Source organism: Leuresthes tenuis, unplaced genomic scaffold (genome assembly GCF_036924035.1).
Source record: "Leuresthes tenuis unplaced genomic scaffold, fLeuTen1.0.hap1 SCAF_24, whole genome shotgun sequence".
NCBI lineage: Eukaryota > Metazoa > Chordata > Actinopteri > Atheriniformes > Atherinopsidae > Leuresthes > Leuresthes tenuis.
This window is the reverse complement of record NW_027325378.1, coordinates 15,713,316-15,784,039: the sequence shown is the minus strand read 5'-3', so window position 1 is coordinate 15,784,039 and position 70,724 is coordinate 15,713,316. Positions and strand designations below refer to the sequence as shown.

Below are 70,724 nucleotides of genomic sequence, written 5' to 3'. Positions count from 1 at the left end.
GAACTAGAATACATTACTACATTAAAAAAAGGCATCACAATTATTTGTGTGATATGTTTTCAAATGTGTTTTATCTGCAATATTTTGGATTGGAAAATATTATCCATATGGCTTGTCAGGCAACACACTCATCACCTCTGTTATAGAATGAATAGTGATAGTGCAAACTTGTCTGTGCGTTCATCTGTTTCAGCATCAGCGCCAAACTGCCCATGTGTGGTATCTGTGCTTGCATTTGTCACACAGTCCTGTTATGCAGCCTGTCACCGCCTGTGTGTGTTTATGTGTGTGTCCAAGCCTACCCCTAATATAAAATTGTCAGTTTGTGCATGTTTATATGTTACCTGCTTGTGCGGCAGTAATGAGAGCAGTGTTTCCCTCGCTGTCCTGCCAGTTGACATCCAGGTATGGGCAATGAGACAGCGCTATGACGACATCCACAAAACCTTGGTAACATGCAACCAGCAGCCCTGTCTAAGATAGAAGAAGTAGAAGAAGAAGCAAAGCTAAAGGTTAGAACCAGCAAAAAAAGTATTGGTAAATATTAGGCAAGTAAAACTGTGCTGACGTATAGGAAGCAGTTTGAAAAATAATACAATCAAGGCAGTATGAGTGGGATTCCACAAGACAAGGGGGATCTGTGTGCAGCTTCCAAAACTAACATCTGTGATTAAACATGACATCTGTTGTGTTTTCATCAGGAGACCTTAAACTCGGGGGACAAAAATAAGCTGTCTCCAAATCTGATCTTGATGCGTGTGGATGTGTTTTTAGAGCCAGTGTGTTCTCCTGCCAGAATAGGTTCCCTTTTACAGTAAATGTGAGTGGACAAAGGTGTAAATGTTAGCCTCAAAATGTGTATTTATGAGCGTGGAACACCCCTGTAAAAGCTGTGCACTTTCCAGTGGGTGCATGCACACAGGATCTCTTAATTTATCTCAGTTCTGTGCTCTTTTTGAGTAAAACTTAGCATTTAATGGTACATTTAAATAGAATTTAAGACACTGTGTTTAATGTGAGATGAAATATAACAATATGCTCTATAATTAATGACAAGTCTGGGACAGGCTTGATTGAGTGATTGAGAAAATAAGAAGTTGTCCCAGGTGGTCTTAATTAGTACTGTATTTGGACTTTAAATGAATGGCTCATTGTGACCAGGTGCACTGTCAGCCAGTCAGATCTAATCCATATCCATGAAACATAGTCAACAGTCAGTCTGAGACACATATGTACTGCATGTACTCTAATACAGGTGCTTTCTGACAATGCACAGTTTGATCTTGCATTTGGTCTCGAGAGGAAAGGAAAAACTTTAATGAATGCATTGTACAAGATGTATCCAGATAAGCCAGAAAAGATTATGTTATTCAACAAACAACAGCACACAGTCATCGGGGTACTGAACAGTATGTTCAAACAGCGACTGGAACAGATTCAAAATGGCACCTCCCAGTTTCTTCTCTGTGCAAACTTTTCTTTGTGAAAACTCAGTTCAAGCCATAAGAAATTAAACTTTTCCAGCGAGTGTTATAGACTTTCGGTAAGTTGTCAGAAAGTCTTCCACTTTTAATGTTCCTTGAGCAGACCAGATTCGTGAGCCTCCTTCGGTAACACCATGTTCTCCTCCTACAAGCACTCATAAAATCTACATAAAATCTGCTCGATGCTTCCCACCTCTTGGCACAAAAAGTTTTCAGTTATGGTCTGAAGCACAGGGTGTCACCACGCCACTACATTGTTATTTTAAACACTGGGATGGGTATGATCAAAATGGCTTTCTTGTTGAAATTAATGAATGTAACGACAACTAAAGTCTGGCGTAGATACGGCCTCAACGTTGCAGTTAAATCACTAAACTTCTGAACATCTGTATCAGTAGACATTGCGAGATATTAAGAACTTATTAGGAACTTAAAAGAAAATGCTAAATTGAGCAGGTACATCTTTCACAAAGGTATCAAGGTGAGAATGTCTCAGTTATTCTTAATAAATCACATGAACATGAAAAATATGTGATGATGTGATACGTGTTGGAAGAGCTGATTAATATTGTGATATTTTTATTTTTTTTTTAGTTTTCATTGTGTTAATGCATATCTAATAGTTTCCAAATAAAATATATGAGCTAAGCTTTGGGTTTGCAAAGAGGCTCTGTGAAACTGTGCTTTCCAGGATGGGTAGGACATATACAGCAGCTATGATTCACTTGTAATACAAACTGAACTGTAAAGAAGTTGGGCAGCTGGTGTTGTAGTCACACTAATGTTGTCAGCCTGAGGGCAAAGGTGCACAAAGGCTCTGCGGTGTGGCTGCCGGACTGCCAGCAAGACGCTCACTTACACTGGCACAGCTTTAGATAGTCACAGAACACTTTCTGTTTGGACGCTCTCTCGTAGACGTCTTAGTCTCTTTCACAATTTCACACACACACACAAAGACACACACACACACTCATTTTTGGCAACCCTCCAGCCCTGCTGTGATGTACTTAAGCAGCATACCCTGCAGCACATTTAGAGCAGTTTCAGTCTGACCACATCCTCTTTTCCCTGTGAATCCTTCTCACAAACACACAGAAAGACAAACAAGCATTTCCTTTTGTTTTTTTCCATAGTTTTCCCCCAGATAATTTCTACTCAGCACAATTCCTATGATGGGCTTTACTATGGCTGCTGGCATTACTGACGACTGAATAATCTGAGAGTTCTAACAATGCACAGACAGTGTACAAAGCAGAGTGACATAAAACAGGCATAAATGTGCTGCAAAATGTTGACAAATGTTTTGGCTAAAAAGATCAAACTAACACTACCTGGCAGATCATTCGTTCTATTTCTATACCCGCTTAATCCAGTTAAGGGTTGCCGGGGGACTGGAGCCAGCTGTCATTGGCCGAGTGGCAGGGCACACCATGGACAGGTCGACAGTCCATCACAGGGCCACACAGAGATAAACAACCATGCACCCTGGCTACGAGAGTCAGTTTAGAATTAGAGATTGCACATGGAGAACATGCAAACTCCACACAGAAAGGCCCCAGTCGGGATCTGAGCCTGGAACCCTCTCGCTGTGAGGCGACTGCGCTAACCACCAAAAGCTGGCCGATCAGTGATCCTAAAATAATCACCTCCAGTGATCAGGGAGTGTGTGTTCCCTGCATGTGTGTGTAAAAAGACAGAGATGCTGGAAAATTTAAAGTCTTGAAGCACGACAATTTCAAAGCCTCAACAAAGGTTTTCAGGAGAATTGTCATGTGTGCATCCCAGATGAAGATGCAGAATACAGGAATTTCACAGTTTTGTATATTTTGGGATGATATAGATGGATATTTTTCCCTCTGACATCCTCATGTTACAATGGATTGTGCAACCAAACTTCCCATTTGATGGAAGAGCAGATTACTGGACATTTTCTTTGGTAACAGCTTAAAAAATATATAAAGTTTCATACATTAGTTATGTGACATTAGTGAAGCGATTCCCAACAGATAATGGTTTCGAAAATGTTTTTTCTCGTATTGTCAACACATAAATTGTGTCGAGGCAGCAAATATTTATGGTTTCAAAATCATGCTAAAAGCTAAGAGTACAACTCACTGAATACAGTAAACATTCTTTGTTTCATTCTGTATTTTAATGCAGAGGATATTGTCCATTCCTCTTGATAATTTAGCAAATAAAGAATTTTTTGTGTCCATTTAACTGAAGCTGCTTTATCCTGTTTCAGGTTCTCAGAGAACTGGAGCCCATCTCAGCTGCCTTGGGAATAGAGGCAGGGTACACACTGTACGGGTCACGGACAGTCACATGCTCAAATTAAGATGGATAATCATGCATACTCACAGTAATATTTTTATTGTCACAGCTATGTTTTAGCACTCCCAATTTAGACATATGAAATATGTGCACAAGACATGACACAAATCTGGAGTATGCACAGATGTCTTAGCAATTGCTTCTGATCTTAATTTCTGTTTAGACAAGTCTTGAATTTGCAGCTAAAGCCAGAGGCTTCTCTTGAACACAAATACACGCACAAACACAACGTCAGGTCAGAGTAATTATTGGCCCATATGGACACAAAGACACAGAGTAACAGACACAAAGATACACACGCTAAGTAATCTGGGGAATATCCAGAGCTAGGAATAGAAAGGCTTAGCCTTATCAGTCAGAATGACATAGAGAGAGGGGGAGGAGGAGACGTAACGGTGGATCTATTTTTTAATATGTGTACGCTAAACTGGCTCCAAAGAGAATGAAACAATACCAGAGACAATAGTGTAATGCTAAAATGATGTACTGTACAACAAAAAACAACACAGGTGACCTTGACAATGTAAAAAAAGTACATGTTTGGAGGTTGTACGCAGTTTATGAACAGACCACGATGAAGATGGTAGAGTAGGCATCTTACATTCTGAACATCAGCGGTTTGAGCCTCAGCCCTGTCATGTGTCCAAGTGTTCCTGGGAAAGACTCTGAACTATGACACAGCCCCCGATTTGCTCATCAGTGCGTGACTTGTTGAGAAAATAATGTATAATGTATTGTATATGTATAATAAGATAGAATAATAAGGTCATGAAGGCGCTATGTAAGTGTTGTCCATTTACCGTAATAAAGTGAAAGTAGATTATAATCAATGTAAATGGAACCAATTAGACATTGATCCTATTCCAGCTGCCCTATTAATCCAGTAAAATGCCTACCTGCCCTGTGATGAGGCCACATCTGCTAGTGTAGGAACACTTGGCAAGTTACATCCAACAAGCAGCAGTTGACAATTATTGTCTAGTACACACACAATTAAAGTGAATCCCAGAAAATTCAAAAATCTTCTCTGGTACCATAGAGAAGAGCCATTCTACTTTCCCCTTGTTTAAAACATCAAGTCTTCTTTTTCTCATTTGGCACAGGTCCCAGCTAAATCCTGGCAGACAACCGGCATCTTTTCAGGCTGCATAAATGTGTAAAATATTGCATTTATTTCACATTTTACAGAACATCTTTCTGTTCAGGAACACACACGCATGTGCAGGCAAACACATTGTAGATCACCCTCGATCACACCCATCAGCAGCACCACTGGCACAGATGCACTTGCCCCTGTTTCTGTCAATAACCCCCCGCTAAATGTCTTTCTGTCTGCAGCTGAGCTTTCACACTGCTGTATCAAATCAGATGTGTATGACTGTCGCTTTGATTTTTCCACTTGTCTGTATTTGCTAGCCACGATGTGCTTGTTACCATCTGCAGTGGCAGATTTCTGTTTCTGTCTCCCTATGGCTCATTTAGTCTCTCTGCCTGTTGGCCAGTTGGTCGATCTGTGTGTTAGTCAGATGATCTTTCGGTTTGTTGGACACACTGTGGTTGACTTTGTTGGCTGCTGCCTCAGCAGGCACGTCTCAAGCATGCAGTACAGTATCAGTCCTGCTTTGTCACATAACCCCAAACCTTTTTTAAAAAAAAAGAAGATTGTGTTCCAAAGGAGGAGAGAGTGTGTGTTTGTGTCTGTTAGCAAAACAGAGAAAGTGTTAAGAGTCAGACCAATGGCCGAATGTAATTTGATAGCATTCTGTTTGTGTCTCTCGAGACAAAATATAAGCATGAAAACGCAATCAACTAACTCCATGCACACTATCCTTCACATTTCCAAGGAATGTTATAATAGTTGGTATGTAGTAATAACACACATGTCCAATAATCAACTCTCAGAGGAAATACATTAACATTCATCTTTGATATTTTGCTCATCAGAATGCAGATGATTCACTGTAATCACGTCAGCTATTGAAGTAATAGCGATAAGAACATAGACTCTGACAATGACACGCACATAAAATCACTGTCCTATAATCTATATACCAGGAGAATTAGATGCACATACTTAGCGGTCATCACAAAATGGATTGTCAGTACTTTGCTCACTAAATTCATTATGCAGGCAGTATTTACCATATTGACCGCTTCCCCTTTTCTTTTGGAAAATCCGCAACAGACTCAGTGTACATCAACAGCTGCTCAGTTTATGGTGTTGAAATTATAATTCGAACGAATCAGATTGCAATGTGTGTAAAAAGCACTGGACAGTGCAATTACATAACTTTTTTTTCATTACTGCATCAACAATAAAACTAAACTGGGTGAATATGTCCTTTTCTGTATCTGTAAGTGTCTGTTCTGTTGTGCATTTCACTTGGCGGAACAATAATAGAGCATTATTTTTTGTCATTATTTAGTGTGCAACAGTGGCCCTTGTCACATGTGGATTCATCCAATCACAAGGGGACAGTTTGACGTGAATACGTAAATGCACACCTGATGGATCGATTATGCACATCCATCAGAATGTTCAGACCCGATTTGGAGGTGGTCAAGGCTGCATGTAGCCACATTAATCTGGCAGTGCATGTGCTAACTTGTTTTAGGCTACAATGAAATACTCATTCTATGGTTCTAAACAGTAGTAAAGTGTCTTGAAACCTTCATTAAGAAGTTATAGAGTGTTACAAGTGCATCACAATTCTTGGGCAAGTCAGCTTGCCTGGGGCACACCCAGAAAGAGATCAACTCCACATTGTTTTCATTCTTTACTTTTTGGGCACGATTGGCACGGGAAGTGCACTGTTGCCTCCCATCAGTTAAAACAACAAAGCATTTGGTCTTTGCAGACTGAAATGATGGATGTTTATTTGCATATCGTGTGGAAATCAAATTAGATCTGATCACTTAGAGTCAAGATGCATTTGGAAACGCTGTCCACTGGCAACTGTGAACTGAAGTCCTTGGAGCTGTTCATTTGTGAGTGGATGCATGATAGTGCCAAGTATAAAAATGGAAACGTTTTTACTGCAAAAATAAATCTGTCCCTGAACTAGTTCTTCCCAACCAGATAATGGCTGCTGCACTGTACATCAGTCATACCATAAATATACAATGTAATACTGTAAATCCTGTAAAAATAATTTGAACCAATCTCTCCTGAAGCTCCTTTGATACCATGATGAACAAGTCATTATACTGTAAATTCGCTTAGAACCTGGGATGAGAGAACAGGAAATAGCGCATGCTGCATGTGTTCATATCCAAACCTGTAACACACTTCCTTGTCTTCCACATCACTTTGTCAGGCTCACTGCTATATTAGGATGTTGACATCTGCATCAGGATGTTTCCAGTGAATGTGCTGGCTAACCTGCATTGTGTTTCGGAGTATGTGCATGTCCCCAAGGTCACAGGACATGGCAATGTAAATGGTGAACACACATGCACATGTCCTACTTATCTCGATAAACACAATTATCTTTGTCTTCCTTACTCATTGTCCCACACATACACACACCCCCTCACTTTAGCCCAGACTCAATGTGCATATTACACATGATCCAATTTACCTAGTTGTCCAAAAGTGAAAATTTGCCTCATTAGAAAGGGCTTTTATCCCAATTAGGACTGCTGGTTCAGACAGGGTGAAAGTTTATACCAGAAAAGGTTCTAATGAGATGGAAAAAAAAGAGCTCTCACACACACACACGTATCTCGGTTAATTTAAGAGCCTTTAGGTCCCTTAACCTAAATGTCTTGGCTTGTTTGCGCTGTGTTTTTATGTTTGTTCATGTCATTAAAGCATATGGAACATAGTTAAACACATACTGTGTACCCATTCAGTTCACTGAGCTGATAAAAAAAAAACTGTCACAGATGAGAGAAATCAACAAATTAGAAGAAGATTTAAAGACAAAGTTTTTCTAGTAAAGACTAACAAAAAGAGAGAGGTGGTGACAGACCGATGTGGAGAGGAACTCTGAAGAATAAATGATATTGTCAAGTAGAGTTGGGTGATGGGATTCGTCTCTTAACACCACTGCTGATGACAATCTGATGACTTAGGAAGGCAGGAAGCTAACCTGACCCACCAGATGGTTTGTTACACAGGTTCATGTAGAAAGTCCCTTGTAGAAACAGTATGGGCAAGCACCTTTCAAAAGCAGATACTCAGCAGCTGATTGGACAAAGTATCTGTCTGGCACCATCACCGGGGGAACTTCAGCCGGTGAGATCATCAGAGTTCTATAACTATTATAGTTCTGTAAGTGAAACCATTAGGAATAATTTGGCCACAAACACATAGTGTTAACTCAAATACGCTCAGTTACGGCCATGCATGGGGATAGACCCGTAAGACCTACCCACACCCCCACATGTCCAGTTACAACTGTGTAACACGATAAAGAGCTTGACTTTCCCATTCTCCCTAAACCGAGCCCTGTCCCATATGCTGCTCAGTGAGAGAATGTCATTATGTGTGAAAAACAACTGAGGGTAAAGGTGTGAGCTCTTTAAGACTCTGAACTCAGCAATAATTTAGTCAAAACATAAAACATTTAAAAGTGTGATTTCTAATGACCATTTGCAACCTTAAGAGGCACCACCAATTAAACCAAATAACCTCTCTTATATTGTTGAATATTTATCATTGCAAGTGAGTCATAACCTTCATTAATGAGACTCATGCTGACTTACAAATGAAATACATTAAATTCAGAGGTCAGACCAGATACTTTTCAAAGGCCTGGAAACAGGTGAGTAAGCCAGTGTAGCAGGCTTAGGCTTAATCATTTCAACACCTTTCGAATGTGATGATACTTAACTACACATGTTGCTTTGTATGGCAGGAAGGTCAGGCTGCCTGACTGAAGATGTGCTTTAGGTTAATAACCTACTATTATACAAAGATATGAAGTGTGATAATAAATTGTGTGATAACAGTGTGGTGAAAACCATAACTAAGCCTTTGCCACACTTTATAACAACTGTTACCCAAGTTACTTTTTGTGAAGTTAAATGTTGCTGGACTTTAGTTTATGTGCTTCGTACCCTGTTATTCCTGTCCGTTTCCTTGACCTCCTCCTCCTTCGCACCATGTCGTATCATTATCCGAACGACAGCCGCGTTGTTAGTGCAACATGCCCTGAAAAAGGACAGCGGCTCCGGGCTCTCCGGAGACGGGGTGCGCTCCGAGTCCGCGAACACATCATCCGGTGGATAGAAGGAGTCGTCCGACAAGATACTCCGACAGTCGTCCAAGTCCTCGAAGTCAACTTCTTCGAAGTCATCATTGTCTTCCTCGCTCCCTTCGTCCTCCTCGTCGTCCTCCTCGCACGAGCCCAGGTAGTCGTCCTCAGAGTTGGACAGAGGCTCCTCGGTTATTGTAGGGTGCAATTGGCCGTTTTTTTTCTGCTGCTGGAGCTGCTTGACGCGGACCAACGAGGCACCTCCTCCATCCCTGTCGTCCGTGATCAGCACCATCTAACCCCCGAGCCAAGGGCACCGTCCGCGGGGTAGAGTGCAGCCTGGCACACGGGGTTCGAGCATGTGACTGAGTGACTGTCCGAGGCAACGATCAAACTATAGACCCTCCAAACAGTCACTTACATCACAAAACAGAGCCTAATTACGCAAGCTCCCTAACCCAGAGTATCATACAGGCTGCACTGATGAAACATGTTGCGCGTTGATTCGGTCTGACCATCAGTCATCTTCCGATAGGAGTTGATGGTGGTTCCCTAGAGCCATAACGTCCCAAAAAGTGATATTGCCTGCCGCAGATTCGGAAAATAAAACCACGTTTAGTCAAGAGTTATCCGTTTCGAGAGCGCATGCATGGCTGGACAGGATCTGGGAATTTTCAAAAGGGGGTTTTACAGCAGAAAGTAAAAGTACTGCGCACACGACAGTCCCATGTTGGGCGGAGAGAGACCGCCAGCCTGTTAACCCATAGTCACCATAATCCGATTAGGCGCAACTGGGACCTTCTGTGCGTGTGTAGGCCTATGTTTTCTAGTAAGACATTAATCCTCCAACCGGACCCAAGCCAAGTCAAGCGTTAATATTTCTACACTTATGTCTAAAGATCTGAGACTCTTGTCACTTGCTGTATTTAATGCTTGTTATAGTTTGAATTCAGTCTTTTTAGGAAAAACAGTCAAAGGATTATTTTCTTTTTCCTATCATGAGTGCTTTTGTTGTTGAATTTGATTGTGAATTTGCCAGTCTAGTCCTTTTTATAATTTCAGTTCTATTTCTGAACATGGTCACGAGTTAAATATGCTTTGAGCAACAACAAAAAAAAAAATGTAAAAATTCCCTAAACTTACAAATTAGTGTCAGAGTCGGATTCATCAAAGACCATTATAAAGGAGGAAACAAGCCTGTGAGTGTTATCCCTAGAAGAATCATGTGATTCTGAGCAATCATGTTGCTGTAAACCAGGGGCATGCCAGCATTGAGGCAAGTAAGACAAATGAGTTCAGATGAGGATATAAAGAGATTGAGGCACATGTCTTACATTTTCCGTGATGATAGAGGTATTTTAGATTAACTATTTAAAAAACAAAAAAAAACAGCGCATTCTGTTGAAACACCTCTCTAATTCTATGATTTTTGTTGGCCACCATCCATTCCAGATTGCAAAGACTGGTCATAGAATCATCAAGATAGCGTTTCCTTAACAAACTATATGGGCTGAACCACAGGGGCTTGATACAAATGTGACCTAATCCTGCCCATATTAAGGATCTGCTCTAACCCCAAAACAGGAAACTGATGGGTGGGGTGTCATACACAACTCTTCACAGTTATGAAAGAAATACAGGCACTGAGCACACTTTGGTTTCATTAGTTTCAATGTTATTGAGCACCATCAGTTTGCACTGGATGTGCTGGGCTGGTTGTGTTGTGAGTTAGACAATGCACAGATAGAAGTGGTGATATCGTTCATATGTCTGGCTGTTTTTATCCATCACTGCAAGTTGTGTGGAAGCTTTAAGTTCATTTTGGTTTTTTTTACAGGGCACGATTAGATTCACAATGAGGATCACTTTTATGTCAGTAATTGATAACATCAGTTGCTGACATCACCTGCTGTGGAAAAAAAAAACAAAACAAGAAAAAACAAGTGCATAACAGTCCCAGTGTGTATCCCATGATTAGGACACCTTCGCCTACACCCTGCAGCGAGGCGCTCTGCTCTCCCGTGGCTTCTGTATCTCTATGGTTTCATTCTCCTGCTGTGATGGTGACAGCCAGTGTCAACTCATCCAGAGATGCATACTAAATCTGTTGAGTTTCACCTGCGGCAGTACAGCATAGATCCTTACTTCAGTAAAAAAAAAAAAGCAATGAATGTAAAAGTTCTACATTGCAAGTAAAAGTTCTGTATGAAAATCCTACTTGATTAAAGTGCATCTGTGTTCGTTGTACAATACTTTAATGAAAGTGAAAGATCTGGTTTAGTTTCCCCTGACTGACATTACTATGATGTTAGGATATTATTAGTAGTGAAGCATCAGCATGTAAGCAGCATCATGCTGCTGCTGGAGGGAGAGAGCGAGTATGTACCTGCACTACTTTATGCAAAGGCTTTTCTGCAGGGACACCAGATACATCCGAGGGCATGTTAGATGATTAATCAAAGAAAAAAGAAGAAAAAGACAAATCTCTGGCCCACAAATCTTTCTTCAGTTTTAAGGCTTTTGACTGATTTCTGATTTTTATTAGAATTTGTTTTTGTTCATTTTTTGGCTGGGGAGTTTGCATGGTATTTTCTGTGGAGATATTGAACGGTGAGAGAGAGGAATCTAGCGAGATTTTATAGGCTGGCTTGGGAACACCCGTTTAGTTGTTTAGTCATATATTTTTTTCTTTTGTTAGGATTTTTTCTGCCATGTCTTATTTCCACTCATGTTTTATCTTTGTCATTAATTTTGGAGTCTGTAGTCTCATCTTTTATTCATGCATTTAGGTTGCTTGTTTCACATTTCTCACCCATAGTTGACTCAGTCTCCGTGTTCAGGTCATTAGCTCCACTCTCTCACCTGGGTTCAATCTTCTCAGCTGCTTCCATTCAGCAGCTGATCAGTTCTCCTCAGTATTTAAGCTCTCTTTTTTTCTGACAGTCACTGTCAGAACCTTATTGTGCCTGCTCAGGAACATTGGTGTTTCAATGAAATGAAGACTTACACATTAAAAAAAAAAGAAAAGAAAAAAGAAATCATTGTCTATCATGTCTAAAATGTCCTCCCCAGTATTACAACCAAACTGCTGATCTGCGACCATAATCTATGAATCAAAGTTACTTTGTGCTCCACTTTTACATCCTGGTCAAAAGCAGATCTAACAATGTTAGGGGATTTTTAACAGAATAAGATAACAAAGCACCAATGTCTTTCCAGTAAGAAAGAAATAGGCTAAAATTGCTAGACAGTAAACTAATTATTCAGAGGATTTAAGTGAACAACTAGAGTAATCTCATCACAGGGATTAATCAATACTATATGCCTGAATATTGTAAATTATTAAACATTGTCATATCACTCAGTATAACGTTCCTTCTCTTTAACGTTTGTTTTCTTTTGTGTTGTAAGATGTTGAGACCGCTGTATCAGAATTGAGTTAAACTGCTAATCCATAAATAGGTTTCTTGAACACTCTGTGGAAGCAGTGGGCCCCACTTTGCTCAAGCAAAATCGAAAGGTTATTATTAATGCTGATTAAGATGATCGGCAGTTGATTTAAAACAAGAGCCCTTCAGCTCTTAAAGCTTCATTTTAGTAATGAGGCCCATTTTAGCTGCAGAGCTGCTGGGAACTTTATGTTTCCATCACAGAAATGTTTGAATGGCAGAGGTCTGCTGATATGAAGACTGGATCTCAGATCCCCTTCAGATAAGTGTCAGTGTCTCTTAGAACGATGGTTGTGACAACTAGAAAATCAGTTGTGTTCACTTTGATGGAAATATATTAATATTCTGTGACTTGCACATGTTGTCGTGTGACACCTTGATATGTTTTAAAGAGCTCATCAGCAGCACTGTCGCCTGCACATCCACTGCAGAAGTTTCACCTGGGATCAGAAGAAAATTCGAAATCCCACAGACAGATAATCACAGCCAGCTGACTGAAATGTTTCCTTTCTGTAAATGTGTGTGTTTCATGTGTACTGTGAAGAGATGCATCACACAGTATGAGTCAACGCTCCCTGGCATATTTTATTGAAAAATGAGGATTGCTTGGGACAGATTGTCTTACAAAAACACCCTGAAAGCAATCATTCAGATGGTCTCCATTCAGATGTCCACATTAAGAATATATATATATATATATATTATAAAAATGTTCCTTTATACAAAAAAAAAATATCGCAATGTGAACTATTCGGGATTTTATAAAAACTACTACTTCTTAGTAGAGGTCCAGCATGTACCTCAGGAGCTTAACCAAACTTTGTTGCTGGATTTCGACAAGCTCCAGTTTGCCTTCTCTCTTTCAGTCCTTCATTTACCCTAAAACCACAAAAAAAACGAAACGCCCACACACCATGTTCTCCTCCACGGCAAGTAACAGGCCTGCTCTACAAAGACCTTCTATGAGTCTCCCCTGGACACAAGCGCTGAACTGTTTGGTTTGTGTGTGCATGTGTGATGACGAGAAAATGTGACCAAAGATCAGGTGTTTATCCAGGGTTTTTAACAGAAGTGTTTGTGTCAAAGATTTTCCTGGAAATGTTGTTTATCTTCTTCACAGCAAATGCAGAATGTACTGATTATTAGCTGTTTGATTCGAAACACCCCTTTTATTGCTTAATCAGTTAATGAGGTGAGGACAGGCAATGCATGAGCTAAAGGAAATAAATCCAAGCCAAGAGAAAGCTTTCACTGCCAGCTGAATTGGGGGAAATTCAATAGTCCACAAGTGGTAATTAACTTATTTTAATCAGAGGTTGAATAGCCTTTAATTAAGTTATTTTTATGCATCAAACTGTTCTTAAATACAGACTCATTTATTGGCATCATATTCCACAAATACTCTTGGACATAATCAATATAATAACAGTAATAACAACAATCGTTATAACCGTTAGGTGTTAAAGCACAGAGAATCACAGAAGAGACGCAATGCTTATTACTACTCAAGTAGGGCAGAGTAGAAAAAAAGGACACTGCAGATGTGTGTTAAATGCTAATGATTGCTGGACAGTGGTTTAAACTAATTCCAGAATGTGTTGAACTTAGTGGGAAACCCCCACAGACATAAATTACATTCAATTTTAATCAAAGTTTAGGTCACAATCATCAATTTCCCAAATCTGTTCATGTGTGTCACATTGGGATTTTAAGAGTATCGTTCCATTAAGAGAATATTGTCCCTAAAAAGAAAAATACTTTGGGGCTGTTTGCTTGACTGACAGCTGCCTGTCACACACAGCACAGTGGTGGTTTTTTTTGTAGATCATCCCTTCGGTTTTAAATGGGTTGTTAAAAGTGGCCTTACCACGGTCACCTACAGCGGCCCCAAGGTTGGAGAAGGAAACGGGATTACTGCCACGGCACAGAACCTAAGCAATATACTGCTGTGAATGGGAACATTCATTATTCTAATTCAACTGTGAAAATAGAGGCAAATTTACCAAAAGCCCTGAGTTTAATTAGTGAGAAGTTCACTGTCAGGCAGGTTGACAGAATTGTATCTGACCATCTTCGTGTTTTCTACCCTACTCTTGTGTTAGTGAACTCTGGAGGGAGGTGTGTCCAATCTTTTGTCTGGCACTGAATACATCTTTTTTTATACAATACTGTGCACAAGTCTTGAGCCAGCCACTAATTTTCAAATGTATCTTTAGGGGCCTTGCTATTAGCAACTTGTTTGCCAAGACATATCATTTGTACCCATTTTGTTGCATCTACAATATATACAAAGATGACACAGCTTAACAGACCTGAAATAGTATTTCTGCACCATAATGGAGATTCTCAATAGTTAGCTGATAATTTGGAATATCTTAGCATGATGTGCTGTGTGTCCTTAGAAGATTTGAAGAAACTGGACAAGTGAAATTAGAAGTGACAGACCTAAAAAAGAAAAAATGAACAAATATCTGAAAATGATGTATTAGAAAATAGGGGGAAAAATCCAGAGAGATTTATCAGGCCCTTCAGTTGTTCCATTTACTGTTTGTCAAAGCCTAATGGGAAATGGTCTCCATGGAAGGGTGGCTGTCAGGAAGCTGCTCTTAAAGAAGGAAAACATCTGCAATGAAATGTCTCAGTTTTTGCCTTATATGCTGTTTTTTCATTTATGCTTGCACATTTCATTAAATTGCTACACCTACTTCCTGATTACCTGGCAATATACATAACAATAAAACATGAGGAGTGGCTCAAGAGCTTTGTACAGTATTGTGATTGTAATGTCTTATCAAATGCAGACGTTCCTTTAACACAAAGCAATTTCTCCCCACAAAACAATAAAGCAACCTTGCATTTAATGCTGTATTTAGAATATTTTTGCCTCTTTGCTGTCAGGCAGTCCTCAATGATGGGGCCCTGAAACTGTTGTGGCTCTTTTCTCCGCTCACAAAAGTTTAATCTTTTAAAGTGTTTGGGTCAGAACTAACAAAACTAACTACTAAAGGTAGTGGTACACCTGCAACTGATTTGCCTGGTAAAAATACACCTTTTCTGACAGGAGTCTGGTGGGTTTGAAGAGAGAATACATAACGGCTGAGATACATTTAACTGCTTACACCATTCACAACAATACATTACTTTGGTGCCACATTCGTACTGCACGAACAGAACTCTCTGGATTCGGCTTTGTTTTCTCGCTGTTTAGCAGAGACGACTGCTCCAGTTTTACATGTTGTCCTATTCAGGCCTTGAGGTTGCTCTGGCAAAATGGGAAGATCCAGAAGGAGCTGGGTCCATATCATCCCTATGGATAAAGTCCAAAGGCTTTATCATCCCACGTTGGAGCTCCCTGGAACACACAGTGTATTTTAAGTATGCTGGACATCAATAACAAATATCTCAGACACACACCTTCAGTACAACTATACAAACAGTGCAAAGTGTGAATTTCTCAGTCGTTGTATTTTTTATAATCATTTTACATGCAGTGTAGTGGAAAAATAATTCTAAGAGAAAGATAAAATATTAATCTTAAGCAGCTTCAGAATACAGCATGAATCATGTTTTCCCTTTTTCTTACCCTGAAATCTGTTCCACAACAGATACACAGAGGCACACTAGAAGGGAGCCTCTGTGTCCACTTTCTCTTCTCCTGCCTCTTTCACACTGCCCTGCAAGTTTCGTCGAGTCCCTGTAGATTTGGTGTTATGAGCTTGGAAAAACATTAAAAGCTGCGCAACAAGGTCCACCCTGGAGCTGAGATTCCTAAAGCACTGACATCTTTACGATGACATCACTACGTCTCCATGTTCCAACACCCTAAAAACAATGGGGCTTTCAGCATGGGAGCTGTAAATGTGACTATTGCTCCATCTTAGAAGAAATGTGAGTTGCTTAGACATTTATGGATAAGCCAACAGAAGTTCTATGAAGATGGGTCGAGGCTGGAAGGTGTCAGGATAAGTCCATGGGAGATTGTTTGAGTAAAATATGCATTAAGACAGATTATGATCTACTTTTCTGGTTTACGTGCTTTCATGCGAGTGATGTCTCCAAACATGCACATTAGCAAGTTTAAGTGGTTTAGAATTCTTTGAGCTAGCACACTGTCACATTTTGCCATGTGAGACTGGTATTTTTTGATATATTGCTTTAAGGAAGACGTGCAGAGGTGGCAAAAGAGTATGGGGGGGGGGACAAAAGCCTGATATGTCACTCCAGCAGAGAGGATCACATTTTTTTCCTTTCTGTTTTTAATATACCCTGCGGCGAAAGTTGAAAAACAAAGAAGAAAGAAAAACCGCTTACCTCTCACACAACAGTTTGGAGCTGTACAAAAGCTCCCAATGCTTGTACTAGCAACAAACGGTAGCTTGAACTTAATCTGAGTGAACACACACACAAACTGTACTGTATTCTCCACGCTTTTGTTCAGTGCTGCATCGATACTGAGCTGCTTCGACAGTAGTCTTCAGATCTTTGCGAAGAACCAAATCATGGACTTTCTATGGAAAGGAAGCTATGGCCTTAAAACCACAAAAGTCCTGATTTCCTCAAAAGATTTCTATGTTTCCGCAAAGACTGCTGCTGCTGCAAAAGAAACACAAATCAGTCGAATCTATTTTTTTCTTCTCTTTTTGTTTGACAATTTACTGTTCATTCATATCTTAACCTTGTGGTTCAGGTTGGTTTATCTAGATCTTTCTGCATGATTTCTCAATCATTTCTAACATTTTCTACAACAAACTCGCAGTCTCTCTGTTGCAGACACCTGAATAGGACATGTTGACATAAATCAGAATCTTCCAACTAGGAATGTATTCTGGGAAGATTACAATGACTGATCAGTTACTTTCAAGACACAGCTTAAATGATTTCCCTTTGATCGTCAGGGAGATCAGAGTTTTCAGCCTTGACGACATTCCTTCTGTGTTGTGTCACATGGGTGGAGAGACTTCAGTTATCAGGGATTCCACCTCCCCTCCAGTCTCCTTTAACTTGAACACAGCTGAAGTCCTTCAAGAGGCAAGCTTCAGGGTGTGTGTGTGCATCTGCATCCTCCACCCCTGAAACCTACTGCCAACCGTGACTGTAATGTGAATCCTCACTGATCCTGTTTCCTGTCCTGCCTGATGAAATACTTCCAAAGTGACTCGCAATAATCGAGTGAGCGTTTGCACATGCGTGCGCGTGTGTGTGTGTGAGAGAGAGATAGAGGAAGGAGAAAACGTGTTAATAAGAAAAGGGAGTTTCTGACAGAAGAAACCGTCTTCGTGTTATTTTTTTATCATATAATGCTTTGATGAAGCGCAGAGGTCGGGTGCGTGAAATGTAGCCCCAGCAATTACTAATTTCCTAAAAACTCCCTGTTGCTCTTCAAAATGGTCAACCTCAACGTGTCACAAAGCCTTCTCGTGGCCTTAATGTGCAACGGCTGCACACCTCTACAGCTGGCTCTGCAGATCCCAGCTCACTTGGCTGGCTAAAGCCATGACCGACTCATCAAAATCGAGCGCAAGGACTCTTCACAAAGAGAAAACACATCAAAAATAAAAGAAATAACAATGATAATAAAAACAAAACTCCAGTCAATGAGCATATCTACTCGCATTTGTTAGTGTCAAGCAGATTTTCAGTGGGACCTGCGTGAGACTTCATTAGTTTTGTTTTCATACCGAGCTGTTTTGGGGTAAAGTTTGGGAAGCAGCTGCCTTTCAAAATGAAGACTGCAGGCCTACATCCTCTCTAACGGTTTTTTATTCGATACTGCGATGTCTTCAAATAAAATGAATCTTCTTCTGTGGTAGTTCATCATCATTGGGTGAGACGTGAACGCTTACAAAATCTGATTTAATGCTGTCACAGCCGTGAGTGTAAATGTCAGGTCTGCACAACAAGAGCAAAACACACCAAGTCGCTTCTTCACAGGCCGGCGACAACATCTCATTTATCAACTCCTCACAGCACATGCAAATTGGCTGTGGAGCCCCACCCCACGGGTAAAGATTGATTCCTCCAATGTTCTACAGAGAACATGTCGGTTGATCACACCTTTTGCTGCAACTATAGAAATCCTTGTAACATGTAAAAAGCACATGAAGAACATTCTAACCAGGCTGAAAATGTCCTTCTTACATGAAGGGGGGATTCTGTGCTTTTTGAGTAGTGTGATAAACCCATCTGGATGTGCATGTGCTCTTGCCAGTGTATGATATTGCATAAAGTGGTGAAAAAAAGCCTCTGACACATGCACAAACTCATGCTCTTGTGCCCTCGGTGCTGATCTCTTTACCTCCCTGCTTTTTCAGCTGCTGGGATGAGTGAATAGACCAGCAGTGAGACCAAATGTGGTGAGGCTGCAAGCTGATAGGTTGTGCACATGATAAATGAACTTGGGCTAAACCCGACATAAGGGAACAGGAGAATAAAACACAGACACACACTTCATCTGACAGTTTGTGTGAGGCAGCTTTGTGCTTCTGTGGCTCCTCATTAAAACATTTTAACCTGACTCAAACTAGCAGCGAGCTCAGCAGGACAATGATTAATAACAGGTCACTGTGTCTAATGCTAACAATTAATAAGACCATTTCTTGGTAAAGAAACAACACTGCTTGAGGGAGAATTAGCTGGGTCATTTATTAATAGGTAAGTGCCACGTTCTTTCTTCCATTGCTTCCTTCCTTCTTCCATTGCTTACTGTCTCTCCTTCCCACATTTCCTGCTCACGTAGAAGTTGGAAACCTGAATCAAGCCGTTCTGCTTGTTGCTGTCAGGCAGAGACACCAGTGACATTAGTGGAAAATATCACAGTGTCACATCATCAAGACCAGGAGAACTTGATGGAGCTCATAACCTGCCAGTGTGCTTCCAGCCAAATGATACTGACTGGCAGAAATGTTGGATCAAGCAAACCTAAAGCATTGTTCTGTATGTCCAAAGTCAGCACTGCAAAAAACACATTGTTAGCGTTCCCTCGGTTTTAATTTATTTTTAAGCCTTCTTCAGTAAAAATAGAGCTCCCTTACGTTTCAGACTCATAACTTAGATCCTATACACACTTCTCTACAGTGGCAAAACAGATTCATATAGTTTGTGTTTCGTTAATGTATTATAGAAAAATGCTGAAATATCCAATTCACCCACATTTTTAGACCCTTTGTGATGACACGGCTGAGTTCATTCTTCCTCAGTTCGTGTTCCTCGTGGTATTTGTGATACTGAAGTAATTGGACATGATTAGGACAGGCAGAAACCTGTTTATAATGTAAAAGCCAATGAGGGGTTGAGGAGGTTAAAACGGATGCAAAGAAAACTCAGAGGGGGCTATAACAAAAATCTATGAAAGCTGGGAGGTGACCCAGCCAGGGAAATGAGCTCATCTTTGCAGAAACACCAAAAGAGTTGCGCAGTCTTGTCTAATATCCAACTTAGGCATTAAAAAAAGAGAATGGGAGACACTTTCAAAAGAAAGATGCAATGAGACTGTAGTAAGACAGGCCTGAATATGACATAATGTATATTTGTCTTTAATTTCTAAAAAATAAATAATCGATCTAATAATCACCTATAAAACTAAAGGGGGAAAAAGTGTTTTGTTCACCATTATGGAAAATTGCGTAACTTTCACTATAAGTATGAAACATTATAATTTTAGCCCCATTTTTACCTCGGCACTGTCTCCCCCTGATTAAACAGGATGTTTGGAAATGCGGTTCTATTTAACTGTTCCACTGTGAATCTATCGAACATGTACTGCTGGAAGCACAAGCACAAACCCTTGGTAACTCGTTAGTTACCTCAAGGACAAGCTCAAGAGAATTGAAGAAAAAAAAAAAGCTACAAAATGTATATAACATGTATAACTGCCATTAGAATCATTTCATCTCAGTGATCGACAAAAGACTAAAAGCTTTTTAGGTGATTTGACTGGAGCTGAATCCAGTGATAAATAAATTAAATGAGCTATGAAGTACATTCAGCTCTTTGCAATAGAGGAAGAGGGGAGGCCGAATTTGTTTAATTTTCCAACCACTAAACCCACTCTGCTTATTGCAAGATTGACAGCTATATAACTGAGGAGTTTCCCAAACACTTCACAAACAAAAGGATCACTTACACTTGTGACTGCAGACTGCTGAGGAAGTTGTCTATGTGGTCCTGCGAGTCTCCGTCCAGGTGAGCCAAGTAGGTGTAGAGTTTGACAAAAGTGTCAAACGGGATCCTTGCAGCACCGCCTTCCTCATCGTGTGTCAGGATCTCGCAGGCAAACTTCAGAGTGCTCATGAGGGTCTAATGAAGACGCAAGATATAAACACAAAAACAGATACGTGCACGTAGCAATCAGTGCGAATAGATGAGAACTCACTGACAGCAAAGAGAAAAAAATAAATCAAGCTGCTCAGTGAACATAGAACAAGACTGCCCTCATGTGGTTAACGGGATCAGCAGTCTTGAACACAGCTGCACCCAAACATAGATTGCTCACACGGAGCACATTAAGTTGTTAATGCTTTGCTGCATTTACTTTTGCAGATACTAAGACATGTTCTACGAAGTTCCTCGTGCTTAAAGAAGGCCTCTTTGATCTGTCTCATGTGTTCTGTGTGGTTCTTTGAACCTTAATCACGGGCTTAACAGCACAACAAAGATCTAACTCATCAGAGAGAGATTTATGCAGCACTTATGCTGGAGCCTGGGAGACCGCAGTGTGAGAAGTCCGGAGTGTGGATGTCTGGATTTCGTCTACACACCAGACTAGACTGCGAGATGAACGAACGCGGAGTTGCTCGGCGTTCTCCAGCTGTGCTTTGGCCTCAGCTTCAGATAAAGTGGTATGAAGTGGTATTAGCATTTATATGTGGCCTTATGTAACATCTCACCCCTCCCAGAGCACTGCAGCCCAGGGCAAAAAACTCCATCCAGTCGATTTCAGAGTCAAAGCTGCCCAAGGACAGCAGGGTCTCCAGCTGATCAATGGGAAGGCACAGACCTTTCCATCTGGTTTGCAGTTCCTGCTCGCTGCATGTTTTTTGAGGGGACAGCTATGATTGGGTAGAGAAGAAAGAGTTATGAGGCTTCATTGTGAAAACAGTAGGCTTTTGCTGCTGGTGGAGATTTGCGGCCATAGAATAAAGAGACCTTTCTTTGATTTTTTTGGATTCTCTATCATGAATACAGTTTAGAAGGTGATATAATTAAGAACACAACAAAGACAAAGAGACGCATTCTCACAAGTGTAAGTGTTTGTCTGTTGGAAAACAGGAATTATCCAGTTCTTTTAATGGATCCACCACAGCAACATGGCAGTAAATACTAGAGGTGAAATAAAGTAGGTTTACAATGATATGCACTGTTGATGATCCACACTGGCAGACCTACTGCAATATTCAGAAACACACACACACAAATACAAAACAGTATACGAGTAAGCAAATGAGCAAATTAACTGAAATGGAAAAAAATCATTACACATGACAATGTATAAAATAATCCATCTCACAAAGTAGTCTGTTTAGAATGTGCTAATTCTACACCATCTTTTAAAATCTTTTTCCCACCACCTCCTTGAAGAAAATTCCAATGATGAATACCTGCTTGTGAAGGGTCTTCAGTAGCTCTGGAGTCAACCCGGTGTCAGTCTTCTGAGTGACAACGTTCATCTCCAGCCTCTCCTTGACAGGTAAACACTCTCCTTTAGCCAGTGCACTGAAGTATCTGCGATACAACACATTCACATAGGCAGCACACATGGAGCTTATTAAACACTGGGCTTGGTCTTATTCTGCTTTTCACTCATCTGACCTGCTTCCTAAGCCTGCTATTCGAATTAAGTGGTAAAAGTGGAGCGTGTTAAATGAGGCAGAAATTGCCCGTTGTTCAACTTAATGACCTCTCATGAATAATGTAAGCTAAATAAATGATCGTGTGCTGTAGTTTTTTTTTTTTTTTTATAGTTTAGAGTTCGTATATATATATATATATATATATATATATATATATATATATATACACGAACTCACCGATCTACACTGGTGTTCATCTCATTTTATCAGTATTCTACTCTGAAGTTAGAGGCAAGATGACCTTTCAGCATCCCTCAGAGGCACCATAACCAGGTGTTACTTCAGCATATACATCTTGTTACCACGGAGGCGTGAAACTTGTTTTTTGATTTATACTAATTTGCTGAGAGCACTGTCAGGCTACACTGGCCAGTACAAGAGCACAACATATAAAACACCCTTAAGGGCTAAAAGAGTTCCTGAACATTTCAGGAATGCTTTGTCTTTGTTACAGAGTCAGATAGTTTAACCGCAGCAATAGCATGGAAGCCTCTGGGATCTAATTACAGCCAGTCTTTTACAAAGAGAAGACATGCACAGGTGAAAGGGAGTTGCCTTTTCATACAGTAAGTTGCCTGGAGACTCTTCTTGTGGTTTTATTCAAAGGAAAAGGGTTGTAATGAAACACAGTGTGATGTATCTCTACACTTGACCCGAACCACTGTTGAGATTAAGACTTACGCTTCACACCACACCAGCAAATCCTTGGGCTGTGTTCGGATGGCCGCCTTGGTGAAGTTTTTGAGAATGTCTGGCAGGTCGGGGTGGATGTTAATTTGCTGGGCACAGTAGAATGTGTCCGGAACAGGCATGACTGCAATATTTGCAAAGCAACATAGTCCAGTTTGTAGCTGACACAGGGTACAAAAACAATCCAAGAGGAAATATGACGGCGCCTTTATAATAAAAGCTTAGTTACCCTATAAAGGGTCTCTCCACGTTTGAGAGCAATAAGGAGGTAACACACACACAAAAAAAATGAATAAATAAAACTAGCAGATATGCAGGCTAAAAGTCTTGTTGCTGGATCTCTCTATCTAAAGAGAATAACGAAAAATAACGAAGCAGGCACACGTGTTAAAAGGTTTCATAAACTCACAAACAGGCAGTTTGTTTCTGTTGAAACAACATGTCTGTTTACATCACTAAACATAGCAAAGCATATTTACCACCATTTAAAAATGACCCATGTAATTTACGCGTGCGTTTATTCCTGTGACATACTTATTTTACATTTTGCGAGACGAAAGCTCGCAACTGTTCGTCACAACGTGTGAACTACCGCGATTTACCCGTTCAAGACCGTATCGAACCTGACCTGAAGCGTGAAGGATGTGGAAAGATAAAGTATAGACCGGTGGGAGCTTGAAAGATGTTAATCTTTTCTTGTTACTGTGTATATGGCAGCTTCCTCGTCGCATAGCAACGGCGTTCTTCTTCTTCGTGTGGCGACTCGTAGCGAACACCGTCCCCTGGTGTAAATTTATTTTCTTTACCGTCGTCCTCACGAAAAAAAAAAATATATATATATATATATATATATATATATATATATATATATATAGAACAGTTCGCTGTAAATTTTTAGCAGTTTTACCTTCGACAATACATGATAGCTTGTTACACCATACAGCAACTGTGAGCTTCAGACTCAAGCCATTTCTAAACTAATTCCTAAGATGGTCCTCATGGAGAAAGCTCATTGTAAGCCTATGCATAGAAATGGTAATTTAGACTATTTTTCTGGAGAATGCAGTATTAAATTCTATTGTACAACCTAGTATGTTCAGCTGCCATAAAGGTGCTAAAAATCTGTATGACATACACACAAAAAACGAACAAAAAAAACTTTGCTTCATCACACATTTATTGAAGTGTTGCCATGAATAGGCAAAACATTTTATTATTAAACAGAATCTTGAAAATACAGGTTTCCACAGATTGTGATTAGAAAACAACAATACAACTAGCAGTTTTTGGTAAACAAAGTGACAAGGACATTTAAAAAAAAAAAAAAAAAAAAAAGATTATTTCAACCACCACTCCCAATGCTCAGAAGAAGCATGATAAGACAAATTCTTACTTGTGCGACAGGCACACAAACAACTGCGGTCTGATCACATGCGTTGGCTAGTGCAAATCTGTTCTAGCACACGTAGAAACTGAATAAGCAAAATGTATTTGTGAAGTTCTGTCAAATTCAACTAGCATAACATCTACTGTGGCATGGAATACAAAGAGCACAGTGTTTCCTATCCGAAGTTCTTACATTACAGTGCTGCACAGGCTAAAAGAAACTGTGGCTAAAAGAAATGATTAAACAGTGAGGATGGACTGCAGCAAAAACACAGGTTATGTGGACTTGACCATTGAATATACCAAGATGTTAGTCCCTCCATACCCTTCCCAAATGTCATCCCTTGATACAAAAATAAATCTGTCTCCCCAAATTCCCACCCTGGACACTCCTGCACCTATAAAACTATGTAGGATCACATAATACGCCTCACTGGCACTTTCAGACAGGGACAATACTGTTCCCAGCCAGCTATTATCTTATAAACCTTCTTTCCCGTTGCCTAGTCTTACCCCTCTCCGGACGAGACTTGGTTCAAGTCATAATCTGAGAAGCGTTCAAGCGCAGTTCTGTGATCGACAGTTTGTCTAACGAAACGGGGGCCGGCTATACGATCCATGTCAAGGCGCAAAAAAACATTTTCAATCTTACACAATATACAGAAGGAACCAATTCCTCGAAAAATACCGGACCAAATTTAAATGACCCAGCTCTGTTTTTATCTGGCAATCCCAAAAGCACTGTTACCACCACAGTGAGCAGAGATGAGGCTGAATCATGTTCGATATTAAGCCGACAAACACGCTTTTATCCCGTCTCAGCGTGCCACTGTGTGACCTAAACACAGCAAACAGAGTCATTGACTTGAAGGATAATCCCAATGTCTGGCACTTTACAAATTAAAGTAACAGAGTGTGACGAAATATTTAAATTTCAATGTTGTGGAGAAAAAAGAAAAAAAAAAGGAAGAAAATGTGAACGTGGCGATCCAATTTCTGTTGACCAAAGTATGACAGGCAGATAGTTATGAATGGTTAATACAAGTCTCCTCTCTGTTGTTTTACCTCAATTTGCAATCCCTCCATTCTATAGTCGGATAATGGTCATTGTAGCACTACTTCTATGCTTTTGGGAGGCCAGGGCTACTTTGCTACAGCCCCAAATTTGTCAGCTGCTCAGTTACAGCCTTCTGTCTTCTATCTCTTGCCCCTTTTATTACCAGCAGGGGGCTTCTTTAGCTGGAGAAGTGGTGTAGCAGTAACAAAGCCTGCAGCAGGTTGGTTAGACACACCAAAGGTCAGGCCAGCGGACGGGTTGATACCAGGGTTGCTGAAGTTAAAGCCCGAGGTGCTGCTGCTACCGAATCCTGCAAAAAGCAAGGCAAGACACACACAAGGTCAAGCAAGAGAAGTTCTAAGAGATTTTAGAGATTGGTAATAAAATATATGCAGGATAAATATAAGAAAACAGATTAATTATTATTAGTTTGTACTTTGAGAAACCTCAGATCCTTAAACGTTGCGGTGTCAGCATTGTAATCTTTATACAAACTACTAGACATGTGCTAAAAAACTGCTCCAGGAGGGTTTCAAAACCTGCTTATCAGAGGAGCCAATTCATCTACACACAGATATGGAAGCTCACAGCAACGTCTCCTGCTGCTTACATCAGCACTGCCATTTTCAGTGTATACCCATCCATCTGGTCACATTTTAACATCTCAAAGAATCGTCAAGATTTCTGGATGTACTTCTGCACACAAGGCTCTTATTTTCTATTTTTTTGTTTCTGGAATTTCAGGGGCCCAAGTGTGAGGGTGGTATACACAGCTTGCATGTACCTGCACTCAGACTGCCTCCCGTAGGCTTACTGGTGGAGGAGAAGCCAAAAGAAGACCCCCCAGTCCCCACCCCACCAAATCCAGGCCCACCACCAAAACCTGTGGGAGAGAGTGACATGGAAGTCAGTCTGGACTAAAGCAAACATCCTACACAAGGAACAGACACAAAGAGCAATGCCTCAGGAGTACACACAACCTGGCATTAGTGAACATATGCTACGATCTAATACATAATATATATTGCTATGCACTGTGGAGCTTCTAATGAAAAACTACAGAGCGAGGACTCAAAGAGTACCGCATAGCAAAGCAAAGGGTAAAATATGGCAAACCAATCACACCAACAACAAGGGAACACACCAACATCGTGCGTTCAGACCACATGTTCCCACAATCTCAAGTGGATTTGCATTGTGAAACAGTGATTAAGCAAAATAATTCCCAATGACAAAGTGGTGAAAGTCTTCTGGCCAAATTCTTCCTGTCCGAGTAAAAAGGTTATCCAGTTTGTGACAGGCCAAGGTAGCAACCTGCAGGCAAGGGTTTGTTCAGTTTCCTTGTGATGTGAACGCACTTTACCACTTGCACAAGAAACAAAAGGCAAAAAGGAAAAAAAAGAAATGGAAAAATTTAAAAAAAATAAATCACTACCAGGCTGACTGCACTGTTTTTCGCCTCACATACCAGCAATTTCTTGTGGTTTTAGAAAAGAAAAACAAAGAACCTCACACAAAAGGCTGTTTTGCATTGAGGAAATGGTAAACTAGGCAAGGGAAAAGCAAAATAAAAAGGAAGATCCAATTACAAAAGGCAGAGGTGGTACCTCCAAGCGTAGAAGAGCCCAAGCTAGTGCCCACCGCTGAGGCAAAGGGGTTTCCAAACCCTGCCCCCAAGGGCGCCTGGGTCCCTAAGGCACAGAGAGAGCATGTGCTTTACTACTCTGGATGCATGGAGAGTGTGTGGGTTTAAGGGGGAAAAGGAAAGAGAAGAGGAAAAAAAAAAAAGGCCCTGCACATTTTGTATTAACTATCATACGGACAAAAAGTTTGAAAAAAGAATAAAAGGCTTTTCACATTCTTATTTCGTTCTCAGAATGTATCTGTAAATGGCTGAATAATAATGTCAGCATACTTCAGGAGAAACTATTCTTTCTAATCCTACATGCTGCTTTTGAAATAAATACAGCGAAAAATCAGGCAATGCAACATGCTTCTGCTCCTGCAGTGTGGGTACTCTATAAAAGCTGAAAAAAATAAAATAATGCCAGTTCTTTCACTCAGAAACTTGTCTTTTTCCATTTATGCAATAGCTTTTCTTTCTTTTTTTTGGAAGTTTAACTAATTTTGGGACATGTCCAATTAGTCTGCATCGTTAGAACAACTTCAGTCAAAAGGAAGCAAGGACAAATGTTTCTTTGTTTAAAAACTGATTTATTGTCAATTTATATGCAATTCCACTTACATAAAACACAAACGAACAGTTGGGAACAGAATTGTTTGTTAATGGCTAACTGCTACTGCATTTGACAAGTTTCCAAAATTTTCCAAATTTCTGAGAGTGAATGAACTAGCGAATGCTCAAAAAACAATAGAAAAAAAAAAGAAAAAAAGCACCACACAATTATTGTATTTAGCTTTAAAAAGGCACACAATATTATGTATTATCAACAGGCATTTGATACATATGTTTAAACACACTTAAAACGGAAAAGCACTCGAGCTTCAGGTAAGAAGAGTGAAACTAGCATTTACGGTTGCGTTTCAGTGTAAACTAGTCAAAGTAAAAGACGCTCGCTACATGGAGCGGTGGCCAGTGGAAGTGAATGAGTTCAAGTGTTGGGTCGCCCAACAGGAAATGGTTCAGGTTTTCAACAATTTTCACCAGTGTCATCTCAAAAATAGAACGGCAGCTACAATTTTTGTTCACTGAGGAACTTGTTCCAGCAAAGACAAACTCTTGAATATTAACCTACTCACAACGACAGGCTACGAAACGCTGTTGAATCGAGCCCGATTTAACAACCCCGCCCCTCCTCCCCAAAAGTTGTAGAACCTCTTCAAAGACAAAAGTAGGGATTAAAAAAAAGAGACTTAAAGAAACTATGAAACAAAGAAAATAAAGGAAATATATCAGAAAGAAGGGTTTATGAGTGAGTTTAAGTGTAGCACTGTAAAAAAAAATTAAAAATTGCGGGGAAGGCAGAGTGCCCATCATAAATCTGAGAAATACATTCACATTTTGGTTCCTTCACTTCTTTAAAAAATAAGAAAAAAGAAAAAGGAGGTACACAGGGCCACTTCTTTCTTCAGGAAAACTCAGCATTTGTATACATATGACTGACAGATGGAGGATAGTTTAAGTATCAACTATCAACTATCAAGTCCAAAGATCTTTGACAGACCGAGAAAGAATACGTACTTTCAGTGTCATTACCGTGGCAACTATGACTGTAGAGATGTGGAAGACCATCTGTTAAAAGTCACAAAGTCAAGTGTCGTGTCAGAGGAATAAGAACCAGTGTTTTTTTTCCTTTCTTTTCTTTATACAAAGCGACTTCATCGTGAAAAATGAAGATGGTTGGATATGCTAATCCACTCTGTAGCCAGCAGCAATACCAACACTTTTGTTTATGGTTGGCTTAGCGAGTTACCCGAATACCAGCTTATAATCGCATAAAACACTGTATCCTCGGATCATAAAATGCTGGCAAAGAGATGTGGACGAGACCACACTGACCTGTCCGTTTCATCTGGCGACCACGTGTCATTCTGGTACCGACGGACCAGCGTGAGCAGCAAAAGTCATTCTTCTCTTTGTGACCCACAAAGCTAATAATTTCAGCTTATTCAGCATCGAGTCAGAGTGATTTTTCTTGAAAAGTCTCCATACAAAGTACCGTCCCTTGGGGGAAAATATATCGGATAAAAAATTACAACCTTTACTCCACATTTTCACTGAAATCGACCAAGTGTGAAATTAGCCAGCCCTACTATGCTGACAGTAGCCCTTAGATGAAACAGCCTTCATCACATAACAGCGGAATGAGCCATTTGTAACTCAACCATCCAAAATGCATTTAAGTATTCAACAATGAGATAAAGCTCGCCATTCGTCACCATCGACAATCCACAATGTAAATGAACCCTCTGAAGAAACATTCAACTTCAGCTCTTTAATCACAAGATCATACAAAACCCCGAGCGCACCGCTTCATTCGGGCCAGCCATTCATATCTAACAAAACGAACAGCATCAAGAACGGCCGCTCTAAGACAAATTCTTGGATTGAATCTGAAGTTCAGGCAATTAAACCGATTAGATTTTCAGTCCTGAGTCTTTTGGCACCTTTCACCTTCTGTCCATGAGGTACAAGTCTGAGCAGCGCCGGGCCGGCGAAACAATCAACCACCAATGACACGTATGTGGGTAAAAGTGCTGCACATTTAGTGTTGAATCTGCTGTGATACTGACCATCCACCCAGTTCCAATTCCAAGCCAAGACTAAGTTAAGCACAAGAAAAATAAAATAGAAATAAATAGGTAAATAAATACAATTTGCAATTAGGCTTAGTCTATCAGAGAATTGGGTCGCTTACTACAGACAGCCACTATGCCCGACATAAATAAAGAAAAGCAATCGCATAACTTTGTGCCCATTTCTTGGGTTAACAGACCTGCAAAGCTGTGAGTCAGAAATAATTCAGCATGTTAAGACTGCATAATGCATTCACATTGTACAGAGAGCACACCTAAAGCCCAACGAACAAGTAAGCAGAAACTGATTTGGCTTTACGGGAAAGAAGAAGAAGGAAAAAAAAAAAGAGGGCAAAACAAAAACATCTGTAGTAAGCACCAAGTTGGTTTGCACCTACACTACACAAGTGGATCACAACGGTTGTAGTAGCAGGGATCGTTTGTTAAGCGCTTTCTTTAAAATGTCGGTGAAGCAATGGATTTGGAAAACAGTCCCGAACCTCCTTGGCACATTTATAATTGATTGGTAAACAATCACTCAAAAAAAGCTTCTGCATGTTGTTCTGTGTAGTCAAAGGTAGAAGAACGTTTTCTTTTTCTTTCTTTTTTTTTTAAATCTACACTGGGAACTAAGCCACACTTGGCGAGCAGATATGATAACAGCAACATTTTCAAATGGGACGAGACCTAAGCTTCTGCTTCTGTGATCCGTCACGTTCACGGCCTTTAAAGCCCAGTCCAATTAAACTTTCGCTTCGAAACACTGGGATCAAGTCTCTACTGTTTTATTTAACTTTACAAGAAAAAGGGACAGCAGAAACATGCTAATATACATATGGTAGCAGCTTAGTTTGGTAATCACATGTTGATGCCCTGATATACCTTTACCACGGCCTACATACCAAAGCCTACAAAAATGGCTGAAAGATTAACACCTCACAGATGTGTTAGCAAACACAATGGGATAACTTTAGGTATTTCAGCTCTCCATAAAACTGACGTTACATGCCCATGAGTGTTCAGACGTAGAATTTTAGTGTATAGGGCCAATAATGATTAAATATTTGTGTACAATCGTTGAAAACCTCCAAAAAGCTTATTTGTCGAGACATTTCGGACACAAGTTTCTGAAGAAACTGTGTAAGATCAGTCCTCATCCGTCTGCTTATGCTGGATGATAATAATACTACAAAAGGCAAATACTTAGCCAAAGTTCTGTTTTGACTACCGATAGAAAACAAGCCTAACAGCTACCATGATAGTTATAAGTGCAATTTAGTAATTACAGAACAGGTCTACCGATGAGACCTTGAACAAGCAGCATGCTTAAAACAACATTAGCGATGCTTTCTTTAGATTATCTCTGCTGTTAAAAACAAGTTTTGTCTGAAATAAGCCGACACCATTTTTGTCAGCTAGAACTCCCCTACATAGCAGCAGGACTAGAGAAAGTAGGAGCTAAATTCTAATAGATACGTCTTTAACCACACACCCAGATCAAATCTTACAAAAACCTAAAAGATACATCTAGTCGGGACTTGTCAATCAGACAATCAATGTTTGCTTATTACATCTAAATCACAGCAAATGTCTACAATTGATCCCAACTTGTTTTCATATCAATATTCACAGAGTAGGGTCCTTCCTAAGAAGTTTCATTAAAACAGAACCCCCGCTCAAATTAGATTCGCAAGCTCTAATTACAACTTCAAATGAGATAGCTATCAGTTTAGGTTTTTTTTTCCCAGTAATGTCAGCCGCATAACCAGCGATAACTGCTCCGACAGCCAATCAGAGAGAAATTAAGAGAAGGAATTTGTTATAACAAATACCAACACTGCCAGAGCTTGTTGTTCGCTGTGTATTGAAGCCGTATATTAAATGTCCTCAGTGTGGTTTTGTAAGGTGCATAAGATAAATGTTTCAAACCCTTGAACCCTTAGTCAGCGGAAAAATGGTTAAGGCAGCGCAAAGGCTTGCTGTCGGATTAACGGCAGATTTCTCTCATCGCTCCCTTTCGCCCTCTTTTTAAAAAATGAAAAGCGAAGACAGCGTAGCACCAGCTAAGTGTGGTTTTGTCTACTTATTTTGAACAATAGTGTCTGATACCTTTATACTTTTTGCTTTCTAGAAACAATTTTCTTTTTTTTTTTTTTTTTTAAAAAAGCACACCCTTGCCTGTCCTTTACAAAACTTTTACTTTTGTTTCTCCTCTCCCTCATTTATCATCTTAAACAAGGTAAAGAGGAGGAGAACTTTCTAGAACTTGTAGGCAGTCAGACCTGGAGTTGGCTGCTGTTGCTGGGTCAGTGTGGCTGCCATGGCAACAGCTGCAGCATTGGGTACACCGGAGAATGGGGCAGGCCCGGTTGTGACTCGTGGTGCACTCTGCCATTTCCTGTTCGATGCCCTTTTAGACTCAAAGACGTCAGTAGAGTCTTCAAGGAAGGCTCTGCGGTAGGAAAGGTACTGGTGCTTCAGAATCTACAAGACATCAAGAGAAATAAAGACAAGCTGACAGACTGATGACACAAAAACGTCAACATTTTATAAAATAGCAACATCATCGAAGTACAACCCTGCATTTTATTAAATGGTCTCACCACCAAAACCTAAACATTAGATTCCAATCAGTACTAAGATGACGGGGAAACCAAATGAATGTATGATTTTACATATAACTTTCGACAATGTTGTGGGAAAAACAATAAAAAATACTGACCTTGACATTCTCATGGACAGACTGAAGCTGTGCAGCTTGTGCAACAAATGTTTGGTACAACTTCTGCATGGCCAGAGTAAGATCTGGAAATAAAAAGGTAAATAATCCCTGAGTAAGTGTGATTAGCCTTTAAGTAAAATATACCGATTAACAGTGATTGTATTTAAAGTCAGACATCGTACCCTGAGGGGTGATGTGGGAGCCGCTGCTCTGAGTCGTCAGGTGGTTCTCCAGCTCTTCTATCTGCTGCCGGTACTGTTGCAGCTGCACCTCAAACTGCTCCACCAGGCTACGGAAATAACTACGCAGGTGACAAAAAACAAAAAACAGATTTTAATGCCGGCTTCATCCATTGTGCAATAAAAGCAGTCATCTGGAAAACATCAAAGGCAAGTGAGGATTAACATGTTCTTTACATGGCAGGAAGAAACTACTCCTTGTTAATATCATAATACTCAAAAACAACAGACAAATACATTTCCAATAAATTCAACAAAACATCGGTCTTTCATTTGCTTGAAGACTAGAATTCGATGGCGCACTTACTCTGATGGAGCTGTGTTTTCGTGCTGAAGTCCAGGGGGTGTCTTTTGTGTGCGCAGTGCGATGTCAGCATTTTTCAGCTCCTTACGAAGACGAATAAAGGAAAGTCAAACTCATTGCCACTTAATAAGAAACATGTAACAGAACGCTTGGCATCCTGGATACAAAACATTTTAAGGCATAACTTAAGATTCAAATCTCTGCATCCCCTTTACACTTTATTTCAAAACTTGCACCTGCAAGACGCAGAGTTAGTCCCAAGTTACACCCAATCATGCTCTTGCTTAGTTCATAGTCTGGACAGTGCTATTAAACTGCTGGGGTTTTCTTGTATTCAGGGGTATTACTGGGGTATTACTAATATCCAAGAAGATGGTATAACCTGTGTAGCAATGCTGTTTTTACCTGTGCTGTCTCCAGCTTTAGTTTGTCAATGGCCAGAGCTTGGCGCTGCAGACCGCTGGCACTGACAGAGAGAAGCTGTTTGAGGTTCTTGATATCATCTTGGACTTTGGAAATGGCCTTTGATGACATCCTGCTGATGTCTTCCTGAACCTGCTTTTGCTCCTTTACAAATTTTCTGCAGAAGGAGACAGTAATGTAGAGAAGAATGAAAACCACTCACAGATTAAACTAAAGCACAACATTCAAACACGTGGTAAAAAAACGTGCATTCAACAGCACTTACTGGAAGTTTTCAACATCTTGGCAAATAACGGGAGGCAGATTCTCATCCTTCAAAGCTTTGCTGTCCCTGAAGGAAAAAAAAACCAAGGTACAGTGTTGCTCCTCAGTAAACATTTCTCACACATTTTTACAATAAAGTTGAGTTAGTTCTGCACATTTATTCAACTATTTTCCTTTTACAAAGATCCATGGACATTTTGGTCAACAAAACGTACTGGGCATTGGCTCCAGATGATGTGTCACTCTTGTTCTCAGAGGAAGTGCTGAAGTCGACCCCGCCGAGACCAATACTTGGTGCAGGAGCAGCAGATACAGCTGTTGAAGTAGCCAACAGAGAACCCAACGTTAACCCACCACCTCCTCCAAGAGTGGCCTGACCCAAACCTGCACCAAGTAAATAACTCAGGTTAGAATGAAATGTGACACTGTGCAAAATAGACAATAATTGTTCAATTTCCCTCAGTGATATAGGCACGTTTCATCTCACCTGTAGACCCTGTGACCCAGAGTCCTGTGCCAAGTGACGGCACTGTTGAAGGTGCTGAGGAGGTTGTTGTACCACCGAGACCAAGGGCGAAGCCTGTGGCAGCGTGCTGCTGTGGAGCTGTTGATGTTAGGACTGAACCAAAAGTTAGGCCGGGCCCAGCAGTTGAGGAGGTGGTAGCAGTGGTGAGGGAGAAGGGTGTTGCTGAGGCGGTGGGCTTGTTGAAGGCCAAGCTGAAGCCAGTGGTGGCAGTCGTAGTAGCTGGGGCACCTGAGAGCATTTACAGGAGGAAAAAAAGTAGAAAATAAGGGGAATTCAAGGTTAAAACATCAGCTTTGGTAAAAGTTACTTAGAAATTATAATGGAAACACAAACATACCTAATGTAAGGCCCGCAGTGGGTGCAGCAGCATCTGGAAAAGAATAACATCCCCAGATAATGGTTAACACATGGTGATTAACGGTAGTTTGCATCGATGCTAACTGCGAGCACATTTATTGCAATGCTTGCAATCGTCTCATGTGTGACAAAATTACTTGAGGCAGGTGTATTGAAAGAGAATCCTCCAGCAGGTTTCTGAGCAAAGAGACTGCCTCCTAGACCAAGGGATGGGGTGGTGCCAGTGGTGGAAGCGGGGTTTGCAGCTGCTGTTCCCAGAGCAGTGCCAAAAGAAAAGCCACCAGTACCGGCCGCAGGTGCACTGCAGACAGACAATACCACAATCACACTTCTTTTACAATACAAATTACAAGCAATAACCTATCATTGGTACAGTAGAGAAAACTTTTACTCTTACAGCAGTTTTCTAGACCCGCCCAATAGTGAAGGGGTAAGTTTAAACCCAATGAGATTCTTTAAAAAGCACATTTACAAACAATAAATGCCAACAATTGTTTTAACAGATAGATGGCATTTAAACCCATCTTACATACTGAACCACATTTCTTATGAATTCTCCATAAAACAGATAGACCTTTTGCAGTTTGCAAGAGTTAAACTTGGTAAATTATAATTCCAAATTGCAGTATCTTATGGCTCCTCTTGCTATGCATAATCCCATTGCCAATTTTAAAGGCTATCAGCACAAGCCCTGGATACAGTCATCAGTAAACGACTTCATGAAATCTAGGTTTGTCAATCAGGTGGGGATTATAGAATTAAGAGTTTCTAACTATCCCGGTGTGGACAATCCCCACCGGCCAGACACTATTGATCAAAGAAGTCAGCATCTAACGTGTCTGAACGTGGCCATCTTTAAAACAGTCAAGTTCATCACATATCATTGTAATCTTCGCAAAACCATGTGCCCAACATATAAATGTACAAAAAGTAAGACGTTATCACGTAACGTACGTTATCTGATAACCTATGGCTAAGCTAACGTTAGCCAAGTTGCTCTTTTAAAATGAGTCATTACCTGGTAACGGCCCCAAATGCGAATCCTCCACCGACGTTGGTAGAGCCGAGAGTCCCTGATCCAAAATTAAAGCCAGACATTTTCTTCTAAGTCGTGCGCATTAACCATTAATAATATATTTGGATTTAACGCACGAATGAAAAAGCTTAGCTAACTCAACAAAACATCAAACGTCAGTTAGCCTTCATGCCCGCGTGAGGGCCAAATCCGCGGTCCTGTTTTAACTCAAACCATGCTTGAATGAAAAAGTACATCTCTCAAATAAATGCAAAGCTATTCCACTGTAGACTTCTACAGTTTAACAATCCTTTAAATCTTATTTTAGCCTTTCAGAAGCGCCAAATGACTTCCCGCATGGTATTAATTTCTTATTCCCCGCCTGGTATTTCCCGAATCCCAGTGCATTTTGGGTAATTTCTCTTTAACTACGTTTCCCATTGTTCATTCGGGTTTTTGGATCTCGTGACGTCTCACGCATGCGTATACTCTGATCTATGTGACTAAAGGTGGACCATTAACAGTTTGACAAAAACGCAGAATATATCAAATGTATTTCTGGTTTAGATTTCAGTATAAAAGTGGCAATTGAAATCATCAAACAGGTCATTCAACCCTCATGAGTATGAGTGTACGTATACACAGACCTCTCCAGGCACCATTACCCCACCGTTCATATGTATATTTTGAACCAAAGAAACACACTTTTATCACACATAAAATTCCGAAATTTCTATTTAATTTTTTTTTAAGCAGCTACTCAATTCGTGCTTTTATTTTGAAATATTCACATCTACAGTGTTGACATGATCACAGGAGCTTTTACGCGGATGGAAGAGTGAAATAATTGACAATAAACACATATCGTGTGCCATCGAAAAAGTAAAGGTGGATAGTGCTGCTGTTGAGTCCATCATACTATCAATGATACAGTTTCCCACGGAAGGTGCTGTTTGAACCCTTACAGTCGCTGCCAGCTGGTTCTAGTTGGAGAAATGGAACATATCCGAACGCCGAAGGTAGCTAACATTTCTTGCTAATCGTAAGTGGATGGGATACAGTCAGCAACCCGGCCTTGTCTTTTTTTTGTATTTTTGCAGGGCTTGGTTGTCGGTACTTTTGCTGTCTATTTGCGTTAGATTGAACGCATGAATCTAGTAGCATGACGGCTATAGGTGTAGCCTGCAGCTCTCAGTGTTAAACGTGATGAGCATCAATGAGCTGTTTATTTTACCCATACAGCAGATAGCTGGGCTTCCACCTTGTAATCTGACTACCTGCACGCTCTATTATTGATTTAGTTGACGTTACTCTTTCAAGCCGGTCAGTGACTCTTGTATGATTGAACCCTACCAGGAGAAATCGAGCTACATCGGGACAAGTGTGCCGTTCATGAGGCTGTATGACAGCTGCCTCAGAGAGGAAGTCGGGGATATCATTAATCTGCAGCTCTTTTTTTCTTTTGTTGTTGTTGTTTTTACATGTAGAGGGGTGGTTTTATCATTTCATCATTTATTCCAAGCATTGGAAAGCAGTGTAACGCTTTTATCCACCGCTTGACTTCCGAGTCACTTACAGAGGATCCAACTAAACGCAAAACCAGGGCGAAGCAGCTGGCTTGGTTATGCCAGGCCTGTGCCGCTTTAAAAAGAAAAACACAGCAACTCCTATGTATTTAATCACAGTTTATTTAAGCTAAAAGTGAGGCAGCGTGATAACCGTTAAACCCGATATGCAAATGTCCAAATTCATCTCATTCAAATGCATGTGGAGTACGCTCATTGTGTCTTTGGTGGGTTCTCGTGCTGAAAGATGTTTCACCATGTTTGGTAACGGTGTGGCACAATCGTTGAGGCTTAGGGTTGGTATTCTGTACAGCAAAGTACACACGATTTTTGAGGTTGCATGTTTGCATGCTGCAAAAAAATCTCGGTGGGGATTTGGAGGGTGTGATTACCTGCAGACAGGGTGTGTCTCCATTGTGACAGATCCTCCCTGTTTGCTGAGACACAAAAGAGGGACATTTAAAGTATATGTGATGCCGTTGTGTAAAAATGATACAATTACAAAATCCTCTGTCAAATTGTCTATGAAGGAGCTTGTAGGTTGCTTCACTCGTTTCCAGGATCTATAAACGATTGCATTTTCACTTTTCTGAGAGACATTGTGTCCCTCTTTCAACAACTCTCTCCTTCACTCGCACACCTCTTGGCTTCCTGTATGTTCCAAGAAGCCTACTTATGACAGAGCTGTGACCATCCGGTTGCTGGGCAACAGACATAGGGTTAGTTGTTGCATCATATCTGTGAACAACAGGAAAACGGCAAGAAGGGAAGAGGATGTCTGACTCAACATGAGGGCAGTTGGAGTGATGAATCATGAATTTGGACAGTGAGCAGCGGCAGCAGGAACCCAAGCACTGCCTTTCAGCTACAGTTAGGGTTTTTTTTTCTTCACTGAGAGCAGTACACGTCCCAATGTGTCTCGGTGACGGAAAGGACAGAGATGCAACTCAGCATGTTACGCACGCAAAGTCCCTGTCCAAAATTCTCCAAACAGTACCCTAAAACATGTGTGGTCGTTTGAAATAGAGTGTATGCGTTTATTAAGGTTTTTACCAAGAAGGTATAACGGCGGACAAAGTGCAGGCGTTTTCCTCAGGGTCTCTTTTTACTGGTGTGACACCACATTATTTGTCCTTTGTGAAAACCAGGGACTTTTTCCCTCATAGAGTCTGTTTTATGTCTGTGGCCAAATGTTGTCCATGTCCCAGTGAAGCAGTCGGGTTGGCTGGAGATTGGTGAAATTAAGACTCCGATGGCTCATTTATTAAAGCTGACAAACTGTTCTGCCGTGGCTATCATTAGACTCATTTCTCCCGTGTTCAGAAACCACTTGTGACTCCTATAACAGATCATTTTGGCAACTGATAATGAAGGCCAGGTGGTCAGTGTTACGGTGCGCCAGCTAAAAACAATGCCAGGTGCTGCTCACGGTCGTTTTCAGCTATTCCCATCTCTCCTCTTTTCATTATATCCTGTTTATACGCAGCCAAAGAACCGAGCCTTATTGCTCACTGCTCATCGGTTAATTATCACCGGTATGCGCTTGTGCTTTCGCAGGTGGAGCAGGTGCGGCTGATGGATCGCTTCAGCAACAAATCCACAAATGGCACACTGTACCTCACAGCCACGCACCTCATCTTTGTGGAGAGCAGCTCTAACAACTCCGCCTCAGCTGGACAGGAGATCTGGGTGAGTAGCTCTAGTGGTGACTATTTTAAGCGTCACATGGTCGGTATTTGTTAGGTGAAACCTTGTTTAAAAAGAATTAAAGGACAAGAGGCACAACGGAGATATGCTCTGCTGTGGCAGGGCAGAAAGGCAAGGCAGGGGCACTACTTGGTTTCCCCCTTTATTTTTTTATTGCCTGATTGCTTGATCGATTTATCCAAACCAAAACTGGAACAAAGATAAAATAGATGTGTGAAAATCAAGATTTCAATGAATGACTCCGTTGCACATGAATAACCATTGTGCTGAAACTGGAGCTCCAGTCTGATGCTGATAACCTTGCAGAGGCACTTAATGGGAAGTGCTCAACCTCAGCGAGTGCGTTTGTGTGTGTGTGTGTGTGTGTTGGTGTTTCTTTGGTGTGTCAGGATGGAGAGATACCATATGCAAACCTGAGTGTGGTTAGAATAAGAAGGATAGAGTTTCAAAAACCATATAGAAAGAGCTGCTGGGCTTCCAGTGAGTTTTAGGTGCATGCTTGCCAAAGGGAATGTGTGTTTTCAGCTTCAAGCTGAAAAAGGGTTGTAGCTCTTTGAAAACCGGACTAATAATATCTGGCAGGAGCAGCAGCGATACAGCATACTTTATTGATTTATTTGTTTAATGTTCTGGGGTTTTTTTATGTTATCATAACAATATCAGAGAAACGTGGAAGAAAAACAGGAACTTACAGTGGGGCTTACAGCTACTGTAATGAACTGCGAGCAGCCGTCTGAGACGCATCATTAGTGAGAGCTTCTCCTCTGGAAATGAGGTTTAACAGTTCATGTAATGAAATTTCAACGCTTGATTTACTCTGTTTTGTTTCCAACACTGGATTGTTATCTGTGTTTTTTTTTTAAAGTTCTGTTTTATGAGGTTGCAAAAGCAGTGCTTCGTGCTGCAGATTCTGGGCCTTGACCCCAGGAAAAGGAAACACCTTTTCTCTTTGGTTTTTGGTCAATCCAGCATATTTGTGTCTGTCAGTGCCTGTAGGTTCTGTGTGTGTGTATTAAAAAGATTTATGATCACTCTGTTGGGGGCGTGCATTTGTCAGCATGTTATGGTGCCTCATAAAATATTAAACAGAAGCTGTGTGAGTTGCTGTTTGTCTCACCAGCTGGTGAGATCAACGTTTAGATTGTGTCTGCGTTAATGAATATGATAATGTGCTGCACTTGACCCTGTTGTCCTCTAAACTTTATGACGTTGACTCGGTTCATGATTCTGTTGGGAAGGGGAGAGGGATTTTTACACCAAACTGAGAAGTAAAGGCAAGTTTCAGCTACAAGGCAATCCAAAGGAGGCAATAGTGGCTCGTTGTGTCTGTCATTGGGTTTGTTGCAGGGATTTGTGTCTCTCATGAGTAGTCGCTATTCATGACTGGTGTGGAAGACTGCTGCCGTCAGGGAATATTACCGTGAAGTAGGGTGCTTAGCCCAAAACAATATTACACTGAGGTAAAGTCCACCTGAATGTACAGACCAGTGGGTTTCCAGCAGGACTGGCTGATCAGCTGAAACAGTTTGCTTTTGCTACTCGTCAATACTTAATTGGGCTCAGATTTAGCTTTGAAGCCAGTGATTTGCTTTTAAGTCCTTTAATAAATGACAAAAATAGAAAGTTATCAGTTATGTAAATGAATCTTGTATATATTATGATACTGTTCAATGATTTGTCTTGAGATAGAGAACGATACAATTTTCCGAAAGGCTTTAATCAACTTTCAGTCCAGCGTTTGTTGGTTTCTTTGTTTCTTCCTCACACGGCACCTTATTTCGATTCCTACTTACGTTACTGTGTATATTCAAGTCATTCACAATCTCCAGCAACATACGTGCTCCTGTACCGTTGACAGGCACGCTTACCTTGTACATCACTTAATATGCAGTAGAGTTTATATCTTTTTCTTGTCTTGTCTCATTTTCTGTAGATTTTGCACCACCATATAGCCTCAGTGGAGAAGCTCAGTCTGACCACCACTGGCTGTCCTTTGGTCATTCAGTGTCGGAACTTCAGGCTGGTTCATTTTGTGCTACAAAGAGAAAGAGACTGCCATGATATCTACAGCTCGCTGCTGCGTCTTCTGCGGCCAGGTGGGCTCCACTGTTGGTTTGTGTCTGTCTTTGGCGAGCTTTCTTTTTTTTTATCATTAATTTCTCATGCGTTTGCTTCTCTTTTTGTGTATCTTACCGACACAACGTACATAGATGCTTGTGTGGGACTGAAAGCATTTGTCTGTGGTTTTCTTCTTCATGCAGTGTGCTACGAGGAGCTCTACGCGTTCTCCTACAACCCCAAACAGAACGACCAGCAGAGAGAGGAAGGGTGGCAGATCATCGACCTGAGGACCGAGTTTGAGAGGATGGGCGTCCCCTGTGACCAATGGCAGCTCACTGATGTCAACAGAGACTACAAGGTAGTAAATGCTTAAATGCTTCTTATATGGCGCACCACAGATCGCTTGATGTTTCAGACAAATTAGCTAAATCGTGCATATTCTAAGAGGGAGACGAACATGTACAAATTATATACAGTGGTATTGATAATACACCAGCTTAGTATGTAATAATAAATGTGTTTAGCCATAGAGACACAGTAGATTAACACAGCATTTGGAAGAGTGCAAAGACCTTCAGCACTAAGCAGGAAATAAAAACATTTAATTAGAAAGGCATAAAATGCAAGCAAGCGCTGTGCTCACTGTGCTTTTTGAACTTTGGCACCATCTCTGTGTGCCATGAACTCCACCTACCACAAAGAACATAAAAAAAGGGACTTTGGACTTTCCTGATGTCACATGCTTACTTAACAATAAAGTAACTGGTGCTCCCGGCTCCACCATGTACCTGTGTATATATATATATATATATATATATATATATATAAAATGATAAATGTAACACTTGTTTTGTGTGAATGTTGTCCAGGATTTGTTACTTAATGCCTTTGTTGTGCGACAGCAGCTACGACTTACTACTGATCCCTACCAGACATTATAAAGACACCATGCATCTTGGTCCAGAAGAGGGTGCAGAAGCTCCATTTTTAGTTCAGCATCTTAGCTCCCGCGCTTGTGTGACGGACCAACGGTTTTTCTTACCAAATGAATCGGTTGCACTGCAGAATTTTAATAAAACGCAGACGTATTCCTACAAAGATTAAATTTTTTTTGGATCAAATAAAAGACACCATTCATTCAAATATTGATTATACTGAGTATAATGCTGAAAATAGGGGACGGTGTCTGTATCCGCCAGTATCTTTTGAGTCTGTGTTTGTTTTTGGGTTTTTTTTTGTGATGCTGGTACTGTTTTGTGTGGTTGTTGCAGGTGTGTGAGACATATCCACGGGACCTTTACGTCCCCATCACAGCCAGTAAGCCTATCATTGTGGGGAGTTCCAAGTTCAGAAGCAAAGGGCGCTTTCCTGTGCTCACATATTTCTACCAAGAGAAGAAGGTATTTTTCGATCTTTTTAGAAAACACTGCTGTTGTCCAAAACTAGTATTGCTGGACTGCTGCTCCATTCTTATGCTTTTATGTTTGGATTGGTTATTTTGTTTGTTTTTATGCTCTAGTGGCTAACCACAGAGCCAATACAGCATACAAAACGGAGGCTATGGAGTGAGAACAAAAGAAGGTCGCAAACAGAAAGCATTGGATGGTATAGTTTTTTAAAAGGAATAATTTTCTGTCACTAAACTTTAAAGTAACATGCTTTAATTACATTTAAGTACATTCTCTTATTCAATTAGCAAATGGTATATAAAAAGACAGAAGTAAATTCCCACTGAGCAAATAAATAGTCCCGATGACATTCAAAAGATGTGATCCGAGAGGCCAGAATGAAGTTTTTCAAGACATGGACGTCAGTGAAAAGCTGTAAAGTCGTCATTTCACATTCTTCTACGGCTGCTGCACTCAGGGTCCTGAAGGCCTATTCTTGAGCTGCTATGATTGATGTGTCCTTCCTGTCAGACCAGCCTTTTCTAGCCGCAGATAGGACCTCGCGATATCAGTCACTTCCCCAGTCTGTCAGTGGAGCATTAAAAATGAAATTGGTTATCCTACCATGATGGTTCCTTCTCTCCCTCTTCTCTTTATGGGAGCCGTCTTCCTAATGTATTTCTAGATTTTTGTTGTGACATCCTGGATAGTGGCTCTGACGCTCCCTGCCTCCATCTTTACTCTTAGTGTACAGTCTTAGGGTGCTGGATTAGGGGTGAAACCCTCATACATTGAGGTCAGACATCCCTTCACATTCAGATAATGGATTGGTCAAGGGGTCTTTTCTTAACTATCTCTAATTAACTAATGAATGGACATCCAAATTCTGACCAATTAGAAAGTCTTCTGGATCTCTGTAGACGTTCATTAGTGGCCTATTGTGATGGAAAATGATTAATTCTCGTTTTTCTCATTCAGAGAAAGGGTGTGTTTTATCCCGTATTGTAAACACATGTTTATCTATCGGAGGGGTTCCTTGGTTATGTAAGTTGTTTGCAACTGAGATGGCTTTAGAGGTTAAGTTGGCAACTGAAAAACCTTATCTGTCCCTTGCAGGTTGTCCACTTTTTGTGTAACGCCCTGTCTTTGGGTCTATAAGTAAGTCATGAATTTGAGACTCCCGCAGAGCTGAGATACTCTCCTTCATGAAGTACAAATTAATTTTTGGAAACGTCGATGCGGTCTCACTGTGCTTTGTTAATAGAAATTTCCACCACACCCATCTGAAAGTCCGTGTCCTAGTCATAGGCAGACATTCAAACAATGGCCTGGACCAACGGACATGTTTGCTCAGTGGTTTGCTCCCAATTTAGCACAATCAGAAAGGCTATAGAATTGCAGAATATGAGGGGTGTTAATCTCCTGGGTTATGTCAGTGTATGAGGCAAATTTCAAGGGCCTTCAACCCTAGGAATTACCGGTATGGTGAGGTAGGGCAGGTATTGCCCAACATTACACAACAAAGACTATTTTTGATTTTCCAGTGAAGTAACATTAGCAGTGCGAATACATTGCCTGCTTTCCCCCTCTCACTGTGTGCGAGCTTCTTTTGTTAGTCGTGCAGCATGAGAAACCTGTTCACTGAATGTGCTCACATATTTGGTCCTTAAGTCATTCTGATGATTTAAATGATTTAAAACAAAAATCATTGATTTAAAACAAAAGTTCAGAGCAATTAAAGTAAAAAGTGAAATAATTTATAGCCGACTCACGCAGGCTTTGAATGTCTTTAAAGCTTTTTTTTTTTTCCTATCTCTGATCCTTGTACTGTGTGGCAGGCGGCAGTGTGTCGCTGCAGTCAGCCTCTCTCCGGGTTTAGTGCACGATGCCTGGAGGACGAGAGTATGTTGCAGGCCATCAGCAAGGCCAATCACAACAGCCGATTTGTGTATGTCATGGATACAAGGCCAAAGGTAAGACGATGACAACCAAAGACATCTCTTCTGAACAACAGGCTAGGTTCACGAGCACAGGAAGCTATGCTTCAGAGGTCCAGCACCATCTAAACATAGTTCCAGAACATGGTGCCTTGCCAAAAATTTGCATTGCCTGTTTTTATTTCCTACAGTTGAATGCAATGGCGAACCGAGCAGCAGGTAAAGGCTATGAGAATGAGGACAACTACTCCAACATTCGCTTTCAGTTTGTTGGAATTGAAAATATCCATGTAATGAGAGCTAGCCTGCAGAAATTGCTAGAAGGTACTACTACACACATGAGCACACTGCATTGCATTTTTGCAGATTGAGAAGGATATTTTGTAGCTGAAAATGAATCTGTTATTGTTCTGGCTCTCAGTGATTGGTATTCGATCTCTCACCATGAGTGACTACCTGATGGGACTGGAAAGCAGTGGCTGGCTGCGGCATATCAAGGCTGTTGTAGATGCAGCTATCTTTCTCACCAAGGTAAGTCTTGTCTTTCTTGAATGCATATTGGTCCCTCTGTTAGTTCATTCAACACAGCAACTGTCAAGAACTGTTTTCCCTTGACTGTCTGCCCACATTTTTGTCCTGCAGGCAGTGACAGTGGAAGGAGCCAGTGTGTTGGTTCACTGTTCAGATGGATGGGACAGAACAGCTCAAGTCTGTTCCCTGGGGTCGCTGCTCATGGACCCCTACTATCGTACCATCAAGGGCTTCATGGTAAGAGCCGCGAACAGATGCAAAGTTAGATGTCAATGCTTGGATGAGTATTAATATTCCCTTCCCTGCTGGATGTTTTTGTGCGTCTGTTGCTTCTTTTCACATTCATTCTCTTCTAGGTACTGATAGAGAAAGACTGGATCTCCTTTGGGCACAAGTTTGCAGACAGGTGAGCTGTAGCTCTTTGGTAATTCACGTCACACAGGAGGGGCTCAGCTGCACATCAGTGTGTGCTCACAGACATCAAGCCTGTGGCACAGAATCAGCATCGTTGGCTGAAATATTGTGCTCTGCGATGCCAGCTTGCCTATACGCACACAGCCCATTCTGCTTCTCTTGCTTTCTTCCTTGCTGACTCAGAGGCGTATTAGTGGCGAATCAACAGCGACCCTTGAAGCTACCTCTGTGCTTTCACACATGACACGATGCACAACGAAGGCACATCTGTCCCAGCTTGAAAAGCATAGGCCAATCGTTTGCCTCTTGAACAACATAGCAGGATCTCCTCATAATATTTCTCCCATTTGAGAGTAAATAGTTGATACACAGTCTCATTTACCCTCTTTATATCTTTAATAGTTATTTGATAGATATTATATGACTAATATTACATGATTGCATGTGTGGATTTTGTACCTGAAGGTGCGACCAGTTGGACGGAGACCCGAAGGAGGTGTCTCCTATCTTCACTCAGTTCCTGGAGTGTGTCTGGCAGCTAACTGAGCAGTTCCCACAGGTTTGTAGGAATGTGTTGATAACACAACAGATGTGCTTCATGCATCTCATTTGCAGCCTGCTCGATTGTACTTATTTCTTCATTTCCCTCTCATTAGGCTTTTGAGTTCAGCGAGTGGTTTCTGCTGCAGATCCACGAACATGTCCACTCCTGTCAGTATGGAAACTTCCTTGGCAACAATCAGAGGCAGAGAGAGGAGTTGCAGTAAGTCCTACAGTGCATTTGTGTAATTCACCTCCGATGCTTCTTGAAGAGCTTTTCAGTTCTGAGGCTGGAAGCTCTAAGCACAGGTTCCTTTGAGCCCGCCTGTATAAAGCCTGCCTGTAAAGTTTCAACCGGCCATTTATTTTGGCGCCTGTCCACAGGTTTTTCTTGTCATTCATTGAAAAAGCTTATTATTTCTTCACTGATTTCTTTGTGCTCACTTTCATTTTTGAAATCCTTGTTTTTCTTCTCTATTATTTTTACCTTTTGCTTTTATTGCAATTTGAATGATGTCACTGCTGTAAACCCCTGTTATGTAATGTGATGTATGAATCAATTTGACTTTGAGTGAGCTTAGCTGCGGTTCTCTGTTCCAGGCTGAGAGAGCGGACTCACTCACTGTGGGCATATCTGATGAGTGAAACACAGAACTACTTGAATCCATTCTACAGTCCTGCCTACTCTGAAGCACATCCTGTGCTGGAGCCCTCCACCTTGCCCTATCACTTCAAGTCAGTACAGGTTTCCTGTTGTTCTTGTTTGTTTTTTATGCTTCACTGGTGTTTCTTAGTATCTGAATGATCAAAAAAAACAAATCTCATCTACATTTTTGTTTTCACCTTTGCTTCCAAGGTTCTGGAGGAACATGTACCACCAGTTTGATCGGTCCATGCACCCACGGCAGTCTATCCTCAAAACCATTCTGACTATGAGGGAGAACACTCGCAAGGCAGAAAGCACACTGCACGCACTGGAGAGTGTAAGCGGCGCTCTTTTCATGTACAGTCATCCATATACATTCAGATGCATTAGTTTGGGCACCTCATCTCAAAATTTCTGTTACTGTGAGTTGCTTAGCTAGCAAATGATGAGGTTTCGAAAAGCAGAGAGCTAACAGACAGTTTGAAAATAACAATAAAGGGAAAAGGGCCTGAATCAATATCCTTGGCATCCTGCACTGTCTTTACTTGGCTACCATATTGTTTGGCAAGTATTGCGGCTTGTAGACCGTTTTTAGCCAGCTAAGAGTCAGTCTTTCTGTATTTTTGATCATTCTTTCTTCAAAGTCTACTGGGAAACTCTCAGGATGTCTTGTATGCACTTCCCTTTTGAGGTGGTGCCAATTTCCAATGATGTCGTAGTCGAAGGGACTGTGAGGGCCATGGCAGAAACTGTCAGCTTGCTTCACTTGATATAGATTACAGTGGATTTTGGGGTCTGTTTTAGGATCATAAACTCGTTGAAGCCACCCTCTTTTTATCTACATTTTGTTTTACAGATGGTTGGATGTTAGCTTGTAGAATATGCAGGCCATTTTCAAGCATCACTGGAGAATATGGCTTCATTTTTTTCAGCTCTTTGAGTCAGCCTACAGTCATGGAAAGTGACTCCACTGACACAGAAAAAAATCCTCCATCCACAGCTTTACACATGGGTGTGTGTGTGGGGGGGGGGGATCCTCTAAAAGCCACTAAATATGTCAGGAAACAAAGTAGGGAAATATTACAGGCCTTATGTGATAGTAAAAAAAACTTTTGCTACTTTCATCAAGGAATCAAGCACAGCTATAGTCTCCTCTGATTTAAAAAAGCAGATGGAGTAATGATCACGATCACATTCTTCTCACTTTAAACCTGCACGTCAGCAACTTCACCAACAGACGAGCAAAACAACTATGACAGAACAAGAGAGCTGTCGTTTGTTGCTTGCCAAGAGCAATAATGAAGCTAACGCCACATCCATCTGTCATACTGCTTTTTATTTTGTTTGTTTTTTGAGCTCACATCAGCAGTTAAATCCACTCCTTGTTCAGATACTTTATCTCTTCTTCCTCATTCCCTTCCTTCCTTCCTCCTCGCTCTCTGGAAATTGGACAATACAAAAACAACACACTAATCTTAAAACATTTTAAAGGAAAGTTGAATCTTCAACCTAATGCCTTTTGAAGATTACTTCTTCTACGTACTTTGCTGAATAAAACTGGAAAAAAAAATGTTTTTATACCTCTGTGATGAAGTTAAGTGTTTGTTATATATTTAATGCAGCAAAATATAGCTTCTTTTTTTTTAACAACTGAAATGTAAAAATGAAAAATTATACCTCATCTTGTAGTTGATGGTCGCAGCACATCTAAAAAAAAAATAAATCGGAACTGGGCCAGCGAAAGACTGGAAAAGTAAGTGGTACTACACAGAAACAGCTGGAGGAACACGTAGCTAATTAGGTTAATTGATGACAAGAGGTACAAAAAGAGCACATTTGAGAGGCAGTTTCTCAGAAGTAGAGACCGGCAGAGGTTCAGCAGTCTGCAAAAACTCGCAAAAGTAATGCTCCTCAATGTAAATTGGAAAACATTTTGAACACTCATTCATCTGCAGTACACAATCTTGTCAAAAGATTGAGACAGTCAGACGCTTCTGTGCGCGAGGGACACGGCTGAACATCAGTCGTAGATGCTCGGGATCCCTGGCCCTCTGCTGCACTGCATTGAAAACAGTCGGGATTCTGTCAAGGAAACCGCTGCATGGGCTCAGGAACACTTCCAGATATCAATGTCTGTGAAGACAGTTCACCATACCCGCCAAAAATGAAGGTTGGAGCTCTAAAAAGCAAATAAGAAGCCATATGTGAATATGATCCACAATGGCCACCGTCTTTACTGGACCTAAGCTCTTTTAAACTGGACTGAGTAAAGTGGAAAATTGTTCTGTGGTGAAGGAGAGAGCTCAACATTATTTCCCTACAGTGAAGGAATTACCTTGTTAAGATGACTCTTGTGTTTCACCTGACTGACTAAAACGTTTCGTTGTTATCTTGTTATTCTCTTTGCATTCAGAGGCTCCAACAGCTTGGTGTGACCCCCCTTGCAACGTCTGACCCCCCCGCACCTCCTCCCACCAGAGATCAGCGCTCCAACACCCTGCCGCCGCGTCCCGACTCCCTGATTCTGGGCGCGCCCGTCAACCACAAAGAGGTGCAGCGTCAGGAGGACGAGGATGAGCAGGACGAGGTAGGCGAGGAGGCGACGGAGAGCACGGACACAGAGCGAACAGTGGAGGGCAGCAGCGGCACAGAGAGCAGGAAGCAGAGCTATGGAGAACTGGAAGGGACATATAACAGTGAACTGGCCAAAGAAGAGCCAGCTGTTGTCAGTCTGGAGTTTGGCGTGGCACGCATGACCTGCTGAAACCAAACGGAGGGATTGTGGGACACTGAGGGGCGGACGTGGCTGAGCGAGAGGGCTTACTGAAAGTGTGCGTGCGTGTGAGTGTTAAGGAGAAGCCGTCATTCTGTATGTGATTTTGCGCCGATTACAGAATGGTTCTGAATGGGCCAAGTGGCTGAAGTTGTATGTCTGTATAGTCTAAATCTCTATGGAAAGCCTCATTAATATGACATATACTGCACCTATAGTGAAGAAGATTGTTTTCTTTTTTATGAATGTTGTAAAGCACTATAGAAAACTCATGAAAATAATAAGAGAATAAATACATTTAAAAATCCTTGTTATTTGCTCGGTTATATAAAGCACTTTTAAACCACATGGCCTAGATATTTCAACTATGTAAAGACGGATACAATCACATTTTCTGGCACTGGCATCCAACGGCCGGAGGCCAATCTAATCTGATGTTTTTGAGCTGATGTTGCTCTGATCTGACTGATTTTTTTTTTTGGGGGGGAGAAGGAACACCACAGATGGAGGATGCTGCAAATTATATACCAAAATGTGGGTAATGTGACTTAATGTAGGCTTGGTGCTTTTTGGTTAAGGTTTGGTGTACTGTGTTAGCTTTTCAAGTATCTTTTAAAATTTTTGTTGATTTTACAAGAGTGTAGGATGACGATTACACACAGTTCTTTCAACGCTGACATAAGTCACCTTCGACTGAGGCTGGGACTTAAAACAGTCGCTCAAAGTTGAATATGTAATGCAGAATCCAAAGAATAGAAATAATGTTCCTGCTAAAATACTGTGACTACACACACTGAGGATCATCTGAATCCGTTTTATTTTCTCACATTCGTCAGATAACCTGATTTGTTGATGTGCATCGATCCCCAAATCCCACTGATCGTATGTCTGCCATGTTAGTGACTTTTTTTATGACAGGTGACCCTGATCTGCGGTCGCTGGCACAGATCCAAAAGGAACAGACTGGGTCTAAGATCAATGGGTGTGTTTGTACTGTTACATTGATATTGACCCTAAAGCCCTTCAATTTTACAAAGCAGTTAGAAGTTCTGTTGCTATATACAAGAAAGAGAAACTTATCTATAGCATTTATATACATGATAATGCGTTTATAGCAGTGGCGTAAGTATCTAGGTTAGGTTTACTTAGGAGGTTGCAGGAAATGTGACATGTGAATTCGGGCCACAAGTTCAGATTTATTTTTAAGCCAGACTGTGTTTTGGCTCAGCTCATAATGATCTCATAACAACCATAAGAGTTCTGTGTTAACGCCAGACCAATGTTGGAAAAGGATTATATCCACACAGGATTAGATTTACTGTGCAGATAAATGACTTCTTCATAAGTTTACAGCAGAATGGTAAGACGTCAAATTGGGAGGATGCCAGGATATAACCGATGTGATGTGTGCATCTCTCTGCTATGCAGTCATCAAATTCCTGCTACGTCTCTGTCAAACTGTGCCAAAAACCCCTTTATTGAATTTGTGCTAGCGGGACTGGGAGTGAACTTCCTCTCTGAATACCCGTTGCTAACAGGAATAAATGGGGATTTGAGCTTATACACATATTCACACAGCAACCGCACATAATGACAGTTGGCCTCAAACAAACATGTGTCTATGAGCAATTAAGGGAGTCATTGTTCATTTGCAACAACTTGGAGAAAAGATAGACTGGTAGTAGAGCGTGATGTGTACAGATGCTGTTTCAGCTTTCTTAATAGCTCCATACTATCTAGGCAGTGAGAAAAGAGGACACAAAAAATAGTGTGGAGAAGGAGAAATGTGAAAAAGCTATTGTACCAAACAAGCAATCAGAAGAACAAAACACAAACATGAATCTTGATTATTGACTGTGAGTTAAAGAAGTTGTACAGTGCCTTCTTTATCAATAACAAGCTTAAACTTTTATTTATAATGTTTAGCGTGAGTAGTGTTTTCAGTGGTATGATGAGTTTATTTTAAGATGCTCTGGTTGGTCTGTGCTTGCTGTTAGAAAAGCCTTCCTGTAGCCTAGTTGTGCATTTTACCTTGCATTAAACATTGAGGAGCCTCTTCCAGAGACAAGCTGCTGAGGGCTGTCCCAGGGCTCTGAATCATTCAGATGAGTGTGGCACACCATGCTGGTAGAACACTACCTATGACAAGGCTGGAATGCTGTACTTACATAGAACATGAATGCATCCGGTTTGCTTGCTAGATGTCCATATAAACATATAAATGCACATGCTATTTACATGAACATATACTACACAAAGTTTTTGGTGGAATGTGGGTGGTAATTGGATCGTTTGCATGACTTTTACAGTACAATTTCATATCCCAGGAGAACTTATCACGTATGTATCTGACGGGCAGATTTGAAATGGGCATCAGTATGCTCTCTATACTCACTTATGTAGTCAATTACATCCATTGTCTATACTGCATTTTAAAAACATAGCTGCAGCATATTGCTCTATGTAGTGTGTGCTGTATATTTCTAATGATTGAGATGCACCTCTCACTGTTGGTAGAACAAAGGCACTGTCTTTGTCCTACTAACATGATGGCAGGTCATGATGTTATTCAATACACCTGCCTCTAAGACAACTATATTGAATAACGTCATGTGAGAACTCAACTCCATACACTCAACCCAATGAGCTGTACCACTGAGGCAGCACACATAGGACCCTGGAAAATTTGCACCTAAATGCAACCAATCCACAATTACACCCTACAACCAGTCAGAACTGAGTGGTAAAAAACTCCTCACTTATGAGAGATATTGCAGTCTTATAGAAGTGTTTGGGAAGCCTGCTCCTAGACAGCTTATAAACAGTTTGTACCACTCCCTGTTGTTAACTTAAGTAACAAAAGAGCTTAGGCAGTAATCCCAAGGGCTTTAAAATTGCACAAACAAATGTGAATGTGTGAACACACACGCACGCACACACACAGTAGCTTAATTAAATCCAGACCCAGAGGGCCCTCTGTCCTCAACAATCCAGCCAACAGGATAAAAATGTGTGATGGGATTTCTTTGTATGTGTGTGTAATCTTTTCCTCCACAACAATGCCAGAACAGACTTGACTTTATTGCAACAGGCCAATCACAGGTGAGCTACACCCGGGCTCTGTTTGCACCTTAGTCTTTGACTTTTCTAGCGCACCTGTCCTCTTATTTCGCAAATCAGCTCTGGTGCCAACAGAAATGACACTGAGTGTGACATATGGCTTTGCTGTATTTGTCTCACCTTTGACAAGAATTCATAAATTCACCCTAACAAACAAACCTGATGTTTGTTAAATTTGGTCTAAGGTCTAAATCAACATCACATCACGTCCTCAAACATATACATTAGGTAGACAAGGGCACAGTTTTTATTTCAGCTTGTAAAAGCTAACAATTGTGTACTTGCAGTTTTTGTCCTAAACTGAGTAATTTATTAACCTTTTGGTTGGATTTCCATAAGAATCTAATACAGTGGAGAGCTTGGACCCAGAGAGGCACTGTGTGTTTTATGAAGAGTCTGATTTGCAGTTTTCATCTTGATATATTGACTTGACCTCAATCTTATTAGCTAATATAAGAAGACTAGAGTGGATTGAACAGACAAAAGATCACCACCGTTGAGACATTTTGTATTTACTCTTGGCACCAGAAGCAATCTCTCGATAATCAGTTAATTAAAGTTGGATGATAAGGACTCATCCTTTGATAAATCAAGATAATTACATCATGATGTGAAGACACAGGAGTACTTTGCAAAGTGAGTAGCTTCTTGGCAGTCATTCCTAGCTTTAGTGGGGGGAAAAAAACCCACAAACGTGTCTTCTCTACTTTGAAAAAATGTGCATCTCTGGAAATTTTTGTTCAGAAAGTATTATCGTTTTATTTTGGTTGCACATAAAGACAAAAAAATAACAACTGACAATTAATTTACTCCTTCTTTTCCATTAGGATAGATAAGTGATATGAAATGCTGTACATTTAGCATTTTTTTTATCTTGTCAGCAACATCTTCATTCATACATCTATCCATCATTTATTGTTTTTCCTCTACCACAAACAAATACACTTTTATGAAAAACAATGATATCATATTTTGTTGGTGGGTATTCCCAGCCAGCAAGCTTCATACTGCACAGGTATTGCTGCTGTTCGCATGCACAGACAAGCCAAACGAACAGGCAACACCATGAGCAGAGCAGAGAGAGAAAATGTCCTCTAACTGTCCCACTTAGTGCAAAGCTGTACTCAGGAGGCTGAAATGGGAACCCTATTTTAATGAGAGGGTGGGGGGTGGGTTAACAGGGTGTGCCTGTCTTCTTTTCCTCTGCACAAAGACAGTGAATTGAACAACTGAAGAAGCACGTGTTGGATTTTCCAAACACCAAACTGACAAAACCTGTTTCAAATCCATTAACAGCCAGCAGGCCACAACTCGTGTTACATATAGAAGTACCATCTTAATCTTATTAGCTAATTAAACCCTGTTGCTTTCCCCTCTAATCCCCACAAATGCAACAATGTAAGATGTTTTACACATGCAAGATTTATGATAGTGATCTTTACTGTGTAATGCACTTGTGTTGTTATATACTTGCTTTAATAATTTACTGTTGTTTCAATGGCTTAAGTAGCACAGATATCTGCCCTGGAAGCTGAAGAAAATCCTTTGTCTCATCATGTAATATCTGATGCCACTCAGTCTCCACTTATCAATCCACTAGCCATCTGCTGCTCAGAGTTAGCTCCAAGTCCATTCGGTAGCCAGCTGATTTGCAAGCATGGCTTTGGGGCATTCTTTCCGAGTATCTGATATACCTGCTGAACCCGCTCACTGAGTGACTGTCTGCTGAGCTGACAAATCATCTGTCCTACTGGGGGGGCATAAGAAAGATATGCTTCACTGCTTCACTCTGGGGAAGCCCTCAAACTGTGTTTGTGTGGGTGTGAGCGTGTCTGTAGATCTGTGGGTGTGTGTTGCCTTGGGCTCATGAATGCAGACATTGTTTGATAGCAGTGGGCTGGAAGAGGAGCGCTTGTGCCTGCAGCCTCTGAGAAGGAGGGGGAGGAGGAGGAGGAGGAGGAGGAGATTGAAGAAGAGGAGGAGAAAGAAAAGTAGCATGGGAGGGAAGAAAGGACAGAAGAGGAGAAGAGAGGAGAGGAGGTTTGTAAGTGGGTTGGGGTATGAGGGAGATTCATGGGGGGTTGGGAGGTTAAAATAGTCAATAAAAAGAGCAGCAATGCTGGACCAGGCTCTGAAAACTGAGAACTTTTTCCATCTTCTAAAAGGGAAGACTTTTTATATTTTAGGAAAAGAACAAAAAACACAATCATCAATTTCAAGAAGAATTTCTAGAATATTGCTATAAAACTCTAATAACTAATATCTTCAGCTTCAGACAGGTTTAGATTTTCATTCTCTCAACATATTTTAACATATACAAAGTTCTTGATTCATATAAACTACAAAAGAGGACAATGATTAGAGTCAGGAAGTTGTAGCTCAACAGTTAACTGTTCTGCATGCATGCAGAAACGCTGCTGGTTGTCAAGGTTTGTGCTAAGAGTATAGCTGATGTGGAAAGTGCGCTTCACATGTGGGCTGCGTGATTGGTAACACACAGCGTTGATTTAGGATGACAGGAGGACAGTTAAATGGGCTGCCATTGCTCTCAGACACCTGGCTTTGTGCGCCCATATGGAGGGTGAGAGGCCATATGGCGTATATGTCTCACCCAAACTGTTTTTTGGGATGCGTTGTGTGTATGTGTGGGTGACCTAAATGTGTTTATATACATGCCATATACTGTGGGACTTGTAATTTCAATCATTAAATTTCAGGGTGCAGATTTGGTTATTTTTTATCTTTTATAAACTCCATGTATGCAGCATATTTTAAATCCATATCCCGGCTTATGCCCAGTAATACTCTTGATCAGCAAGTCTTGCATTTGAGTCCCCTTATTCAGGCTACTGGTGGGAATCTTTTTGTTTACTTTGAGATTTCCCATGCGTTCTCGCAGATATGATATATTTGTACAGTACACACAGGGTTGAATGTAGGAAGTCATGTCAATAACTTAGAGATGTCAATCTGCTGTGCTCTCAAAGTATTGACCTAACTTCAAGTAAAAAAAAAAATCTAAAAAGTCCTGCTGTTTCTATAGTCTGATTTTCTTCTTAGATCAAATTAATCTAAAGGTGCATTTTCTCTCTAATCACCCATTCCAATCTTTCTCATAACCTAATGAGAAAGTAAACATTGACATATTGTATCTATTCTTAATATGTCATAACACATCAATGAGTGTGTGCTGACTTACATGAAAACAGTGAATGGTGTGATTGTGTACTGATGATCAATCACAAGAAAAGAGCAAACTGCAACTGTGACATGCAAGGTGGAGAAAGGTGGAGGAAGAGCATGGGGGAGGGAGTGGAGGATAGACACTGGCGCCCTGCCAGTGTTGACGAAAGCTGCTTAGCCCACCCAGTTGCCATGGATACAGCGAGGAGCAGCACCCAGCATGCATGTGTGCCTGAGTGTGTGTGAGAGAGAGAGAGAAATAGAGGGATGGGAGGGAGGGAGGCAGAGAAAACCAGCAGGCAGACGTTAAAGCAAATCAGAGTGGGAGTGAAGGAGCACCAGACAGCAGGGTGGAGGGAGACGGAGAGAAAGAGGGAGAGTGTATGTGTGGCCAGAGAGGGAGAGGATAGAAAGGAAGCCAGAGAATCCGAGGGAAACAACGCTGTGGGAGCGACAGCGTGCTGGATAATGGAAGTGCAGTCGGAATATGTGGAGCCTCCTGTGGCACCTCAGTGTGACCCCCAGCCTACAGGGAAGATCAACAAAGCTGCCTTCAAACTCTTTGGGAAGCGACGCACTGGCTCAGGAATGGCCAGCTTCTTCTCCTTCAGGAACAAAGCGGCTACAAACAGCAGAAACAGTGGGAATTCTGACAATGGCAATTCTTTGAATGGAAACAGCTCCGCAGCATCAGTGGAGCTGGTGAGGAGCAGAACACACGATGGACTCACTAGCAATGATGCTGATGGACAGAGAGGGGAGGGGCTTCCAAGCCTGGAGGCAGGGCCAGTGAGGTCTCTCAGCAAGTCGCTGAGTTTCTTTTCTCTTCTCCGACGTGGGAGTGTTAGGTCGGGTGAAAATGGGGGAGCGGGGATTGTGAGAAGAGGAAGAGGCCTGAAAGGATTTTTCAGCAGCATGCGATGGAGACGAAAGGAAAAAACAAACGAAGGAGAGGGGGAAGAGGTGGAAGGTAAGAAAGAGAGGGATGGGGATGTTGCGGACTCGGAGAAGGTAAAAGACATTACTCTCACCCTTGAACCACCACCACATCATCACCAAGAGGACTGTGAAAATGCAGAGGAAGGGTCTAACCGCCAATCAGCCGACACTCCCACCACTAGTGTTACCATGACACCCACACACTGTGTTGCCATGCCAGGACCATCTGGTGAGCCAGACTCCCCCTTTCCTTATACACCCACTGATTCACCAGTGCATCCTCCCATCCAAAAAGCCAAAGCTTCAATTTCTAGCCTCAGCCCTTCCCTCGCTACACCCCCTTTGGATCGCTGCAGCACGGGCGACCCACCCTCAGAGCCTTCAGTAGACCGCCTATGCTCGCTCCTCTTCACTGATGTCACATCCCTTAAGAGTTTTGATTCACTAACAGGCTGTGGTGATATTATTGCTGATGCAGATGAGGAAGGGCCAGTGGGTAATGGAGGCAGTGGCACCAGTAGCAGCAGCAGCGGGGGTGGAGGGGGGAGTGTGGGAGCTGGCATTGGGAAAACCGTTGGTATCTCCAGTATGACATCATGTGTCTCCCCTTCTAAATCTCTGATGCCTTCCCAGATGACCCAGCCAATGTTCTCTGTTTCTCAAAGCTCAGCACCTGTCTCCCTCCCTGCTCGAACCCGAGCGCCTCCTCCACCACAGCAGCACCCTGCCGGTAGTGGTGTGGTGGCCTACATGGGTGGAGGGGAAGAAATGGCAAGTCCGGATGGAGTGGATGATGCGGACATGCAGGGGCTCTGGCACATGCTGCCTTCTACAGGAGAGAACTCCCCAGCATTGCCCCGGCTGCATCAGTCTTCGTCCACTACCCCCACTTCCACTTACCCCCCTCGCACCAACCCTGCCAGCAGCCACCTGCCCTCAGCTCCCAGGAGTGTAGACAGGAAGGCACCCCATGTAAAAGCACTAGGTCTCAGTAAGATTCCAACAGTTGGTGGAGCAGGAAGCCGGGCAGCTAAACCCCCTCTCCCTCACACACATGGCCGTCATCCAACATCACCCGGGGAAAAAGAACTACTTAGTGATGAGGGTTACTGGGACACACCCTCAGCAACACCTACAGCAACACCTGATGAGAGTGGGCTGCAGAGTAAGCAGAAGATTGCCCTATCCCGTGATAGTTGCTCTGGCGACCACCTGTACGACCTCTACAATGATCCTGAGGAGGACGGAGAGGATCACGTTAGAGATGAAGATCTAAACAGCACTCCCTCTCCTTCTACTGAATGCAAAATGAGCCCCACCTCTCAAACAAGTCCCCCTTCTTCTTCTTCCTCTTCCTCTTTCCGATCAGTTAAAGGCAGCACTAGCCTTCCTCGAGAATCCAAAATCCCAGTAAGCACCAGACAAACCTCACCTCCCCATTCTGTAAGCCAGTCAGCCCTGTCATCTGTTCTGGAGGCAGACTCCCCTCCGCCCAAGACCCAAGCAGCCCCACCAGCTCGCACTCGAATCCCTGTATCCAAGGTGCCCGTTCGTCGTTCTGGAAACAAACCCGGCAGCACAAACAGAGGGACTGCACACAAGAAGTAGTTTTTGTCAAATGGGTGATTATCACCTATTATTGGACTTGGAAGTACCATATTACAGTGCTGCTTATGTAGAGCCAAAAGTTTTTCCCAGACCAAGAAAAATGTTGAGCAGTAGAGGTAACAGCTCAGACATTTCTCTCAAATCTTAAAAGCTCTCATTCCTTTGTTGATTTTTTTTTTTTTTTTTTGGCTCATGGCAGGCTGGACTAGAATAACTGACTTGTTCACTTGAGAAAGTCACAAGGAGACTCCAAAAAGCTGGGTTAACATTTCACTGACCTCACTCGCACTTTGGAGGTTGAGTTTTGACAATCCATGGACTCGCTAAAGATACATCCATCATGTAGTTATTTTCCTGGAAAAGCTTCTGACCTGCTGAATTTGACAGTCACTTTAACAAAAAGAGCAGTGCACCTTTTTATTTTGGACACTTTTTTTTTTTAACCTATATGGTAATTTCACTACAAGGACCTAATCTAATCAAACTTTACTATTATCTTTACTATTATTATTATTTCTAATGTATAATTTTGTCCTCTTGTCTAATCCATAAGAAATGACCTCCTAATCTTGTGACGTTAGAGCCAAAGTTTGCAGAAAACAAACAGTCTTGATCTCCCAGCCTCCTATGACCTGAAACAATCTCAAAGATTTCCTCGACCTTCGATATCGCACCATCTTTTGTTTGGCTGTTGTACATGTTTTTCTGTTTTTTGAAGATGGTCTTCTTTTGACTGTACACTGTTTTTAAGACTGTAAGGTATAAATGTACAGGTCTGATCGGGTTTTACTTGCTTACTTTGCAGCTACGATGCTTCCCTGCTGGAGACCTTTTATTTTTTACTTCTTCTTTCGGAAGGGCACGCCTCCACTTTGTTGACTGATCGTTTTTTTCTTTTGTTGTGGAAAAACTCTGCTTGGCCAACTTTTGGATCTCACTTATACTTTGTTGCTACACTGGGAAAACATTCGTTGGATGCCGATCTCTGGGATTTACAGCTGTTTCATTTCTGATGGAAATCTGAAAAACTTTTGCAATACTCTGCCTGGAAGGATCCTTTGCACTGATGCGCTGTTGATCACCAACACAAACTGCACACAAACACCTGCACACTCAACTCACAGTCAGGCATGCACACCTATGTTTTATTGCTATCTGCATGCAGCACCACACACAGAAGGTACAAAATGTCAGGGAATGTCATCTAATGCTGAAGGATCTTCTCCACACACACCGTTCGACACTTTTCACTCTATTTGTAGCAGCACTGGATAAACTTCTTATTCAATGACACATACATAAACAAGACACATTCACAAACAGTTTTTCTAGTTAGTACATTCTTTTTCACTTTTTTATTGGCTTCTCCATCTATTATAGCACAGCACGGATCTTAGACTGTGATTAAACCAACTTCTTATCGCACTTATTTTTCTTCCTTTCTGGTCTCGTGTGTACAGCTTGATGTGAGAGGATGACAAGGAGGTATCATTTCTGAATGTCAGACAGTTTCAGGGAACCAGATAAGAAACAAGCAACATTTTGAAACTATTACGCTAAATCAGTTTATAGATCTTCACCCTTTAACTACTGACTTATCTATTCGTGCACACTGTTAAACTAAATTCCAGGATCCACCACAGCTGTGAATCTGAATGTAGCTTTGTGTTGTTAAAGGTCCTTATTTTTGTTCTCCCTCCTTTGTAGGAGCAAGAAAAAGGGTGGATTTAACTCTTTTCTATGTCCCCCATGCTCTGAAAGATGAAGTCAAACTACTGTACAGTGTGTACAGCCTTGCAAAGCACCACTTGTTTAAATAGTGAGGGGGTGTGTTGCAATCCTAAGAGGCCTTTGTCAGTGATTCAGTGAGACAAGTTACAAGGAGCAGATTGTTCCCTAATTGGATTTGATTTTCATAGGGAATTTTTTTCCCTAATCCCAACCACAAGGATAGCATTGACACTTGAGGGTCATTCTAGTTCATGTTAGCTTTCCATCTCGTTTAAATTGCAATGATTGATCCACCACACTGCTACAGATTCAGATAACATTCAGCCCTCTGATGGAGTCGTATTGAATAGACTATAAAGTAACCCATTTCCAAGCCTGCTGTATGTGTGTTCATGGCAACATAGAAAGGGAGATGAAAGGTCACTTGGGGAGTTCAGAGTGATTGTGTTGGTTTATTCTTTCTCTGTCCACGTTGTGCTCTTTGTCTCATTTTGGATAAGTCTAATAACTTTAAATCTCCATTTTTTTTAAATGCTGATTGGCAGTAGTGACTAGAAGAAAAGTCAGGACCGAGGTGAATGGTGGGTGGATATACTGCTGTCAGATGAACCCTGGAGAAACGTTGACGATCCTTGTATGCTGATTACCAAATGAGTTGCCTGACACGATCCTTTTTCTTTTGTGAATGTAAAAACCACACTGTCAGTGATCGATATCAGTGCTAAACTTGAGAAAGAGTCACAAATAAACAAGAATTGATCATTTAGCATTATTCGTTGAAATAGGATGTCCTTCTGTCCCTCTGTTCCACATGTCAAAGTTTGTTTCTCAGGAGAACAACTCTTACTTTTTCCAAGTATGACATGATACCTTAATCCTTTGCTCTGACATAAAAACACTCCTGAGGCCACCGTACTGCCACCAGACTCATTTCAGTGTATTTATTGCTGACTGATTCTTCTCTTTCTTCTTTCTGAACATAATTTTGGGCCTTCATGTGAGCATTTGCAGCAATGAATAGCACAGTACTTTCCTCCTTTTTGTTACTGTTTGCTTACAATGTAACATTCTTCCACTATTTGTTTTTGATTAATTAAACTGTATTTGCGCTGATAGATGAGTTCCTGATTCTTTGTAACTGCATTTACACAAACATGCAAATCACCCAGGTTTATTTATGCTGAACTCCAGTCGCCTCTTGTTCCTATGCACTCATCCTGTGAGCTGGAAACTCCACAGAACAGGCTGGGTGAGAAGAAGCTTTTTGTTGTACAGCAAGTGGCATGTTGAGTCTGGTATCACACTTGGAGAGAGGTCAGCTTTGCATGGAGGTAAAAAGAGTATCAATACATTTGATTGATTGCTGAGATGAAAGCCGTTGTCGATCTCTTGTTGGAATAAACTCACAGAGACAGGAATAGACAGCCAATATGAAGACAAAAAGACACAGCTGATGCATGTGGGTAAGGGAACTGTGTGGGATTCTTCGTGATCGAAAAACAGATGAAACGTTTAGGTCTTTTGTTTCAAGGATGACACATGTTGCTAGAGAAAGCTCACTTGTTGTTGTTTGGGTGCATATGCATGTGCAGTAGGAGGATTTGGTGCAGTGCGAATCCCCTTTGTAATGGTGCAGCACCCCCCCACCCCCCTTTCAGCTCTTTCTCTCTGGTTCTGCGCGCTGAGGTTTATGTAAAAGCCTTACGTAAGACTCTCACTTGTACCAGCCCACCACATCAAGGCAAAGGATGCTGACAGTGAGAATGATACATGCTGGTGCATGCCTGAATGTGTCAGCTGATCTTATAAATCTGCTGGATGAGGGCGTTTTCTCCCGGCTTCTACCTGTTTGTTTTAGTGTATAAATCTGGTGAAAGGTGAAAGAATAGGGAGCATTTGGCTTGTGCTGGCCTGAAAGGATCTCATACAACTAAACAAATATGAGAACAGAGAAAGAAATCATGTCAGTACCCCTAAATTAAGCTTTCATTTAGCTTCTGTACTTTTGATACAGAAGTATAAACAAGCGGTAAGATTAGGATATTAGTAAATGAGTGATGCAGTAGCTTAAGTATGGAGTTACAAGTCTGTTAAGTATTCACAGGTTTATTGGATGTTTGATCACAATATTTAGCTAATATGAGCCACTATAAGCTAGTAATCATATCAGATGAAGAAAGGATATAGAGGCAAAACGCTGAATTTAGAGAATAGTTTTGATGTACTTTCCTTGAAGGTTTAACATACAGTATTTGGAACCTAAAATATTCAATAAACATCTATTTGTCGTGTAAAGATATCAAAGTGTAATGATGTTCTTACCAGAATGCAATCTGTCATTTTCTGTGTTGTAATGTGAGCTCCAGGGTTCTGTGTTTAAGCACGTTAGTGCATCTGACACTCTGCTATGCAGCTCATATCAAGCAATCTGCCAGATTTTTTCTTTCCACTAAGAAACGTTTTTTAGTTAAACGGCCTCTCATTATGAGCAGGATGATGTCAGAATCAACGCTACTCTGATTTTATAGGTAATGAGAGATCTGTGATCTACTTGAAGAGCACCAGATCACATTTTGTTTTATTTTGCTGCTGTGATGTGCGTACTGAACCCGTAATCCTGTTGAGAGTGTTCCTACATGCAGTTAAAGAGTGTTTTACGTGATCTCTTGGAGCTAATGTCACATTGTTTATTTTGTGCAGAATCTAAGCCAAATCAGCATTCTCTGCTGCTAAATTTAATAAATCATTTGCGGCCTATCATAGGCACTAAAATATCCAACAGAGGCGTGTTCTGTGTGATTTCACTTAAAATCGCGATCATGGCATTTACATGTTAAACAATTTTTTCAAAATTTTTTTTCAAAACGTCTAGGCTGGAGTGATTGTTTTGCTCCATCTTTGTCTTTGAAATATGCCAACTATGTTCTAATGTATTAAAATCAGGACATTTACTATGCTAAGTCTTCACTAACTCTTCTTTAGAATTTTTTGCTTGATTAGGTCGTGTTGCATTGGATTGGAACCTCACCTGAATATTCTCCTGAGCTTCGGGAGATTGGGAGTCATCTTGTCTTCTAGAGTTTTGGTATATCTACTAGGCACTGATGGCATAGTTTATAATTGTCATCTTTTCAACAACTTTTGTGTTCATTCAGCTCCATGATATAAAATTCACACCTCTCCATCTAACCCTAACCAAATATTCTTGATGTCCTTGTACTTCTGCTATCCAACAGGTTCCCAGTAATGCGAGCAAAGTGTAATATTTCCGTTTTATGCAAAAAACAGGTTCATTATGCCTAAGTTCACAGTAAAAACACCTAAATCTATTGTTTGTTTGTTCCTATTTATATATATTTTTTCCATCAAACTCCATCAAAGATGCTGCCGTTATGGAGAGGCCTTTTCACCATCTGATCTGTAACAGAGAATCTAATTTCCACTGATGTGGACTTGGCTCTGATTACTTGAGTGGCTCTGTATCTTGTGATGCAAATATTTTTCAAGATTTTTGATTTGTCACAGATCGTATTCTTTCCATCAGTCTAATAGGGAGACTAGTCCTATTCCCCCAGCAATAATTTTTCATGTGGAGCCACGTTGCAGACATACAGACAGAAATCATACATAGATTCAAAACTGAGAACATTTGAGGTTTCACAAGTCAGTTTATATTTGTATTTATATGTTCATACAAAAAGGTTGATAATGAATTAATTGTGCATACATTTTTGTAATCACTTTTATTGCAGTGAGAATCTCTTTTGTGGTCTGTGTGTGTGTGTGTGTGTGTGTGTGTGCGTATGTGTAGCTTTACAGATGGATTAAGAAAAGTATGAAGGACTGAAGTGAAGGTCATAGTTAAGGATGCAAAAACAGATAGCTTGATGGTAGGTAGGGTTTCCTGACCTCGATGAATGGGTTTGTGTTTGTGTGTGTGAGGGTGTGTGCGTGTCTGTGTCTGTGATGGAGCACCATTCAAAAGCTGTACCCCACACTCTGCATGGCAGCCTCTCTACAGTCGTTCCCATAGTAACTCCACTAGGTCAACCAATGAGAGAAGGGGGCTGGGCAGGAAGGAGGATGGGGGAGTGTGGGGGGAGAAGTGGGGGTTGCTAACGCTGAGTGTAAGAGATGTGATTGGAGTCGAACTGGTGCAGTAAAACAATTATGCAAACATAACCTCATCTTGACTGACCCACATGTTGATATAAACATGATTATATTGTCATTGGAAATTCATTTTTTCTTTTTGCGCACATTCCAGTACACTAAGCCTCACCTTTGAACCTTTGGCTCAGAGTGTAAACACCATTAAACCACGGAGAGAAGCAGAAATGCACTGATTTCTATTTTGCTTTAGAAACTTTGCTTTGACCTGTTGAGCGCATCATACATCTGACCTCTGGACTCCTGGATTTCTTCTCTCATGTCAACCACCATCCCACTCTAAAAATACCATTTTGCCAGTTCCCGCAGGTACTGTTTCACTCTTTTTGGTGCTCCACTTCTCACTCTTTGTATGATGTCACATTTTCTTCCATGGGCAATAATCCATCGTCAATATTTAATTACCAGAGTAGGTTTTAATTCCATTCCATGTCTGTCTGGCACACTGTGCATGCAAGAGCAAATGCTGGAATGTGACTGCAGAAAAGCTAATTCTGCTTTATGTTTGTTCACTCGAATGCCAAGCAAGACCATTTGGCTTTTGAGCAACATTTAAGATCACATGGTGACCAGTAAGTCATATAACAAACATGTGTTTCTGTACAGTGACAAATTCAAATGATGTTGAAATGATAAAACAGGAGACACAATATCTGATTAAATTGAATGGATGCTTGTGAGGACCAAAGCATGATTGAATTATGGATCACAAGATGAGTGGTGATAATCTAAGGTCATAAGAAGAGACCGAATGCTTTATTACTTTAAATAATAACTTGAAAATAGAGCTCAATATTGAATTAAAGGTTACTCTAAACTGGATCTGTGCTTAAATTTTTATAATTATCGGATTATCAAAATTTAATTATTGGATGAATTTTAGTTTACAATGACAAAGGTTAGTTAGAGAAGCCTTTATCACACACTTCCCAGAGCTGTGATTTTAGGTTTGTGTATATTGGGGGGGTTAATTGTGGCCAGAGTGTTATGAATTAATCTTTTGCAAGTGTTTTCAGTTTCATTTGCCTTTAAGGTCATATTTCTCTTACCCCAAAGGCTAGCACTCATACCTTATACTAGGAAATGACTTGCACTGAAGGAAATAAAACAACTAAACAACAGACTTGTACCTGTTCTGCTCCTTGAAAGCCTGAGGATGAAGCACTGATGAATATTACTGATCAATAACCAAATATTTCAAGTGGTAATGGTATACATAACTAATTCTGCAACCCTAAATCAGAAAAAAAAACAATGTGACAAAATGTAAAATGCAGAAAAAGTACATTTTATTTAACTTTTCTTTCATTGCAAACTGTAGGAACCAAAGATTTTTTCTCAAATCAGCCTTTTGTTATTGTTGCTCATAGTAGTCTGTGTGGTCCCTTTTTTTGGTCCTTTACACACAGGCTCCACATCTTCCACATCAAGAGATGAAGAATACAGATTTGTCCAATAACAATATGCTAGTGGGTCATATGAGTGTTATGCCGAGGATGATGACATCGGAAAAATTGGTTGAGAAGATTACAACCAGAAACTTGGCAAGACCCAACCGAGCCCATTTGGGCTATTTAAAGAAAAAAGGCAGGCAACACAACCCCTCCAATAAAATAGTTCAACTATATACATATAAGGTCCCTGAAGACTAAAAAACATCTCTGAAGAAACTTGTGTCCTTTCATTCCACTACATTAAGGTGTACTCTCTTTTGTTGCACTGAGTTGCAAAGATGGAGCATGCATTTTTCATACAGTAAATCTAAACTCATGAGAATAGATACCCCACTGTTCAGTTTAAAAGCTATATAATTTCTGTATGGTGATAAAGTCTTGAATAATTTGACTTTTAAGTAATAATGTAGGGACCATAGTCAATTTTCACAGTAAACTCTTACTTTGCTCACAACAACTTTCAGTTCCCTGATACGGTCCAGGACAATCATAATGGGAACCTGTAACTGATACTCAGGGAATTTCCCATTATTGTTTGAAGAGGATGCTTTTCTACACAAGTTACAATCATCGCAATAGTGCAGTGAAGAGTGACATACTGCTACTATAATATATATATATGCATTGAAAAATCTAATAATCAGATGTCAGACGGGCTCAGATGTCAGTCAGGCACTTAAAATATTTACATATATTCAGGTGTTTGCAAAAGGTGTTGGACATATCGGTCTTACTGGATAACAATGACAACTAGAATAACTTAAGAAGAACTGTCCTTAAAATTGCCAAATTCTTGACAGATGCAGAGATGGTTTTCAGAAGTAAACCTTCGCCATGACACCTGGCTGAACGAGGCCGATTAGGATGCAGTAAACAGAAAACTTCTAATTCAAAGCCAAGGACACACGACCACCCATGACAGAGTAGTCATAAGTGCCACAAAATTCTGAATTACAAGACTGAAACTCCAGTGAATCAACAAACAAATTGCAGTCCAAGACATGCACTACACATCCCAATTCAGCTTAGTGGAGCCTGAATATCCACAGTGATAAATGTGTACAGCAAATCCTTCACAATCTCCTTGACTGTGTAACTGAGAGAATTAAGGCCATCGTTATCCATTGTCCACTTTGTGTTGCTCAGTTTGTCAGGATTCTTTGGATTGGGCTCATTGTGCGCGTCTCTTTTATGCTTGATCATCTTGTACTTTCCAGTCAATGAGTCTGGCCGAGAAACAGACATTCCACGGAAGATGACGCGCCTGTAGATATCATCATCCTCACCACCCCAGCCCCAATAAGTATTTGGGAAGCCGTTGATTTTCAAGAATTGTTGCTTGGACAGTGAAGAGACCCCACCAAAGTAGGTGTTATAGGGTAAGTGGAAGTTAAACTTGTCCATAGCCACAGCCAAGTGTCTCGGACTGTCAAAACATCTGTAGAGGTTACGATCATCTAAGGGCACCAGGTCTATGTCAGAGAAAACAAAGCACTCATAATCATACTCCTTCAGTGCTTCAAAATATCCTGCATTCATCAGTTTCGCTCGGTTGAAAACTCCATCTCCATCCTGGTTGATGACATAGATGCTGTAGTCCAACTGCTGTCTAATCAAGATAGGATGAAGGTAATACAGCCAATGCGCCAGGTGCTCATGTCGATTTCGGAATGGGATGATGACTGCCACCTACAAAATAAAATGCATGTGAGGTAACTTTAATATATAGTGTAATTAGCAAATTACACACGTTGTGGATATGACTGTCGTGGAAAATTTGGAATTTCAATCATTTCCTTGAACCAGTCCCCTCCTAGGGAAGCCTGGTTGTACACAATACCATCAAATTTGGTGCACGAGTTGTAATTCATTTCTGGTTTTCTGGAATCAATAACAGGTTAGAAATTACACATATACGCACAAAAATGGGAAACACCCCACAGTTAATATATATATATTCAAATTTCTGTAGAATTCCTGTTGGGTATTTGAAGTTATGCTTGGATATTATGTGGTGCTCCCTCTTCAGTGGCAAGATGGCTGCACTTTCAGTGCCCTACATTAAATTACAATTGTTTGAACTTATGATTTTGGAATCTCCTGACCCTCCTGATTGTATATATATTGTATATATATGACCATCCTTTTCAGAGCTACACTGAGGCTTTTTGGACACTCTCACTGTGATGTGTAAAGCCAGTGAATGCTGTCAAAAACATCCTGTTGATGACAGCACAGGGAAGCAATGGAAATTGCAGTCAATCATTATTTAAGAAAGGAATTTTAGAGGCTTTAAAAAATCTGAATTTAATAAAATCTATCTATCTATCTATCTATCTATCTATCTATCTATCTATCTACATATATAAAAATCATCCTTCCCCTGAATTACAGTAGTTCAAAGAAAGTTCCAACTTTGCCATGAGATTTATGTACAGGGTTTGTGTATAAATTTCCAAACTGAGCTATAAATGTAATTTAGGAGTATGCGAGGGGATGCATTATGGTGTGGAACATATTCTGCATTCACATCTCTAAGATGTAGGTCTGTTCACAGTTTGCTATGGAATGTGGCAGGAGTGCTAAAATGACCTCCAGAAATCTTTACCTCTTTTCCAACTACTTTTTAAATACATTTCTAAATTGCTACTGCTTCACTTACCTTGTGCTGTGAGATACAGTCTGGTGGCTTGTACCTTCCTCCCTCCCGAAGAGGAGAACCAACCTCTTTTCTGACCTTCTCCAAAGATCGTTCAATATTAAAGTCCACGTGAAGAGGACCCACAAGATCTGGAGGGGTGTCAGGACAGGACTCCAAAGTTCTATTTGAAGAGGCTGACGTCACAACCATTTCATGGGTGACTTCTGTGGCTTCAGTCTCCTGAACATTGTGTTTTGAGTTCCAGGAAATTGTAGTGATTCTATTCACTGGCTGTATCATAGTAAGAAAACCTGAAAAACTGTTTTGGCTGCGGAGTAAAAACACAGCAAAACATACCAAACTGAGGAAAGTAAAAAGCGACAGGAAAACAAAAAGTTTTTTCAGCATTGTCACCACGCTATTTGTGCTATTTGATCTCAGCTGCTCCTCTGCCGCTCTGCTACCTGCATTTCTCTTTGCAAGTCAAATGTTAGAACTTGCGAAGAGCCACCCAATCTGTTTTTATTTTTTTTGAGCAACTTCCTGGTTCAAAACAGAAAGTCAAGTCGGGCGTGTGGTTGTTAAATAAAACTTAGATTCTTTACTCTTCTAATAGATGAGAATACGGTAATTTCTTAAGTCATTGAGTCAACTGTGTCATTGAGTATGTCTACAACTATCCTCAGTTTCCTTAATTAATTCATTTAATATTCATCTCATCTCCAGATGTCTCTAGAATAAAAGTAATTGTTTTAGGCAATAACTAAGTAGTTATTACCTTTAAAAAAACGATGACCTTAGAGAGTTGATTATAGATTAAATGACCATTGAATGTAAAAAAGGATTAAATAATGCACAATAATAATATAACGAATCCACACAAATATGTTGTCAAAGTGGGCCCTCTACTGGTATATGACAGATAGTGCTGAGTGCCTAGCTTAGCCAACTGTAAAACTGGTTAGACCAGCAGGTTACCTACAATCTTTCAAGTAGCTCTCACAGAAACCAGACGAAGGTGTCAGTCCTGAAAGACATCCTGAGCCAGAAACACGTAGATATTCAAATGAATCTGTCACAAGGAGGCACAAAGTTTAAAACACCATAGCCAGCAGGACAAGTCTGAACCCTTGTAAAGAGGAACAAAACTAAGCTTATTTCCTCTTACGGTAAATGTCTCCTCTGGTATGTTACTGATAAGACTTCCCCTTTATGTACAGGCTGGCCACTCACACGAGAAGTTAGGGAGGTGCCACCAAAAATGAGGAAGCGGGGCCTACGTAAATGCTGACAACGGGAATGGTGATAGTTACACTCAATTTCACTCATTTACAGATGAGCAGTTACTCTGCTTTAAGAAGGTTTTAACACATAAAGGAGTCTTGCGTGCTTAGTATTGTAAAGAGCCTCAGAACATCACAAACATAGAAAAAATATCAGTGTTGGTGGGATGGTACTATGTAATTCTTCCATCTGAGATTAAGCTGCAGGCTGATGGGTGACATTAAAAGAGAAGGTAGGCAATAAAAAAGGGTCCACGTTGCTGTTTTTTTTTTTGCTTTTACTTAAGACATTAGAAATGTGAGGTTGTATTCTCAGTTAGCAAGTGGAGTGGTTTTAACACTTCCACAAATAACAGGATGTGTGAGACAGAGGAAATGGCTGTACAGTTCCTCAACTGTTGTTGTCATTTTTTTTGCCTTCCTCAATCATTCATCTTTCCAAGTTGTCCGATCACATTCACAAAGCTTCTGTATCAGTGTTACTTATGTGTTCCATATACTATGTTTGGCATATGCTGCTGAGACGCATTTGTAGTTTTTGATTGACAGAGAGAATCTCTACAAAGTTTGCAGCAAATAAATCAGTATTTTGCATAAAAGTAAATCTTTCAGGCTTTTGTCATACTTATATTTACATTCCGATGTCATTCCTGTTTGTTAAGCATTTTAGAGATAATTACATCCTTTTGAGGAAATTAAGAAAGTTTATTCAAAGATTTTACATAAACACTATACTTAGTCTTCGAGGGGTGAATGCATCCCCTAAAATAACTTTATGATGTAGTCATAGTCTAAAGACACATTTTCACATGCCGAGAGATGTGCTTATTAATGCTCTCTGCACTTTAAGACACTCTTTTTGTCACACTGTCACTCTGAAACAGTTACAAGTGACAAGTTGAACCAGTGGTTTCCAGATATACTTCACTCAGCTATCAAAAGACTTGTAGCATCTGCTGAAGTGTCAGCTTTTGCTGGTGAAAAAATAAGAACCTGGTTAAACAAGTTTCTTTTTGTGCCAAGTCTGTTTTGATTTATCCTTACAAATGCTACAGAAATCAGTACAGAAGTTGTTGCTTTACATGTCGATGTGCATTTATCTCAAAACAAGGGCAGGTCCATCAACCTTTAATATGTAAACGCTGGAGTTGTCAAGGCAACAGGAGTCCTACATCCATATTACTCTTTATATGCACACTAAACACAACTGTGAGCCAGATAGATTTTTAACACTGTCAAACAGCGACTTCTACTGGCAAAATTAGGGTAAAGCAAGTTGATTTACAATTGCCCCGTGTCCAAAAGCCTAAACTGCATCACTGTCCATTGCGGAGGAAATGCCTGCAAGAGTTGCTAATCTCTGCATGTGACCCTTGGAGGCCATGTGGTTCCAAAGTTTTAACCATATAATCATTTAGCAGCCAATTCTGCTCGAGATGACAGGAAAAGTACCCGTTCTAACTTAAATTGATGCATT

General features: G+C 40.8%; 6 protein-coding genes across 7 annotated transcripts in view; 2 read left to right on the top strand and 4 right to left on the bottom strand.

Annotated features, from left to right (window-relative positions):
- The window catches only part of ankrd33ba (ankyrin repeat domain 33ba), a 13,632-nt gene extending 4,075 nt beyond the window's left edge, over window positions 1–9,557 (bottom strand). The window contains exons 1-2 of the mRNA XM_072378355.1: window positions 8,883–9,557; window positions 345–474 (exon numbers count right to left, since the gene is read on the bottom strand). Of these exons, the coding sequence (XP_072234456.1) occupies window positions 345–474; window positions 8,883–9,314 (562 nt within the window). The 5' untranslated portion in view covers window positions 9,315–9,557. The remainder of the gene's footprint in view (window positions 1–344; window positions 475–8,882) is intronic.
- A 6,103-nt stretch (window positions 9,558–15,660) lies between these two features.
- ropn1l (rhophilin associated tail protein 1-like) lies at window positions 15,661–23,717 on the bottom strand. The gene is made up of 6 exons (XM_072378641.1): window positions 23,635–23,717; window positions 22,998–23,130; window positions 22,065–22,188; window positions 21,354–21,515; window positions 20,591–20,763; window positions 15,661–15,820 (listed from the first exon to the last, which is right to left on the bottom strand). The coding sequence occupies exons 2-6, from the start codon at window positions 23,126–23,128 to the stop codon at window positions 15,709–15,711; spliced, it is 702 nt and encodes a 233-aa protein (XP_072234742.1). The 5' UTR covers window positions 23,129–23,130; window positions 23,635–23,717; the 3' UTR covers window positions 15,661–15,708.
- Window positions 23,718–24,181: 464 nt separating this feature from the next.
- nup58 (nucleoporin 58) lies at window positions 24,182–35,973 on the bottom strand. 2 transcript variants are annotated; one of them, XM_072378113.1, is made up of 13 exons: window positions 35,560–35,973; window positions 34,679–34,842; window positions 34,522–34,554; window positions 34,146–34,412; window positions 33,874–34,042; window positions 33,660–33,725; window positions 33,377–33,551; window positions 32,975–33,054; window positions 32,611–32,729; window positions 32,429–32,511; window positions 31,989–32,190; window positions 26,234–26,332; window positions 24,182–25,759 (listed from the first exon to the last, which is right to left on the bottom strand). In XM_072378113.1, exons 1-13 carry the CDS (start codon window positions 35,637–35,639, stop codon window positions 25,590–25,592), a joined length of 1,707 nt encoding a protein of 568 aa, XP_072234214.1. In that variant the 5' UTR covers window positions 35,640–35,973; the 3' UTR covers window positions 24,182–25,589. The 2 variants fall into 2 exon arrangements, with proteins under 2 accessions (XP_072234214.1, XP_072234215.1); XM_072378114.1 differs by lacking the exon at window positions 26,234–26,332.
- Window positions 35,974–36,376: 403 nt separating this feature from the next.
- mtmr6 (myotubularin related protein 6) lies at window positions 36,377–49,425 on the top strand. The gene is made up of 15 exons (XM_072378176.1): window positions 36,377–36,575; window positions 38,679–38,810; window positions 40,762–40,924; window positions 41,090–41,247; window positions 42,161–42,289; window positions 44,116–44,250; window positions 44,406–44,538; window positions 44,636–44,745; window positions 44,857–44,982; window positions 45,102–45,151; window positions 45,625–45,718; window positions 45,816–45,922; window positions 46,300–46,434; window positions 46,556–46,682; window positions 48,759–49,425. Exons 1-15 carry the CDS (start codon window positions 36,552–36,554, stop codon window positions 49,107–49,109), a joined length of 1,974 nt encoding a protein of 657 aa, XP_072234277.1. The 5' UTR covers window positions 36,377–36,551; the 3' UTR covers window positions 49,110–49,425.
- Window positions 49,426–55,739: 6,314 nt separating this feature from the next.
- On the top strand, window positions 55,740–60,812 carry amer2 (APC membrane recruitment protein 2). The gene has a single exon (XM_072378191.1). The coding sequence runs from the start codon at window positions 55,890–55,892 to the stop codon at window positions 57,966–57,968; it is 2,079 nt and encodes a 692-aa protein (XP_072234292.1). The 5' UTR covers window positions 55,740–55,889; the 3' UTR covers window positions 57,969–60,812.
- A 4,395-nt stretch (window positions 60,813–65,207) lies between these two features.
- LOC140284334 (beta-1,4-galactosyltransferase 1-like) lies at window positions 65,208–69,080 on the bottom strand. The gene is made up of 2 exons (XM_072378192.1): window positions 67,986–69,080; window positions 65,208–67,012 (listed from the first exon to the last, which is right to left on the bottom strand). Exons 1-2 carry the CDS (start codon window positions 68,370–68,372, stop codon window positions 66,344–66,346), a joined length of 1,056 nt encoding a protein of 351 aa, XP_072234293.1. The 5' UTR covers window positions 68,373–69,080; the 3' UTR covers window positions 65,208–66,343.
- Between the last annotated feature and the right edge of the window lie 1,644 nt (window positions 69,081–70,724).

Bases quoted from the DNA above. Each gene is read 5' to 3' on its own strand.
- ropn1l (XM_072378641.1), bottom strand. From the start codon at position 23,128: ATGCCTGTTCCGGACACATTCTACTGTGCCCAGCAAATTAACATCCAC. The intron at 21,516-22,064 runs GTATTCATCATT...ACCCAATCATAG, and splicing joins TGAAGACCCTTCACAAGCAG to CTGTCCCCTCAAAAAACATG. The intron at 15,821-20,590 runs GTAAGTGATCCT...TGTGTGTTCCAG, and splicing joins AGCAGTCTGCAGTCACAAGT to GGAGCTCCAACGTGGGATGA.
- nup58 (XM_072378113.1), bottom strand. From the start codon at position 35,639: ATGTCTGGCTTTAATTTTGGATCAGGGACTCTCGGCTCTACCAACGTC. The intron at 32,191-32,428 runs GTCAGTATTTTT...GATGTCTTGTAG, and splicing joins CTGTCCATGAGAATGTCAAG to ATTCTGAAGCACCAGTACCT. The intron at 26,333-31,988 runs GTCTGACTGCCT...TCTCTCCCACAG, and splicing joins GCAACAGCAGCCAACTCCAG to GTTTTGGTGGTGGGCCTGGA.
- mtmr6 (XM_072378176.1), top strand. From the start codon at position 36,552: ATGGAACATATCCGAACGCCGAAG. The intron at 46,435-46,555 runs GTCAGTACAGGT...TTTGCTTCCAAG, and splicing joins ACCTTGCCCTATCACTTCAA to GTTCTGGAGGAACATGTACC. The intron at 46,683-48,758 runs GTAAGCGGCGCT...CTTTGCATTCAG, and splicing joins CACTGCACGCACTGGAGAGT to AGGCTCCAACAGCTTGGTGT.
- amer2 (XM_072378191.1), top strand. From the start codon at position 55,890: ATGGAAGTGCAGTCGGAATATGTGGAGCCTCCTGTGGCACCTCAGTGT.
- LOC140284334 (XM_072378192.1), bottom strand. From the start codon at position 68,372: ATGCTGAAAAAACTTTTTGTTTTCCTGTCGCTTTTTACTTTCCTCAGT. The intron at 67,013-67,985 runs GTAAGTGAAGCA...TTTATTTTGTAG, and splicing joins ACTGTATCTCACAGCACAAG to GTGGCAGTCATCATCCCATT.